The sequence below is a fragment of the Lolium perenne genome, chromosome 5 (assembly GCF_019359855.2).
Source record: "Lolium perenne isolate Kyuss_39 chromosome 5, Kyuss_2.0, whole genome shotgun sequence".
Taxonomy (NCBI): Eukaryota; Viridiplantae; Streptophyta; class Magnoliopsida; order Poales; family Poaceae; genus Lolium; species Lolium perenne.
In genome coordinates this window covers 65,529,435-65,601,523 of record NC_067248.2, presented here as the reverse complement: position 1 = coordinate 65,601,523, position 72,089 = coordinate 65,529,435, and the positions used below count along the sequence as shown (strand labels likewise).

Sequence of the window (72,089 nt, the reverse complement as noted above, 5' to 3'; positions counted from 1 at the left end):
CGGTGAGCCCTCCTTCCCCCGACGTAGTAAATCACGGCCGCGCCGCCGTTTTTCCTTACCTTCGGCGCTCGTTGCGAGCGTCCGTGGCCGTCGCATGGATGCATGCAGGCGGGCCCCGCCCAAGCCATGATGGGCCGCACGCCTACCAATCGTCGCCCGTGCGCACGTAGAGAACTGGGCCGGATCTGGCCCGAGCCAGGGTTCCGGCCTAGTCCTCTTTTTCCTTTTCTCTCTCAGCAAATATTATCCTGCGAGATACAGCTTAGGTTTTAATCGTTTTAAAATTCAGTTTAGCTTCAAATTGAGTGATTCAAATTTCTTAGTATGCCTTAACTAAATCGAAACCACCTATAGTTGCACGCATGTGATTTCATGCTATAGATTTGTACTGGAAATTGTTTTGGTAAAATGTTGCTTGTGTAGTGTTTATTAAACTGTGAGAGTTTTGTTTATGGTTTTGCAGTAGGGTTAATTTTTCTTGAAAGTAGATCTATGTAGCTTTGTTTTGGCGTAGGATTCACATGTAGGAGCCTCCTGGATGTTGCATGCTTAATACATTCAGATCTGTCCAGTATTGCATTTTGTGATTTTTATTTTGAAATATAAAAATGTTTTTGAAACAAACCCAAATCCCAGTGCTAGGTATCACCTTAGGCTACTATTGTACCAAAGGAAAAAAAAATTTAGCTTTATTAAATTTCTGGGAATTTTATAACCAAAACAGGGTACCTTTTTAGTATAAAAATTGTGTAAATTATTTTATAGCTCAGAAAAATGCCAAACCAGTTTTGGTAGTTCAAATTTGGTAGTACCTATCCAGTTTCATGATTGCCCCTGGTTAGTTCTGCTCTGTTATTTGTGGGCTTGAATATCGGAGTGATCTAGTTTCTGTTCTGTTTAAATCTTTAAAAATATTTGAAAATATATTTGTGTGTTATTCCTGTGCATGTGTGTTCTAAATGTTAATAGCTTCCAGTGGGTATGCTACATGTATTTTTGTGACTCACAGAAAGATTTAGGCCAATTATTTGGTCATTAAGCCATTTTTGGTTTTATAAAAATCTTAACTTTTGTTTTAAAAAGCCAAATTAAGTAAATCCAATTTCTGTAGCTTTATAAAGTCAAGATTTACTCTCTGTGATTTTACGAAAGTTTTGTGTGCATTTTTATAGAGTGGTTATTAATGTGGTGTTGTTGCTTATTTTACCCATAGGGAAATTGTGTTGTTTATGTTTAAAATGTTTTTTAATGAACCTTGGCACCAGACCCCTACTGGTGGTTTCCAAAGGTCATTAGCCACCTTTGATTGTGTAGATTATGATTTGTTGTGAGGCAGAGCTTTTTTAGCAAAATAACCATTTTGCCCTAGGTGTTATTATTTGATGTGTTTAGTGTCTTTGATTTAGTGGTTTGTTGTTGTGTGCTGTTGTGTGGTTTGATGCTATGCCTAGGGATTGATTGCCTTCTCTTTTATTTTGCGACGTTAGAATGCGAGTACTATCAGAGAAGAAGGAGAGGATCTTGGCGAGGATTTCGAAGAGGAAGGAAGAGCAGAAGGTTCGTGAAGATGAAGTCCAGGGACAAATAGCCAACCAAGGCAAGCCACCTCTTGATGCATACCTCATCCTAAATTATCTTGCTCTTGCATTATTAGCAGTTTTATAAATTGCATGGTTTATTTTTTTGTGTGGGTGGTTATTGCCACCCGGATTTTTATTATTCCACCCTTAGGGTGCAGCCCTCATTGGTACCTACTGATCCAAATCCTAATAGTGATATGGTGCATACCACCTTATCATCTTTGTCGCCGCATTTCAGGAAAAGATGGACTATAGGTTGGGAGCCCTTTCGGAAAAGTATTTGGAAAAATGTTTCGGATAAAGATGTTTTCCTGGAAAACCTTGGGATGGGGTAGCCCTGCCCGAGTGTGGTTTTATAAAAGACAAAAAGGTTTACGAAAGATATTGCTGGAGGCAAATGGAGATGAAAAGTTGTTTTCGAAAAACCTTGGTGACCATAGTACGAAACCGGACCTAGCCAGTACAACCACATTACCCTTTAGTGGGACGGGGCGTAGCGTAGTAGTTTGTCTCGCCTTAGTTTGAGTCCTGCAAGTGTAGTGGCAGTCCGACCATGGACGCTTCGACCGGGGTTCTTCCCATGAGAAGGGACGCAACCCATTTGCCTTTTTAGGTACGCGGGGTACAACTTATGAGCTCCCATTGAAAGATGCCGAAGTGGTTGGATGGCATTCCGGAGGGTCGGGTGTCGGGGACTTTGCAACTCCTGGGTAAACGGCATCCCGGACTCTGGTGTTGGGAGGTACAACTCATTCGGCATGTCTTAGGCTAAGGCGAGCAAGCGAAAAACTACGATCGGTTATCCGAGCCTCGCGTTGTGACGCATGGCGAACCAGGGATGATCCCGGCGGATTTATCGGATCTTGTGGGGAAAGTGTACAACCTCTGCAGAGTGTAAATCTATTCGAATAGCCGTGTCCGCGGTTATGGACATGGGAATGGCGGTACGTGGCATTAGAGGAAAGTTTTGGTTTATAAAAGTGTTTTCTCAAAAATGTTTCGGGAAAATGATGCCAGTGGGACTGGTGGAAATGTACATGGGAGGTACGGTGGAAAGTTGGAAAAGTTGTTTTGGCCATATGAGATGGCCGGAAAGGAAAATGGGTCACCCTTACCTATTAGTCTTCAAAAGAAAACTTGTTTTCAAAAAGGTTTTCAACAAAGATATAGAGATGTCATACTCTCGAGAGAAACTATCTCTCACTCCTTGTAACCCTAGAATAGTGCCTGATCCTTGCTACTGCCAAATATGCATATCCTTTACTTCTCTCTAAGGTGGTTTGCGAGTACAATTCATAATGTACTCATGGCTTTGTCCCTGGCTATTTACTTGGCCAGACTTGGTGGAATCCGACAGATGAAGAAGGAGTCGACGACGTCTATGCGAGCTAGGAACGTTCTCCCAGTCAGTTGCCTGTAGGGTTATGGCATGACTTGGGCCATGCGAACGTTTTCGTCTGAAGTATTTCCGCTGTGTGATTGTTGATCTCCTGCCATTGCGGCTCGTATGTAAGTATTGGTCATGTGACCTGCTGTAATCTTTTTATTCGCATCTTGTAATGGATGATGTATTTGATACCAGTTCGGTTATGCTTTCACGACACACTGATCATGGGATCGTGAATGTGTATGCATAACGGGTGTTTCGGACAGCTAGTCCGGGGCCCCACAGGTGCCATCCCGAGGAGGAAGTACCTTAATTTGGGGCGCGCGCGGACGCTGCTGTACCCCGAGCTCGAGACGCCGCCGTACCGGTAGCTCGACCCGCGACGAGGCATGGCGGCGGCGGCGGAAGCGGAGCGGCGGCGGCGGAAGGTAAAGCTCCTGCTGACAAACATATTAGGCACAAATGGGCAACCTTCAGTAACCCATGTTCCATTTTTTTTTGTCAGGATAACCCCATGTACCACCTTCCCAAATAGAAAAAGTACTGTTCAACCTTCCCCTGTTGGGCCCAATATTTCACTTTTGGGTTGCCAAGGAACATCTACATGGTAATTGTTATCGGTCTACTTGCTCCGGCCGTCGAAGCCCAATAACTTCAAATGGGCCTTTCTGCTCATGCAATTTCGGCCCTTTTCTAATGAAACACAGATCCTATGATTGGCAAAAAAAAATACACGGGGATTCTACATAAAAGTTGTTTTTATTTATTTTGAATTATAGGGTTCCAATTTTTGAAACTGCTCATGCCCAATATGAAAATCCTTGATCGCTCATACCCACATGGATAACGGTATTTTTAAAAATTCATAAAGTGGATTTGAAATTTAAAACATATCCTAATAATTCCATGATTTAATCTATCAACTTGCAAGATCTTGGAGAGAAAAAGCTTGTATTAGTCTGCAGAATCCGCACCGTTTCAAAGGCGGCAGTGGATCAAAAGAAAAAAGGAAGTAGCCAGAAATTAGGGGTCAAAAATAACTCCAAGAAATGAAACTTTTATTGTTCGTAGAGGATGACATGCGGGACCCATGAGCCAGCAGCTTACTCAACGTTTCAAAGGCGGCATGAGATCGGAAGAAAAAGGCAAGTGACCAAATATCAGGTGCCAAAAATAATCCAAGAAATGAAACTTATTGTACATAGAGGATGACATGCGGGTCCCATTTTGCAGCAGCGGTTTCAGCGTTTCAAATGCGGTTTGAGATCAAAAGAAAAAGAAAGTAGCCAGAAATTAGGGGGTAAAAAAACTCCAAAAAAAAAGTTGATTGTACATAGAGGATGACATGCGGGTCCCATGAGTCAGCAGCTTACTCAACGTTTCCAAGGCGGCAGGGGATCAAAAGAAAAAGGAAATAGCCAAAAATCAGAGGTGAAAAAAAAACCAAGAAAAGAAATTTTATAGTACATAGACATGCGGGTCCCATGAGCCAGCAGGTTCCTCAACGTTTTCAAAGGCCGGTGGGGATCAAAAGAAAAAGGCAAATAGCCAGAAATTAGGGGTAAACAACAAAGGAAAGGTTTATTGTTCATAGATGCTGACATGTGGGACCCATGAGCCAGCAGCGTCAAGGCAAGTGACCAAAAATCAGGGGTAAAAAAAATCCAAGAACAGAAACTTTATTGTACATATAGGATGACATGTGGGTCCCATGAGCCAGCACCTTACTCAACGTTTCAGAGGCGGCTTGAGATCGAAAGAAAAAGGAAAGTGACCGAATATCAGGAGCTAAAAATAATCCAAGAAAGGAAACTTTTATTGTACATAGAGGTTGACATATGGGTCCCACTAATACAAGCTCTTTCGCTCGAAGATCTTGCAAGTTGATTGTACATAGAGGATGACATGCGGGCCCCATGTGTCAGCAGCTTACTCAATGTTTCCAAGGCGGCAGTGGATCAAAAGAAAAGGAAATAGCCAAAATCAGAGGGTGAAGAATAAATCCAACAAAGGAGAGGTTTATTGTCCATGGAGGCTGACATCTGGGACCCACGAGCCAGCAGCGTCCTCTACGTTTAGAAGGCGACTGGGGATCGAAAGAAAAAAGGCAAATAGCCAGAAATTAGGGGTACAAAATAACTCCAAGAAAGGAAGTGTTTATTGTTCATAGAGGCTGACATGTGGGACCCATGAGCCAGCAAAGTCTTCAACGTTTCAAAGGCGGCAGGGGATCAAAAGAAAAAGGAAGTAGCCAGAAATTAGGGGTAAAAAATAACTCCAAGAAAGGAAACTTTTATTGTTCATAGAGGATGACATGCGGGACCCATGCTCCAGCTTCCTCAACGTTTCAAAGGCGGCATGAGATCGAAAGAAAAAGGCAAGTGACCAAATATCAGACCCGAAAATAATCGAAGAAAGAAATTTTATTGTACATAGAGGATGACATGCGGGACCCATTTAGCAAGAAATGGTCTCAAGTTTCAAGGCGGCACGGGATCAAAAGAAAAAGGAAGTAGCCAGAAATTAGGGTTCAAAAATAACTCCAAGAAAGGAAACTTTTATTGTTCGTAGAGGATGACATGCGGGACCCATGAGCCGCACTTACTCAACGTTTCAAAGGCGGCATGAGATCGAAAGAAAAAGGCAAGTGACAAAATATCGGAGACAAAGATAATCCAAGAAAAAGAAAACTTTATTGTACATAGAGGATGACATGCGGGTCCCAATTAGCGACGGTCTCAACGTTTCAAATGCGGCTTGAGATCAAAAGAAAAGAAAGTAGCCGTAAATCGGGGGTAAAAAACTCCAATAAAGGAAAGTTTTATCGATGAGCCAGCAGAGTCCTCAACGTTTCAAAGGCGGCAGGGATCAAAAGAAAAAGGAAATAGCCGAAAATCAGAGGGTGGAAAAAAAACCAAGAAAATGAACTTTTATAGTACATAGAGGATGACATGCGGGTCCCATGAGCCAGCAGGTTTTTCAACGTTTCAAACGTGGCATGAGATCGAAAGAAAAAGGCAAGTGACCAAATATCAGAGCCAAAAATAATTCAAGAAAAGAAACTTGATTGTACATAGAGGATGGCATGCGGGTCCCATTTAGCAACGGTGGTATCACCGTTTGAGAGGCCGCACGGGATCGAAAGAAAAAGGCAAGTGACCAAATATCGGGAGCCAAAAATAATCTAAGAAAAGAAATTTTACCGTACATAGAGGATTACATGCGGGTCCCATTTTGCAGCAGCGTTCTCAACTTTTCCTTGGCGGCTCAGGACAAAAAGAAAAATGAAGTATCCATAATTCTTGGGGTGAAAAAAATCCCAAAAAAGAACGATTTCAATTGGGCTGCATGTGGACATCTGGGCATTCGAACTATCCTGCTGGGCCTTTTGACTCGTACAATTTCAGCCCACTCCAAAGCAGGATAGTTCGGATTTTTCTAAAAAAAACAGGAAAGTCCTATGCTTCGCAAAAACAAAAAACAAGGAGATTCGCATATAAATTTGTTTATGTAAAAATAAAGATTTAATTTATCCGTTGAAATAGCTCGTGAGCGCAATGCAATCGTTTATTGTCTGCAAAATAATCAAGATATCACATGTTTCTTGTACGGGAGGCTGACATCGGGGACCCATGAGCCCGGCGTCGTTTTAAAGGCGGCAAGGGATGGAAAGAAAAATAAACCAAAAATCTGTTGGTAAAAAATCCAAGAAAAGAAACATTTTCGTTACGAGAGGATGACATGCGGGACCCATGAGGCAAGCGGCGTCCTCGGCGTTTATTGTTCATAGAGGCGACATGTGGGACCCGTGAGCCGCCAGCGTCCTCAACGTTTTAAAGGCGGCGGGATATCGAAAGAAAAAATAAGCCAAAAATCATTTGGTAAACAATATCCAAGAAAAGAAACATTTACCGTTACGAGAGGATGACATGCGGGACCCATGAGGCAAGCAAGCATCCTCAATGATTCCAAGGCGGCAGGGGATCAAAGAAAAAAAAGGAAATATCCAGAAATTAATTAGGGGTTCAAAAAAAATCCATCAAAGGAAACTTTTATTGTTCATAGAGGATGACTTGTGGGACCGACCTGCCAACAACGTCCTCATCGTTTCAAAGGGGTAGGAGATCCAAAGAAAAAGGCAAATAGCCAGAAATTAGGGGTCAAAAATAACTCCAAGAAAGGAAACTTTTATTGTTCGTAGAGGATGACATGCGGGACCCATGAGCCAGTGACTTACTCAACGTTTCAAAGGCGGCATGAGATCGAAAGAAAAAGGCAAGTGACAAAATATCAGGAGCAAAAGATAATCCAAGAAAAGAAACTTTATTGTACATAGAGGATGACATGTGGGTCCCATTTTGCAGCAGCGGTCTCAATGCTTGTAATGCGGCTTGAGATCAAAAGAAAAAGAAAGTAGCTAGTAATTAGGGGGTGAAAAAAATCCAAGAAAAGAAAGTTGATGGACATAGAGGATGACATGCGGGTCCCTTGAGCCAACAGCTTACTCAACGTTTCAAAGGGGGCAGGATCAAAAGAAAAAGGCAAGCCAAAAATCAGAGGGTGAAAAAATCCAACAAAGGAAACTTTTATAGCACATAGAGGATGACATGCGGGTCCCACGAGCCAGCGGGTTCCTCAACGTTTCAAACGTGGCATGAGATCGAAAGAAAAAGGCAAGTGCCCAAATATGAGGTGCCAAAAAAACTCCAAGAAAAGAAAGTTGATTGCTCTTAGAGGATGACATGCGGGTCCCATGAGCCAGCAGGTTCCTCAACGTTTCAAACGTGGCATGAGATCGAAAGAAAAAGGCAAGTGACCAAATATGAGGAGCCAAAAATAATTCAAGAAAAGAAAGTTTTATAGTACATAAAGGATGACATGCGGGTCCCATTTAGCAGCGGTATCACCGTTTGAGAGGCGGCAGGGGATCAAAAGAAAAAGAAATTGCCAAAAATCGAGGGTGAAAAAAAACCAAGAAAATGAACTTTTATAGTACATAGAGGATGACATGCGGGTCCCATGAGCCAGCGGGTTCCTCAACGTTTCAAACGTGGCATGAGATCGAAAGAAAAAGGCAAGTGACCAAATATGAGGAGCCAAAAATAATTCAAGAAAGGAAAGTTTTATAGTACATAGAGGATGACATGCGGGTCCCATTTATCAGCAGCTGACTCACCGTTTGAGAGGCGGCGAGGATCAAAAGAAAAAGAAATTGCCAAAAATCGGAGGGTGAAAAAACCAAGAAAATGAACTTTTATAGTACATAGAGGATGACATGCGGGTCCCATGAGCTGCGGGTTCCTCAACGTTTCAAAGGCGGCATGAGATCGAAAGAAAAAGGCAAGTGAAAAAATATGAGGAGCCAAAAATAATTCAAGAAAAGAAAGTTTTATAGTACATAGAGGATGACATGCGGGTCCCATTTAGCAAAGCGGTATCACTGTTTGAGAGGCAGCAGGATCGAAAGAAAAAGTCAAGTGACCAAATATGAGGTGCCAAAAAAATCCAAGAAAAGAAAGTTTTATAGTACATAGAGGATGACATGCGGGTCCCATTTAGCAAGAATGTATCACCGTTTGAGAGGCAGCAGGGGATCGAAAGAAAAAGTCAAGTGACCAAATATGAGGTGCCAAAAAAATCCAAGAAAAGAAAGTTTTATAGTACATAGAGGATGACATGCGGGTCCCATTTAGCGACAGCGGTATCAACGTTTGAGAGGCAGCAGGGTGATCGAAAGAAAAAGTCAAGTGACCAAATATGAGGTGCCAAAAAAATCCAAGAAAAGAAAGTTTTATAGTACATAGAGGATGACATGCGGGTCCCATTTAGCAGCAGCGGTATCACTGTTTGAGAGGCAGCAGGTGATCGAAAGAAAAAGTCAAGTGACCAAACATGAGGTGCCAAAAAAAATCCAAGAAAAGAAAGTTTTATAGTACATAGAGGATGGCATGCGGGTCCCATTTAGCAGCAGCGGTATCACCGTTTGAGAGGCGGCAGGGGATCGAAAGAAAAAGGTAAGTGACCAAATATGAGGTGCCAAAAATAATTCAAGAAAAGAAAGTTTTATAGTACATAGAGGATGACATGCGGGTCCCGATTAGCAGCAGCGGTATCACCGTTTGAGAGGCGGCGAGGATCGAAAGAAAAAGGCAAGTGACCAAATTTGAGGTGCCAAAAAAACTCCAAGAAAAGAAAGTTGATTGCACATAGAGGATGACATGCGGGTCCCATTTAGCGGCAGCGGTCTCAACGTTTCCAAGGCGGCAAGGGATCAAAAGAAAAGGAAGTAGCCAGAAATCGGGGGTCAAAAAAATCCAAGAATAGAAAGAATTTTGGTTCATAGAGGATGACATGCGGGACCCATGATCCTGCATCGTAAACGGCTCTATCGAAGAACGTTGAACGAGATGGCGCGAGCTAGAAAAGAACAATGCCAGAGAGGCTGCCATCTGGGCCCTACATCCCTCGGCGGTGCGGATTTGCGTTGACTCGGCCGGCGAACCCGAGATTTCGAGATGCACCACGTCCCGGGCCACCATACGCCACGTTTTGGCCGCTTTCGTCGGGCTAGGTGGCCTCAAAAACGAGAAAAAAAAAGTTTTGACATGCACCACGGAGGGACCAAAATCGTCGGCCATGGTACACCAGCAACCACGGCGCGACTTCAACTTCGTCAGCCATGGCAACTTTTCTTGTAGTGTGTAGAGCTCGGTGTGGTTCCTAGTGCATTGGACCCACTAGTCATATATTGTGACAACATGGGTGCCATCGCCAATGCACATGAACCAAGGTCACACAAGAGGCTGAAGCATATCAAGCTGCGTTATCATTCGATTCGCGAGTACATCAAAGATGGAGAACTAAAGATTTGCAAAGTACACACTGATATGAATGTAGCAGATCCGTTGACTAAAGCTCTCCCTAGGGCAAAGCATGACCAACACCAGAATGCCATGGGTGTTAGGTACCTTACAATGTAATCTAGATTATTGACTCTAGTGCAAGTGGGAGACTGTTGGAGATATGCCCAAGAGGCAATAATAAAAGTGGTTATTATATATCTTTATGTTTATGATAAATGTTTATATACCATGCTATAATTGTATTAACCGAAACATTGATACATGTGTGATATGTAAACAACAAAGAGTCCCTAGTAAGCCTCTTAACTAGCTTGTTGATTAATAGATGATTAGTTTCATAATCATGAACATTGGATGTTATTAATAACAAGATTATATCATTATATGAATGATGTAATGGACACACCCAATTAAGCGTAGCATAAGATCACGTCATTAAGTTATTTGCTATAAGCTTTCGATACATAGTTACCTAGTCCTTATGACCATGAGATCATGTAAATCACTTATACCGGAAAGATACTTTGATTACATCAAACGCCACTGCGTAAATGGGTGGTTATAAAGGTGGGATTAAGTATCCGGAAAGTATGAGTTGAGGCATATGGATCAACAGTGTGATTTGTCCATCCCGATGACGGATAGATATACTCTGGGCCCTCTCGGTGGAATGTCGTCTAATGTCTTGCAAGCATATGAATAAGTTCATAAGAGACCACATACCACGGTACGAGTAAAGAGTACTTGTCAGGAGACGAGGTTGAACAAGGTATAGTGTGATACCGATGATCAAACCTCGGACAAGTAAAATATCGCGTGACAAAGGGAATTGGTATCGTATGTGAATGGTTCATTCGATCACTAAAGTCATCGTTGAATATGTGGGAGCCATTATGGATCTCCAGATCCCGCTATTGGTTATTGGTCGGAGTGAGTACTCAACCATGTCCGCATAGTTCGCGAACCGTAGGGTGACACACTTAAAGTTGGATGTTGAAATGGTAGAACTTGAATATGGAATGGAGTTCGAATATTTGTTCGGAGTCCCGGATGAGATCCCGGACATCACGAGGAGTTCCGGAATGGTCCGGAGAATAAGATTCATATATAGGATGTCATTTTATGTGTTTGAAAATGATCCGGTGCATTTATGGAAGGTTCTAGAAGGTTCTAGAAAAGTCCGGAAGAAAGCACTTTGGAAGGCGGAGTCCCGGATGGACTCCACCACCCATGGCCGGCCAACCCTAGAGGGGAAAGTCCAAGGTGGACTCCCCCCAAAGGGGCCGGCCAGCCCCCACATGGAAAGGGGGAATCCCACCTCAAGTGGGATTCCCACCTTGGGTAGGTTTCCCTATCACATGGAAGGTTTTGGGTTCGGGTCTTATTCGGAGACTTGTAGTCCAACACTTAGGGCTTCCACCTATATAATGAGGGGCCAAGGGGAGGGGGCCGGCGACTCTAAGACCACAACCTGGCCGTCCCCCTTGAGTGGCCGGCCACCCCCTCCCAAACCCTAGCCGCCCCCCTCTCCTCCATAGCTCCCGCGTGCTTTAGCGAAGCTCCGCCGGAGTTCTCCACCGCCACCGACACCACGCCGTCGTGATGGGATTCGTAGCATAGAAAACAAAAAATTTCCTACCGCAAGAACGAAAACCAAGCCAAGATCTAATCTAGTAGACGGTAGCAATGAGGAGATGATGAGACTAACCCTCGAAGATTCGCAAAGCTTAACGAGATTAGATCTCGGGGTGGATGTAGACGATCACTTGCCGCTTGCAAAAGCGCGTAGAAGATCTTGATCTTGACGGTGCCACAATCGGGCAGCACCTCCGTACTCGGTCACACGTTCGGTGTTGATGAAAACGGCGTCCTTCTCCCCGTTCCAGCGGGCAGCGGAAGTAGTAGATCCTCCTCGGAATCCCGGCAGCACGACGGCGTGGTGACGGTGGTGGTGGAGATCTCCGGCAGGGCTTCGCCGCAAGCGCTCCGGGAGAAGAAGGAGGAGGGAATAGCTAGGGTTTGGGCGCAGGGTGGTGCTGCGACTTGGGGAGCTAGGGCTGCGACTTGTGGTGCCCTTGGGGTGCCCCTTGGCCTCTTTAAATAGGTGGCCAAGCCCCTTGGGTCGTCCAAAAACCTGCCCCCAAGTTTGACTGAGTTCCGATAGGTTTCCGGTTCCGAAAACCTAGTCCTACTCGGACTCTTTTGCCAATTCCAAAATTGCATTAAGGAAAGACTCCTTTTCCCTTAAGGCAACGTGGTTGCACCTATTATGGAACCCTCCGGACTTCCTTAGACATCCCGGGTCGTCCCGGACACTTCCGGAACCTTCCATAATATTCCGGACTATTCCGGTCCTTCCAGAACCTTCTAGAAGCTCCGGTCAAAACACCGGACTTTTTTCGAACCCCGGTAAATGACTTCCCATATATGAATCTTATTCTTCGGACCATTCCGAACCTCCTCGTGATGTCTCGGATCCCATCCGAGACTCTGAACAACATTCGAGCTCCATTCCATATTCCATATCTACTTAAAACGACATCAAACCTTAAGTGTGTCACCCTACGGTTCGCGAACTATGCAGACATGGTTGAGACTTCTCTCCGACCAATAACCAATAGCGGGATCTGGAGATCCATAATGGCTCCCACATATTCAACGATGACTTAGTGATCGAATGAACCATTTACATACGATACCGATTCCCTTTGTCTCACGATATATTACTTGTCCGAGGTTTGATCATTGGTATCACGATACCTTGTTCAACCTCGTCTCCTGACAAGTACTCTTTACTCGTACCGTGGTATGTGGTCTCTTATGAACCATTCATATGCTTGCAAGCTAATTAGACGACATTCCACCGAGAGGGCCCAGAGTATATCTATCCGTCATCGGGATGGACAAATCCCACTGTTGATCCATATGCCTCAAGCTTATACTTTCCGGATACCTAATCCCACCTTTATAACCACCCATTTACGCAGTGGCGTTTGATGTAATCAAAGTACCCTTCCGGCATAACTGATTTATATGATCTCATGGTCGAAAGGACTTAGTAACTATGTATCGAAAGCTTATAGCAAATGAACTTAATGACGTGATCTTATGCTACGCTTAATTGGATGTGTCCATTACATCATTCACATAATGATATAACCTTGTCATTAATAACATACAATGTTCATGATCACGAAACGATGATCATCTATTAATCAACAAGCTAGTTATACAAGAGGCTTTACTAGGGACTTCTTGTTGTTTACATAACACACATGTATCAATGTTTCGGTCAATACAATTATAGCATGGTATATAAACATTTATCATAAACACAAAGATATATAATAACCAATTTATTATTGCCTCTTGGGCATATCTCCAACAGTCTCCCACTTGCACTAGAGTCAATAATCTAGATTACATTGTAAGGTACCTAACACCCATGGCATTCTGGTGTTGGTCATGCTTTGCCCTAGGGAGAGCTTTAGTCAACGGATCTGCTACATTCAGATCAGTGTGTACTTTGCAAATCTTTACTTCTCCATCTTCGATGTACTCGCGAATCGAATGAAAACGCAGCTTGATATGCTTCAGCTTCTTGTGTGACCTTGGTTCTTGTGCATTGGCGATGGCACCCATGTTGTCACAATAAATGACTAGTGGGTCCAATGCACTAGGAACCACACCGAGCTCAACAATGAACTTCTTCATCCATACCGCTTCTGATGAAGCCTCCGAAGCCGCTATGTATTCCGATTCTGTTGAAGACTTCGCCACCGTGCACTGCTTGGAGCTGCACCAGCTTACTGCAGCACCATTCAATATAAACACGTACCCAGACTGAGACTTAGAGTCATCAGGATCAGTGTTCCAACTTGCATCGGTGTAACTTGTTACAACGAGCTCTTGGTCACCGCCATAACAAAGAAACATATCCTTAGTTCTTTTCAAGTACTTCAGGATATTCTTGACCGCTGTCCAGTGTTCCATTTCTGGATCACTTTGATATCTGGTAGTCAAACTAACAGCATGTGCTATATCCGGTCTAGTACACAGCATGGCATACATGATAGAGCCTACTGCCGAGGCATAGGGGATCTGATTCATCCTCTCTCTTTCTTCTGCTGTAGCTGGACCTTGAGTCTTGCTCAAGACCTTACCTGGCAACATCGGTAAGAATCCTTTCTTACTTTCATCCATTCTAAACTTCTTTAGAATCTTGTCTAGGTATGTACTCTGTGAAAGCCCTATTAGGCGTCTTGATCTATCTCGATAAATCTTGATGCCTAAAATGTACGCTGCTTCACCAAGGTCCTTCATTGAAAAACACTTATTCAAATAACCTTTTACACTGCTTAATAGTTCTATATCATTCCCAATCAATAATATGTCATCTACATATAATATCAGGAATGCTACAGAGCTCCCACTCACTTTCTTGTAAATACAGGCCTCTCCATGGCACTGTATAAACCCGAAGTCTTTGATCACCTTATCAAAGCGTCGGTTCCAACTCCTGGATGCTTGCTTCAGTCCATAAATGGAACGCTGAAGTTTGCATACCATGTCAGCATTTTTAGGATCGACAAAACCTTTGGGTTGTACCATATACAACTCTTCCTCAATGTCACCATTAAGGAACGCCGTTTTGACATCCATCTGCCAAATCTCATAATCGAAAAATGCAGCTATTGCTCACAAAATCCTCACAGACTTTAGCTTCGCTACAGGTGAGAAAGTCTCATCATAGTCAACACCTTGAATCTGTCGGAAACCCTTTGCGACAAGTCGAGCTTTATAGACAGTAACATTACCGTCAGCATCTGTTTTTCTCTTGAAGATCCATTTATTCTCAACAGCCTTGCGGCTATCAGGTAGATCTACCAAAGTCCATACTTTGTTATCATACATGGATCCCATTTCGGATTTCATGGCTTCTTGCCATTTGTTGGAATCTGGGCTCATCATCGCTTCTTCATACGTTGCAGGGTCTTCATCATTGTTGTCCACAATCATGAGATTTAGACAAGGATCATACCAATCAGGAGTGGTACGTTCTCTTGTCGACCTGCGAGGTTCAGTAGCTACCTCGCTCGAAGTTTCATGATCATTATCATTAGCTTCCTCTGTTACCGGTGCGGGCGGCACAGGAACATCTCCCGGTACTGCGCTACTCTGATCAACAAGAGAAGGTTCAGTAACCTCGTCGAGTTCTACTTTTCTTCCAGTCACTTCTTTAGTGAGAAATTCTTTCTCAAGAAAGGTTCCGTTCTTAGCAACAAATATTTTGCCTTCGGATCTGTGATAGAAAGTATACCCTATAGTTTCCTTAAGGTATCCTATGAAGACGCATTTCTCCGCTTTGGGTTCTAGCTTGTCCGGTTGTAACTTTTTTACATAGGCTTCGCAACCCCAAACTTTAAGGAACGACAGCTTAGGTTTCTTATTAAACCATAATTCATACGGTGTCGTTGCAACGGATTTCGATGGTGCCCTATTTAAAGTGAATGTTGCTGTCTCTAATGCATAACCCCAAAATGATAACGGCAAATCAGTAAGAGACATCATAGAACGAACCATATCTAAGAGAGTTCGATTACGACGTTCGGACACACCATTGCGCTGTGGTGTTCCCGGCGGTGTCAACTGTGAAAGTATTCCACATTTCTTTAAATGCATGCCAAACTCATAACTCAGATATTCGCCTCCGCGATCAGAACGCAGAAACTTGATCTTCTTGTTACGTTGATTTTCTACTTCACTTTGGAATTCCTTGAACTTCTGGAAAGTCTCGGATTTATGTTTCATGAAATAGATATACCCATATCTACTCAGATCATCTGTGAAGGTTAGAACATAACGATAACCACCGCGCGAGGCTACACTCATTGGTCCGCACACATCTGTATGTATGATTTCCAATAAGTCTGTAGCTCGCTCCATAATACCAGAAAATGGAGTCTTAGTCATTTTTCCCATTAGACATGCTTCGCATCTGTCAAGTGACTGAAAGTCAAGTGACTCAAGTAGTCCATCTGCATGGAGTTTCTTCATGCGTTTCACTCCAATATGACCAAGACGACAGTGCCACATATAAGTAGAATTATCATTAAATTTAATTCGTTTAGCATCAATGTTATGAACATGTGTATCGCTACTATCGAGATTCAATAGAAATAAACCATTCTTCTCAGGTGCATGACCATAAAAGATATTATTCATAAAAATAGAACAACCATTATTCTCATACTTGAATGAATAACCGTCTTGCATTAAACACGATCCAGATATAATGTTCATGCTCAACGCAGGCACCAAATAACAATTATTAAGGTCTAAAACTAATCCCGATGGTAGATGTAGAGGGAGCGTGCCGACAGCGATCACATCGACCTTGGATCCATTTCCAACGCGCATCGTCACTTCATCCCTCGCTAGGCTTCGTTTATTCCGTAGTTCCTGTTTCGAGTTACAAATGTGAGCAACCGAACCAGTATCAAATACCTGTGCACTAGTACGAGAACCAAGTGAGATAAACATCTATAACATGTATATCAGATATACCTTTCTTCTTCTTGACAAGGCCGCTCTTCAGATCAGCGGATACTTGGAGCAATTCCGCTTCGGTGCCCCTTCCCATTGCAGTAATAGCAACAAGATCGTGTTTAGGGCCACCCTTAGGCTTCTCAGGATGAGCGGCAGCTTTCTTGCCACCCTTCTTGAGGTCCTTCTTAGGTTTGCCCTGTTTCTTGAACTTGGTGGTCTTATTGACCATCAACACTTGGTGCTCTTTCTGTATCTCAACCTCAGCAGATTTCAGCATGGAGAAGAGTTCAGGTAACTCCTTGTTCATGTTCTGCATATTGTAGTTCATCACGAAGTTCTTGTAACTTGGTGGCAGTGATTGGAGAACACGATGAATACCCAGCTGGTTAGGGATCACAATCCCCAAGTCACTGAGCTTCCTCGCATGTCCGGACATAGCGAACATGTGCTCACTAACGGAGCTGCCCTCTTCCATCATGCAGCCAAAGAACTGCTTCGAGGCCTCATAGCTTTCCACAGCCGCATGAGTTTCAAAGATAACTTTGATCTCACGCATCATATCACAAGGGTCGTGGTGCTCAAAACGCTTTTGGAGCTCTGCCTCTAGGCTGCATAGGATGGCACACTGAACTTGAGAGTACACTTTAGCCCGAGCTTCGAAAACATTTTTTTCTTCCTCGGATACTACAGGAGGTGGTGTAGGACCTAGCGGTGCATCAAGCACATATTGCAGATTTCCGCCATTGAGGAAGATCCTCACATGACGGAACCAGTCGGTGAAGTTGCTACCATTGCTTTTAAGCTTTTCTTTCTCTAGGAACTGGTTAAAATTGACTGATGGGGACGCCATGATCTACAACAATTATTTGCAATAGTTTAGACTAGGTTTATGACAAATTGAGTTCAAATTTTAATTTAACAAAATTAAAAACTAGGTGAACTCCCACTCAAAACAATATCCCTCGCATTGTCTTAGTGATCACACGAACCAAATCCACCACACCAAGCCCGATCATCACGAACAAGATGTAATTTCAATGGCGAACACCCCAAGTGTTCATCATATCAATCATATGACTCATGCTCTACCTTTCGGTATCCCGTGTTCCGAGACCATGTCTGTACATGCTAGGCTCGTCAAGGCAACCTTAGTACCCGCGTGTACAAAACTGGCTTGCACCCGTTGTATGCACATGTAGAATCTATCACACCCGATCATCACGAGATGCTTCGAAACGACAAGTCTTAGCAACGGTGCATACTAAGGATGAACACTTTATTATCTTGATATTTAGTGAGAGGGATCATCTTATAATGCTACCGTCGCGATCTAAGCAATATAAGATGCATAAAAAGGATTAACATCACATGCAATTCATATGTGATATGATATGGCCCTTTTGTCTTTGCGCCTTTGATCTTCATCTCCAAAGCACGGACATGATCCTCCATCATCAAAGAGCATGATCTCCATCATCGTCGGCGTAGCACCAAGGTCAATGGCGCCGTCTTCATGATTGTCCTCCATGTAGCAACTATTACAACTACTTTGAAATACTACTTAACATGAAATTTAAAGACAGCCATAAGGCTCCTGCCGGTTGCCACAATACAATAATGGTCATCTCATACATATACATCATCACATTATGGCCATATCACATCACCAAACCCTGCAAAAACAAGTTAGACGCCTCTAATTGGTTTGCATATTTTACGTGGTTTAGGGTTTTCGCATAAGATCCAATCTACCTACGAACATGAACCACAACGGTGATACTAATGTTGTCAATAGAAAGAGTAAATTGCATCTTCACTATAGTGGGAGAGACAGACACCCGCAAAGCCACTTATGCAATACAAGTTGCATGTCGAACGTGGGGCAAGTCTCATGAACGCGGTCATGTAAAGTTAGCCCGAGCCGCTTCATCCCACTATGCCGCAAGATGCAAAGTACACGAACTAAAGACAACAAAAGCATCAACGCCCACAAAACAATTGTGTTCTACTTGTGCAACCAATCTATGCATAGACACGGCTCTGATACCACTGATGGGATTCGTAGCATAGAAAACAAAAATTTTCCTACCGCAAGAACGAAAACCAAGCCAAGATCTAATCTAGTAGACGGTAGCAACGAGGAGATGATGAGACTAACCCTCGAAGATTCGCAAAGCTTAACGAGATTAGATCTCGGGGTGGATGTAGACGATCACTTGCCGCTTGCAAAAGCGCGTAGAAGATCTTGATCTTGATGGTGCCACAATCGGGCAGCACCTCCGTACTCGGTCACACGTTCGGTGTTGATGAAGACGACGTCCTTCTCCCCGTTCCAGCGGGCAGCGGAAGTATTAGATCCTCCTCGGAATCCCGGCAGCACGACGGCGTGGTGACGGTGGTGGTGGAGATCTCCGGCAGGGCTTCGCCGCAAGCGCTGCGGGAGAAGAAGGAGGAGGGAATAGCTAGGGTTTGGGCGCAGGGTGGTGCTGCGACTTGGGGAGCTATGGCTGCGACTTGTGGTGCCCTTGGGGTGCCCCTTGGCCTCTTTAAATAGGTGGCCAAGCCCCTTGGGTCGTCCAAAAACCTGCCCCCAAGTTTGACTGAGTTCCGATAGGTTTCCGGTTCCGAAAACCTATTCCTACTCGGACTCTTTTGCCAATTCCAAAATTGCATTAAGGAAAGACTCCTTTTCCCTTAAGGCAACGTGGTTGCACCTATTATGGAACCCTCCGGACTTCCTTAGACATCCCGGGTCGTCCCGGACACTTCCGGAACCTTCCATAATATTCCGGACTATTCCGGTCCTTCCAGAACCTTCTAGAAGCTCCGGTCAAAACACCGGACTTTTTCCGAACCCCGGTAAATGACTTCCCATATATGAATCTTATTCTTCGGACCATTCCGAACCTCCTCGTGATGTCTCGGATCCCATCCGAGACTCCGAACAACATTCGAGCTCCATTCCATATTCCATATCTACTTAAAACGACATCAAACCTTAAGTGTGTCACCCTACGGTTCGCGAACTATGCAGACATGGTTGAGACTTCTCTCCGACCAATAACCAATAGCGGGATCTGGAGATCCATAATGGCTCCCACATATTCAACGATGACTTAGTGATCGAATGAACCATTTACATACGATACTGATTCCCTTTGTCTCACGATATATTACTTGTCCGAGGTTTGATCATTGGTATCACGATACTGATACGTCTCCAACGTATCGATAATTTCTTATGTTCCATGCTACTTTATTGATGATACCTACATGTTTTATGCACATTATATGTCATATTTATGCATTTTCTGGAACTAACCTATTAACAAGATGCCGAAGAGCCGATTCTTTTTCTCATTGTTTTTTGGTTTCAGAAATCCTAGTAAAGAAATATTCTCGGAATTGGACGAAACTTTCGCCCAGGGTCCTATTTTTGCACGAAGCTTCCAGAAGACCGAAGAGATAACGAAGTGGGGCCACGAGGCAGCCAGAGGGGTGGCCGGCGCGGCCCAAGCCCTGGCCGCGCCGACCTACCCCCTGGGCCCCTCGTGTGGCCCCCCGCGTTGACCCTCCGCCTACTTAAAGCCTCCGTCGCGAAACCCCCAGTACCGAGAGCCACGATACGGAAAACCTTACTGAGACGCCGCCGCCGCGAATCCCATCTCGGGGGATTCTGGAGATCGCCTCCGGCACCCTGCCGGAGAGGGGATTCATCTCCCGGAGGACTCTACACCGCCATGGTCGCCTCCGGAGTGATGAGTGAGTAGTCCACCCCTGGACCATGGGTCCATAGCAGTAGCTAGATGGTCGTCTTCTCCTTGTTGTGCTTCATTGTTGGATCTTGTGAGCTGCCTAACATGATCAAGATCATCTATATGTAATTCTATATGTTGTGTTTGTCGGGATCCGATGGATAGAGAGTACTATGATTATGGTGATTATCAATCTATTGTTTATGTGTTGTTTATGATCTTGCATGCTCTCCGTTATTAGTAGAGGCTCTGGCCAAGTTTTTACTCTTAACTCCAAGAGGGAGTATTTATGCTCGATAGTGGGTTCATGCCTCCATTGAATGGGGATGTGATGAAAAGTTCTAAGGTTGTGGATGTGCTGTTGCCACTAGGGATAAAACATTGATGCTATGTCTAAGGATGTAGTTGTTGATTACATTACGCACCATACTTAATGCAATTGTCTGTTGCTTTGCAACTTAATACTGGAGGGGGTTCGGATGATAACCTGAAGGTGGACTTTTTAGGCATAGATGCAGTTGGATGGCGGTCTATGTACTTTGTCGTAATGCCCAATTAAATCTCACTATATTTATCATATCATGTATATGCATTGTTATGCCTTTCTCTATTTGTCAATTGCCCGACTGTAATTTGTTCACCCAACATGCTTTTATCTTATGGGAGAGACACCTCTAGTGAACTGTGGACCCCGGTCCTATTCTTTACGTAGCATACAATCTACTGCAATTGTGTTTTACTGTTTTCTTTGCAAACATCTTCCACTCGATACGCTTAATCCTTTGTTACAGCAAGCCGGTGAGATTGACAACCTCACTGTTTCGTTGGGGCAAAGTACTTGGGTTGTGTTTTGCAGGTTCCGCGTTGGCGCAGGAATCCCTGGTGTTGCGCCACATCACATTTCGCGACCATCAACCTTCAACGTGCTTCTTGGCTCCTACTGGTTCGATTAAACCTTGGTTTCTTTCTGAGGGAAAACTTGCCACTGTGCGCATCATACCTTCCTCTTGGGGTTCCCAACGGACGTGTACATCTACGCGCATCAGATACCTTGTTCAACCTCGTCTCCTGACAAGTACTCTTTACTCGTACCGTGGTATGTGGTCTCTTATGAACCATTCATATGCTTGCAAGCTAATTAGATGACATTCCACCGAGAGGGCCCAGAGTATATCTATCCGTCATCGGGATGGACAAATCCCACTGTTGATCCATATGCCTCAAGCTTATACTTTCCCGATACCTAATCCCACCTTTATAACCACCCATTTACGCAGTGGCGTTTGATGTAATCAAAGTACCCTTCCGGCATAACTGATTTATATGATCTCATGGTCGAAAGGACTTAGTAACTATGTATCGAAAGCTTATAGCAAATGAACTTAATGACGTGATCTTATGCTACGCTTAATTGGGTGTGTCCATTACATCATTCACATAATGATATAACCTTGTCATTAATAACATCCAATGTTCATGATCACGAAACGATGATCATCTATTAATCAACAAGCTAGTTATACAAGAGGCTTTACTAGGGACTTCTTGTTGTTTACATAACACACATGTATCAATGTTTCGGTCAATACAATTATAGCATGGTATATAAACATTTATCATAAACACAAAGATATATAATAACCAATTTATTATTGCCTCTTGGGCATATCTCCAACACGTCGTGCTGTCGGATTCAAGAGGAGCTACTACTTCCGCTGCCCGCTGGAACGGGAGGTGGACGTCGTCTTCATCAACAACCGAACGTGTGACCGAGTACGGAGGTGCTGCCCGTTCGTGGCGCCGTGATCAAGATCTTCTACGCGCTTTTGCAAGCGGCAAGTGATCGTCTACCGCAGCAACAAGAGCCTCATCTTGTAGGCTTTGGAATCTCTTCAAGGGTGAGACTCGATAACCCCCTCGTTGCTACCGTCTTCTAGATTGCATCTTGGCTTGGATTGCGTGTTCGCGGTAGGAAATTTTTTGTTTTGTATGCTACGTTATCCTACAGTAATAGTCCAAACTTTAGCTACATTATTCTCTTTAGCAAGTTTTTCTTTTTCTTCTCTATCCCACCTAGCATGCAATTCAGCCAACATTCTTATATTATCATTAATGCGAACTTGGATGGCGTTTGTTTTAGCAAACTTAGCATCTTTAACTTCCTCAGGCATAACTTTCAATTTTAAAAGATCAACATCAAGAGCAAGACTATCAACCTTAGAAGCAAAAACATCAATTTTACCAAGCTTTTCCTCAACAGTTTTATTAAAAGTAGTTTGTGTACTAATAAATTCTTTAAGCATGACTTCAAGACCAGAGGGTACACTCTTATTATTGTTATAATAATTACCATAAGAATTATTATAACCACTACCATTATTAGAAGGATATGGCATATAGTTGTTGTTACCATAATTATTCCTATAAGCATTGTTGTTGAAATTATTATTCTTAATGAAATTCACATAAACATGCTCTTCTTGAGCAACCAATGAAGCTAAAGGAACATTATTAGGATCAATATGAGATCTACCATTTGCAAGCATAGACATAATAGCATCAATCTTATCACCCAAAGAAGAGGTTTCTTCAACAGAATTTACCTTCTTACCTTGAGGAGTTCTTTCAGTATGCCACTCAGAGTAATTGATCATCATATCATCAAGAAGCTTTGTTGCGGCGCCTAAGGTGATGGACATAAAAGTACCTCCAGCTGCTGAATCCAATAGGTTCCTCGAGGAAAAATTCAATCCTGCATAAAAGGTTTGGATCATCATCCAAGTTGTTAGTCCATGGGTAGGGCAATTCTTTACCAAAGATTTCATTCTCTCCCATGCTTGAGCAACATGTTCATTATCAAATTGCTTAAAATTCATAATGCTACTTCTCAAAGATATAATCTTAGCAGGGGGATAATATTTACCAATGAAAGCATCATTACATTTAGTCCATGAATCAATACTATTCTTAGGCAAAGAAAGCAACCAATCTTTAGCTCTTCCTCTTAATGAGAAAGGAAACAATTTCAGTTTTATAATATCACCATCTATATCCTTATACTTTTGCATTTCACAAAGTTCAACAAAATTATTAAGATGGGCAGCAACATCATCATTACTAACACCAGAAAATTGCTCTCTCATAACAAGATTCAGTAAACCAGGTTTAATTTCATAGAATTCTGATGTAGTAGCAGGTGGAGCAATAGGAGTACTTATAAAATCATTATTATTTGTGCTAGTAAAATCACACAACTTAGTATTTTCAGGAGTACCCATTGTAGCAATAATAAAAGTAAACTAAGCAAACAGAATAAAATAAAGTAAAGACAAGTAACTAATTTTTTTGTGTTTTGATATAAAGCAAGTAAACAAGACAGAAAGTAAAGCAACTAATTTTTTTTGTGTTTTTTATATAAAGCAAACAAGACAGTAAATAAAATAAAGTAAAGCAAGACAATAAACAAAGTAAAGAGATTGGATGTGGAAGACTCCCCTTGCAGCATGTCTTGATCTCCCCGGCAACGGCGCCAGAAAAAGTAGCTGCTAGCGTGTAGAAGCTTCCTTGTGACGGTACAGCACACGTCCGTTGGGAACCCCAAGAGGAAGGTATGATGAGCACATCAGTAAGTTTTCCCTCAGTAAGAAACCAAGGTTTATCGAACCAGTAGGAGATGAAGGCCACGTGAAGGTTGTTGGTGGAGGAGTGTAGTGCGGCGCAACACCAGTGATTCCGGCGCCAACGTGAAACCTGCACAACAAAATCAAAATACTTTGCCCCAACTTAACAGTGAGGTTGTCAATCTCACCGGCTTGCTGAAAACAAAGGATTAAACGTATGGTGTGGAGAATAATGTTTGCTTGCGAAGAACAACAGAGAACAATGATTGCAGTAGATTGTATTTCAGATGTAAAAGAATGGACCGGGGTCCACAGTTCACTAGTGGTGTCTCTCCAATAAGATAAATAGCATGTTGGGTGAACAAATTACAGGTGGGCAATTGACAAATAAAGATTCAATACATATCATGATGATCACTATGAGATTTAATCAGGGCATTACGACAAAGAACATAGACCGCCATCCAGCATGCATCTATGCCTAAATAGTCCACCTTCAGGTTAGCATCCGCACCCCTTCCAGTATTAAGTTGCAAACAACAGACAATTGCATTGTAATGTAATCAACACAAATATCCTTAGACAAAGCATTGATGTTTTATCCCTAGTAGCAACAGCACATCCACAACCTTAGAACTTTCTGTCACTCTCCCAGATTCAATGGAGGCATGAACCCACTATCGAGCATGAATACTCCCTCTTGGAGTTACAAGTATCAACTTGGCCAGAGCCTCTACTAGCAACGGAGAGCATGCAAGAACATAAACAACACATATATGATAGATTGATAATCAACTTGACATAATATTCTATATTCATCGGATCCCGCCAAACACAACATGCATATAGCATTACAAATAGATGATCTTGATCATGTTAGGCAGCTCACAAGATCTAAACATGATAGCACAAGAGGAGAAGACAACCATCTAGCTACTGCTATGGACCCATAGTCCAAGGATGAACTACTCACGCATCAATCCGGAGGCGGGCATGGTTATGTAGAGCCCTCCGGTGATGATTCCCCTCTCCGACAGGGTGCCGGAGGCGATCTCCTGAATCCCCCGAGATGGGATTGGTGGCGGCGGCGTCTCTGGAAGTATTTCCGTATCGTGGCTCTCGGTACAGGGATTTTCGCGACGAAGGCCATAAGTAGGCGGAAGGGTACGGTTGGAGGGGGCAGAGGGGCCCCACATCATAGGCCGGCGCGGCCAAGGGCCAGGCCACGCCGCCCTATGGTCTCGGCCCCTCGTGGCCCCACTTCGTATCCCCTCCGGTCTTCTGGAAGCTTCGTGGAAAAATAAGACCCTGGGCGTTGATTTCGTCCAATTCCGAGAATATTTCCTTTGTAGGATTTCTGAAACCAAAAACAGCAGAAAACAGCAACTGGCGCTTCGGCATCTTGTTAATATGTTAGTGCCGAAAAATGCATAATAATGATGTAAAGTATGTATAAAACATGTGAGTATTGTCATAAAAGTAGCATGGAACATAAGAAATTATAGATACGTTGGAGACGTATCATCGTCCTATGGAGGCGCCGGCAGCTACCGTGTTCGATGACGAGGCGGCGGTGGATGGTCAAAAGGGAAGTCCCTGTCTCCGAGGAAGCTCGCCTGCCTCCTCGGATCCTTCTTAGTCTTGCGCTAGGTGCACCAGTTGTTGGAGTCGACGGCGAAGGTAGGATCGGCACAGAGGTCCGGCGACAGGTACCGCCGCCTGCGCCGGATCTCGGCGCTCTTGTCTGGCTTGCGCGGAGGCACGAGCAGGACAGGCACCCGGAGGTGGCTGAGCCGCCAGCCGCCGCGAGGAAGGTGCACGTCCCGCCAGCCGTCGCACGGCGTCCAGTTCCTGTGCATGAGCCGCACCACCTCGACGGGCAGCGGCACCCTGTGCGCCCGCTCCACCTTGGTGCCGCTGTCGGATGCCTCAGAGTCGTGTTTCTTCTTTCCCATGGTTATGCGGTGGCCCGCGGCGATGAGGGGTGCGAGTTGAGGTGTCGCTGGTGTGGGAAATGGCAGGGACGATGCCGATCAACTTTTATGGTCGGGCGCGCGCGACACGATGCTATTGATGGCGGCGCAGAAGCCCAGCCGCTGCCGCCAGTGCGCATGCAGAAGAGGCAGCTGCGATATTGATGACGAAGGCTGCGCCGCAGACGCGGAAGCGATGACCACCGAAGCGATGCGGTCGATACATCCCTATGGCTCGCTGCCAGGCGGGCCCGATGGAAAAACGAGCGGTCACTTGAGGCGTCTGTAACAACCCAAAAATTTCAAAACAAACAAAATGAATTTCCCTAGTTCCAAATTTTGGAACCAACAAAAACTTTTATTAAAATAAGATTGATACACATAGACCTTGTTTTAAATCCTGTGTTTTGCCATGATGAGTGGTATTATGCTAAACCCTAAAAACCTAAGGTGATCAAGGAAGGTCACCAACCCAATAAAATAAAGAAGAAAGAAATCCAATAAACCTTAAACCCTAATCTTCTCCAGAATTCATTTTAGACCTATTTTGAGAAACACAAAATAACATAAAAGACATATGTGGGCATATAGTCCTAATAGGTAAATCTTAAACCCTACCTTTATTATTTATGCTAAATAGTGGTGAACCATTTATGAACCCTACTAAACCCTAAACTTCACCCCTCTTTTCACCACCCTAGCTAAATTAAAATAAAAGGAAATTAAATAAGAAAGAGGCATATGTGCCTAGGGCTATATTTATAAAACCTCACCCTAAGCCTTTCTACTTTACTTAGAGGTTTGGAAAAACCTTCATTTACCTTACCTAGTACTTATCAAACCAAATCCAATTGGTTTTCAAAGAAAATAAAAAGAAACTAAAAATGCCATAGAGGCATATGAGAGTAACATGCAAATTTGTGAATTGTGGGAGTTTGACCTTGGGACTTGTTGTGGATGATTAGATCACTTCCATATGCCATTTCAAGACTCAACAACCTCAATTGGGTCAAACCAAATCAAATTAAAAATCAAAAGCAACCTATGCATAGAGGAAATATGTGGCACTTAGCCAAAATCTCAATCTTGACCTAGGAACCCACATTGCCCCAAAATGGTGTTAAACCTTTACCCAACTTATTCTAATCCCAAATGAACCACACCAATGTCAAAGTAAAGAAAAGAAAAATAAAAGAATAAAAGGTTAGAAAATCACAAACCCTCACATATGGCTCTAAGCCATTTTTATAAATTTTGACCCTAGACCAATTTGATCTTCACCATTAGTTGGAATATGTTATTAAACTCATATTACAACTTTGTGAATCATAGAAACACCAATTAAATCGAATTCAAATAAAAATTGAGGTCACATAGAATAATGGTCAAATCTGCCCATTATAATCTGGTCCCCACTTTGAGCCCCTACATTTCAAAATTTTCAAACTAAACTCTTACCACTCTTTGCATGTCATCCAAGAGGACATCAAGGTGAACACTTTATGTGAAGAAATATATGCAAAATTCTTCTTGGATCAAAATCTACACACATGCAAAGTTGGAACTTTTTATTAATGTGAACAATCTCACACTTAGCCTTTTTGCAATTCTTGGATTTTCTAAATTCCACCACCACCTCTCTTTGCCTCTGGTCACTTAGAACCAAACCAAACACACCCTTTTCAAAGTGGTCAACTATTTGAATTAAACCAAATTTGGACAAATTATGGATTTTCAATTATGGAACAATGCCACACTATTTGAAATAGTGTTTTCCCCCAACCCTACTCACACCACCTTGCTTCTACATGCTCCCCTTGTCCCCTCTCTGCCTCACCACCCACAGAAACCCTAAGGGAGCAAGCCTAGCTTGCATGTGCATGGCCATGCCAATGGCATGCCGGCCATGCCGTGCTCCCCCTCTCCTCCTTCACTCTCTGCCCTGGCCACCGTGCCAACACTCGACACCTCCCCTCTCTACCTCGCCTAGCATGGCCTTGTCGATGTAGATGCCCTGGCCACGCCGGAGACCGCGCGCCCAGAACGCGCCAGCATGCCGCTCGCGTCGCTCGTGGCGCGCCACAGATGCACACTGGACATGCACCGCGCGGCCACCTCGAGCACGCCCTGGACCACCTGGCTGCGAGTTGAGCACCTGCGTGACACCGCGACGCCACCAGACACGCGCGCAGCCCCGACCCGTGCCCGCCGCCGCCGGAGACGGCGACACGGTCCCGTGAACGACGCGGCAGACATGGACGCAGCGCGACCAAACTAGCCACCGCCCGACCGTGCCGTTGCCACCTACCGACTCGCCTGGACGAGGAGAACGTCGTAGCACCCTTGCCTAGCCCAACCGCTCGCCGGAATCGCCGCGCCATGGTCGACTTCCCCACGGCCCCGCAGCACCCTTGCCATCTATAAATACGGCGTTCCCTAGACGAAGTTGAGCACACCATCTCGTTCCCCATCCTCCACCGCTTCTCCTCCACCCAACCACTCGCTCGATCGACGCCGGAGCAGCCCCAATCGCTCGATCGGAGCCGCGGAGGCCCTGGAGCAATTGCCGTCGAGTGGAGTCGTCCCAGGAGGAGCCACCGGTACCAGGTGACTCCCCTTCGTCGACAACGTCGCCTCGCATCGTCGCCGACTCTCGCCGGAGTCCCAGCTCGCCGTCGACCCCCTACCTCCGCCGCGCCAGAGCTCCCCTCTCATCGTCGACGACGACGACGCCCAGCCGTCCGATCAGCTTCTGATCCAACGCCCCTCCGCCCCCGTACCGATTCGGTGAGTTTCACCCACTGACGGGTGGGTCCCTCTGTCAGCTGGCCCGCTGCGCGCTGGACGCACTGCTGGGCCGGCCCAACCCAGCTCCCTGGCATTTTAAATCCTTGGGCCCGTTTAATTTCCCGCCGGCCCTGTTATTCAAATCCAGTTTAATAAATGGTAAATGAATTTCAATACTGAACCCCTCTTTGAAATTCCATAGTTTCAAATCTACTGAACCAAATTTGATGAACTTTATGTTGTTGGAAAGCTTAGGAAAAGATCTATCCAATGCCACTGGTCCCATGGCCAGATTCTTTGTAGAATTAATGTGATGAAAATAACAAGACAGGGACTTTTCTGCCTTAGAATAATTATTAAAAATCAACCACAAATGATTTTAAGTTAATTCCAACTCCTATAAATCACATTACACTTGTACTAATTGTCTATGCAATAAAATGGTGTGGTCACTTTGTATGATCATGGCCTAGCTTAATTAAAGGACTTTATGGCTATTTCTAGTCAAAGATATTGTCCAAAACTATTAATAAATCGTATGGGAATATTTCTCTCATTTAAATCTTGTCATGAACAATTCAAAATAAGCTAGAGACTCTGGTCATTTAGGTCTCATATGAATTATTGATAATATTAGATCTTTACCATGTTAGGATTAAATGGTATGAGGTGCTACACCTCATTTAAATCATTAGTATGTGGTACTAAACTATATGAGGTGTAGCCTCTCATTTAAATACTTACTCCAAGGGATTCAATGAGAATTAATGACACATGTAGTAATAACCCATAGGTTCTTATTTAAAAATATTCAATCATTTTCATACTAGTATTTCAATTATTCAAGGCTACTTATTAAATCTTATGAGATGTAGTGGTCTCATTTAAATCTTGTCTCAACTAAGATAATATGGGGTATAGACTATGGTCAATTTTAAACTCATATTAAATTAGTTAATGATATTAGATCATTAATCATGAGTAATAAAAAGGCATGAGGTGGTGTACCTCATTTAAATCACTTCCCAACTTAATACTTATGAAGAGGTTGATTTGGGTCAACTTAGGTCATATGACATTAATGGAGGAAATTAAATCTTAATAATATTCAATGAGAGGAAATTATTTTCCTCAAGAAATAAATAGAAACTCTAATTAATATTTATAATGAGAGGAAATTAGTTTTCTTAAGAATAGAATTAAATCAACTCACCTAATAAGCATGTTGAGTGACAGCTTAGTAGGAGTAATTTATGTGTGTGCTTAGTCTAGTATTTAGGCTTTGTGTGGTAATTGTGTGTATTGTACCCGTATCTAGACGCTAGTACCGAGGAGTACACCGAGGAGGAGGAGGACTACTTTGAAGAGGAAGAGAACTTTGATCACTACTCCAACCAAGGCAAGCTATTATTAATGCAAGCTAACACCTATGCAAGCTAATATTCTTGCAAAGTGCAAAGCTCTAATAGAGCAAGGCACCACTACCTCATACTTTATGTTTAATGATCCTATCCTAAGTTTTTACTTTACAAGTTTTTAAGTTTTGTTTATCAAACTACCTTTTTTTGATTCATGATTCACTTGGTTAGTATTGGGTTAGTACAAGAGTATCAATTTTAGCCTAGAGCAATCAGAGCTAGTTAGGACCCCTCATGACTAGTTGCTAGTGCTAATAAATAAAATTGACTACTCTAGATGGGAACAGGTGAAACGAAATGACTTTGAAAACCTTGGAATGATAAGTCATTCTATTGAAAGATTTTAAAGGTGAATATGACTGATGAATGACATGATGAACTTTACAAAAACTGATGGTTGGGTTCGGATGCGATACCATTCCAATTTTGCAAGTACCCCCACAATACCTGATTATGGGTAAGGGCTTAACTGGAAGTTTATGTATCTTAGTATGGGTTCCCTCTAAACAAGCGTCATAGGGGTTATGCTGAGGCTGCCTCCGTTAAAAGTGAATTGATGTGAAATGACGTGAATGAGGTGACTTGTCCGGCCCAAGCCCTGTGCAGTTCCCAGGCTGACTGTCTGTCTTCACTGGGAGGCCAAGCTCATGGGGAGAGATGCCTATACTAGGGTATGTAAGTGAAAGGTTATGGTTGGTAGTCCGCACACGGAGTGTGATAAATCAGGGCCAGTTAACCCTGACGGATTATTGCAAATGTTGTGGCACAAGTGTACGACCTCTGCAGAGTGTAGAACTATTCGAATAGCCGTGTCCACGGTTACGGACGATTGGAAAGGCCATACTGTTCCGTCATCAGACCATTTTCAAAAATGTGACATGTGAAGGGTGACTTGTGATTTGAACTTGAAATGGCGACTTTGACTTGAAACACAATTGAGTTGTGGGAATGACACTAATGTTCCCACTTGAGTTAGTTAGCACATGAAGAGTTGTTTACTAAAATGTTTGTGAACTAAAATTGGCTTTATGCAAAAGAAACTAGAGATTAGCATCCCCCTTACTAGAAATGTTAGTACTTACATTAGTATTAGTTTGCGAGTACTTTGAAGTACTCACGGCTTTGTCCCTGGCTATTCAAATGGCCAGACTATGAAGAGGAACAGCAATATGAAGAGGATGGACAGCAGGACGTCTACGACAACTAGGACTACTCCTGACGTCAAGCGTTGGCCTGTGGACTAGAGAGTCCCTTATCTTTACGCTTCCGCTATGTATTTGTGATGTGTGTTGAAACAATAGTTCAACTATTATTGTAATATTGAATCATGTGATCTATTTGTAAGACGACTATGATATGTAATGAATGATGACTTATGATATTCAACTGTTATGTCTCGCAACAACAATATTCCTGGGATTGCGAGGTATGGCATAACAGGCATCTGGACTTAAAAATCCGGGTGTTGACAAGTTGGTATCAGAGCCATTGTTGACCTTAGGAGACCCTAGTTAGAATGGACGTCCTGAAAAATTTAGTTTCAAAACCAAATGAAGTGAATATTTATGAAAAATTATTCTCACTCTTATCCTTGAGATCTTTTTCGAAGAAAGAAATCCATCCTCTACTTTTCCTGGAAAAATTACATAAAATTTTGCACACTTGATCACTTCTCTAACTTACTTATCCTAATTGCTCCCAGATGGAATACCAATGGGAATGCTATCAGCTTGGTCATGGAGGAGAACTGAAGTTCGAAAAGGATTTGAAGCAACTAGTGGAATATCTAGGACACCCGTACCCTGAGTTCTTCGGAACATCCTTCAATAATCAGTTGGGAGGATCACCCCGGTGGGAAGTTTCCGCTGACCTAGGAAGAAAGCTTGAAGCCCCGATATGGGAAACCATATGGTTTTCTGTAACGGGAAACACCTGGAAGGAAGGACTAGACAAAGCTATGCAAGAAGCAATTTCCCGTCTGTGTGGACAAAATGAGGACAAGATCCAGAACACTCGCTTCATCTACTACCCAAGACATGACTCCATGGGAAGACCGATGAACATGCCCCCACCACAACCAGAGATGAACCCCTATAAAGCCCCTCAAGACTTCAGGCAGTACAAAACCCGCAGGGATTTGGACAACGCCCTCGCTCTTCGCCAAGCACCTCAACAGTGAAGACGAAGAATTCCCCCTGAAGAGTAGTATTATTAAGGCACTATCGTAGGTGTGAGTTTGTATCAGGACCCCCCTTGTATCGTAGAACGGATGAATGGTTCTTCAAACCAACGGTGTGTTAGATTTGTAATGTGTGATGTTTGGTATGAATGAAAAAGTGTTGTTGGTTTTTACCCCCGCAACACTACTCAAAATTTTTATGAACCTTTTAAAAAAAGTTAACCAAAACAAACCCCTAGCAATTTCCCTCTTATCTTATCATCTATCTCAATCTTCAGATGGCCCCACCAAACCGCAACCAAGACGCAATGATGCAGATGCTCCAGATGATGATGGAAGATCGCGAAGCCACGAGAGCTGAACGACAAGCCAACTTAGCTGCCCTGCAACAGATAGCTCAGAACAATCAAGGCCATGGAAACCATGATCACCCAGGATCAAAGCTCAAGAACTTTCAGAACACCAACCCTCCGATGTTTAGCAAGACTGAAGAGCCACTTGACGCAGATGACTGGCTCCAGACGATGGAGAACAACCTAGAAGTTGCGGGAGTAGAAGCCGCGGAGAAAGTACTGTTCGCCACACACTATCTGTCAGGACCTGCACGAGCCTGGTGGACGAGTGCCCGCGCAATGAATGCAGGACAAATGATGACCTGGGAAGACTTCAAGCTGAAGTTTAGCAAGTATCACGTGCCCCAAGGACTGATCAAGAAGATGAGAGACGAGTTCCGCGAACTCAAGCAAGGCAGAATGTCTGTGGTAGAATACCGCGACAGGTTTCTTACTCTGTCAAGGTACGCCCCGGATGAGACAGACACCAATGAGAAGAGGAAGGAAAGATTTCTGAACGGACTGCATGACGAGATGCAAACTGTGTTAGTGAACATTCCGTTCGCTGACTTAGAAGCCCTTGTGGACTCAGCCATACAGATGGAAGGAAAGCTGCATCAAGCCAACGAGAACCGCAAGAGAAGAATGATGAACCAGAGTGGACCCCACCATACCCAGAAACACCGCAACAACTCAACTGGAGGATTCACCCCAAGATACAATAAACCCCCTGCTCAGAATTATCGCCCCAACTACACCAACAACAACGGAGGACCCCCGAAGCCCGGAGGCAACAACCACAACAACAACCACCACAACAACAACAGTAACCACAAGGGAAATAACAACAACCCCAATACGGCCCCCGTGACTGGGAGTAACGCTGTTCCCGTCAACCCCAAAGACAAGTCCACCGTCAACTGCTATGAATGTGGAGTTGTGGGTCACTTCTCCAATGAGTGCCCCAAGAAGCTTGCCCGGATTGCCGCCAACACTGCAGCACCTGCTCAGCAACAGCGCCGCTTTGCCGGAAGAAGGAATCAGAACAACAACAACGGCCGTCTCTACCACATGACTGCCACTGAAGCTCAGGAAGCACCCCAGACCATGCCAAGTATGTCCTCCTGTTAATAAAATGCTCAATCTCTCTTAGGAACCTAACTTTTCTTAAAATCTCGGGACGAGATTTGTTTAAGGGGGAAGGGTTTGTAACAACCCAAAAATTTCAAAACAAACAAAATGAATTTCCCTAGTTCCAAATTTTGGAACCAACAAAAACTTTTATTAAAATAAGATTGATACACATAGACCTTGTTTTAAATCCTGTGTTTTGCCATGATGAGTGGTATTATGCTAAACCCTAAAAACCTAAGGTGATCAAGGAAGGTCACCAACCCAATAAAATAAAGAAGAAAGAAATCCAATAAACCTTAAACCCTAATCTTCTCCAGAATTCATTTTAGACCTATTTTGAGAAACACAAAATAACATAAAAGACATATGTGGGCATATAGTCCTAATAGGTAAATCTTAAACCCTACCTTTATTATTTATGCTAAATAGTGGTGAACCATTTATGAACCCTACTAAACCCTAAACTTCACCCCTCTTTTCACCACCCTAGCTAAATTAAAATAAAAGGAAATTAAATAAGAAAGAGGCATATGTGCCTAGGGCTATATTTATAAAACCTCACCCTAAGCCTTTCTACTTTACTTAGAGGTTTGGAAAAACCTTCATTTACCTTACCTAGTACTTATCAAACCAAATCCAATTGGTTTTCAAAGAAAATAAAAAGAAACTAAAAATGCCATAGAGGCATATGAGAGTAACATGCAAATTTGTGAATTGTGGGAGTTTGACCTTGGGACTTGTTGTGGATGATTAGATCACTTCCATATGCCATTTCAAGACTCAACAACCTCAATTGGGTCAAACCAAATCAAATTAAAAATCAAAAGCAACCTATGCATAGAGGAAATATGTGGCACTTAGCCAAAATCTCAATCTTGACCTAGGAACCCACATTGCCCCAAAATGGTGTTAAACCTTTACCCAACTTATTCTAATCCCAAATGAACCACACCAATGTCAAAGTAAAGAAAAGAAAAATAAAAGAATAAAAGGTTAGAAAATCACAAACCCTCACATATGGCTCTAAGCCATTTTTATAAATTTTGACCCTAGACCAATTTGATCTTCACCATTAGTTGGAATATGTTATTAAACTCATATTACAACTTTGTGAATCATAGAAACACCAATTAAATCGAATTCAAATAAAAATTGAGGTCACATAGAATAATGGTCAAATCTGCCCATTATAATCTGGTCCCCACTTTGAGCCCCTACATTTCAAAATTTTCAAACTAAACTCTTACCACTCTTTGCATGTCATCCAAGAGGACATCAAGGTGAACACTTTATGTGAAGAAATATATGCAAAATTCTTCTTGGATCAAAATCTACACACATGCAAAGTTGGAACTTTTTATTAATGTGAACAATCTCACACTTAGCCTTTTTGCAATTCTTGGATTTTCTAAATTCCACCACCACCTCTCTTTGCCTCTGGTCACTTAGAACCAAACCAAACACACCCTTTTCAAAGTGGTCAACTATTTGAATTAAACCAAATTTGGACAAATTATGGATTTTCAATTATGGAACAATGCCACACTATTTGAAATAGTGTTTTCCCCCAACCCTACTCACACCACCTTGCTTCTACATGCTCCCCTTGTCCCCTCTCTGCCTCACCACCCACAGAAACCCTAAGGGAGCAAGCCTAGCTTGCATGTGCATGGCCATGCCAATGGCATGCCGGCCATGCCGTGCTCCCCCTCTCCTCCTTCACTCTCTGCCCTGGCCACCGTGCCAACACTCGACACCTCCCCTCTCTACCTCGCCTAGCATGGCCTTGTCGATGTAGATGCCCTGGCCACGCCGGAGACCGCGCGCCCAGAACGCGCCAAAGATGCCGCTCGCGTCGCTCGTGGCGCGCCACAGATGCACACTGGACATGCACCGCGCGGCCACCTCGAGCACGCCCTGGACCACCTGGCTGCGAGTTGAGCACCTGCGTGACACCGCGACGCCACCAGACACGCGCGCAGCCCCGACCCGTGCCCGCCGCCGCCGGAGACGGCGACACGGTCCCGTGAACGACGCGGCAGACATGGACGCAGCGCGACCAAACTAGCCACCGCCCGACCGTGCCGTTGCCACCTACCGACTCGCCTGGACGAGGAGAACGTCGTAGCACCCTTGCCTAGCCCAACCGCTCGCCGGAATCGCCGCGCCATGGTCGACTTCCCCACGGCCCCGCAGCACCCTTGCCATCTATAAATACGGCGTTCCCTAGACGAAGTTGAGCACACCATCTCGTTCCCCATCCTCCACCGCTTCTCCTCCACCCAACCACTCGCTCGATCGACGCCGGAGCAGCCCCAATCGCTCGATCGGAGCCGCGGAGGCCCTGGAGCAATTGCCGTCGAGTGGAGTCGTCCCAGGAGGAGCCACCGGTACCAGGTGACTCCCCTTCGTCGACAACGTCGCCTCGCATCGTCGCCGACTCTCGCCGGAGTCCCAGCTCGCCGTCGACCCCCTACCTCCGCCGCGCCAGAGCTCCCCTCTCATCGTCGACGACGACGACGCCTACCGTCCGATCGCCTTCGATCCAACGCCCTCCGCCCCGTTCCGATTCGGTGAGTTTCACCCACTGACGGGTGGGTCCCTCTGTCAGCTGGCCCGCTGCGCGCTGGACGCACTGCTGGGCCGGCCCAACCCAGCTCCCTGGCATTTTAAATCCTTGGGCCCGTTTAATTTCCCGCCGGCCCTGTTATTCAAATCCAGTTTAATAAATGGTAAATGAATTTCAATACTGAACCCCTCTTTGAAATTCCATAGTTTCAAATCTACTGAACCAAATTTGATGAACTTTATGTTGTTGGAAAGCTTAGGAAAAGATCTATCCAATGCCACTGGTCCCATGGCCAGATTCTTTGTAGAATTAATGTGATGAAAATAACAAGACAGGGACTTTTCTGCCTTAGAATAATTATTAAAAATCAACCACAAATGATTTTAAGTTAATTCCAACTCCTATAAATCACATTACACTTGTACTAATTGTCTATGCAATAAAATGGTGTGGTCACTTTGTATGATCATGGCCTAGCTTAATTAAAGGACTTTATGGCTATTTCTAGTCAAAGATATTGTCCAAAACTATTAATAAATCGTATGGGAATATTTCTCTCATTTAAATCTTGTCATGAACAATTCAAAATAAGCTAGAGACTCTGGTCATTTAGGTCTCATATGAATTATTGATAATATTAGATCTTTACCATGTTAGGATTAAATGGTATGAGGTGCTACACCTCATTTAAATCATTAGTATGTGGTACTAAACTATATGAGGTGTAGCCTCTCATTTAAATACTTACTCCAAGGGATTCAATGAGAATTAATGACACATGTAGTAATAACCCATAGGTTCTTATTTAAAAATATTCAATCATTTTCATACTAGTATTTCAATTATTCAAGGCTACTTATTAAATCTTATGAGATGTAGTGGTCTCATTTAAATCTTGTCTCAACTAAGATAATATGGGGTATAGACTATGGTCAATTTTAAACTCATATTAAATTAGTTAATGATATTAGATCATTAATCATGAGTAATAAAAAGGCATGAGGTGGTGTACCTCATTTAAATCACTTCCCAACTTAATACTTATGAAGAGGTTGATTTGGGTCAACTTAGGTCATATGACATTAATGGAGGAAATTAAATCTTAATAATATTCAATGAGAGGAAATTATTTTCCTCAAGAAATAAATAGAAACTCTAATTAATATTTATAATGAGAGGAAATTAGTTTTCTTAAGAATAGAATTAAATCAACTCACCTAATAAGCATGTTGAGTGACAGCTTAGTAGGAGTAATTTATGTGTGTGCTTAGTCTAGTATTTAGGCTTTGTGTGGTAATTGTGTGTATTGTACCCGTATCTAGACGCTAGTACCGAGGAGTACACCGAGGAGGAGGAGGACTACTTTGAAGAGGAAGAGAACTTTGATCACTACTCCAACCAAGGCAAGCTATTATTAATGCAAGCTAACACCTATGCAAGCTAATATTCTTGCAAAGTGCAAAGCTCTAATAGAGCAAGGCACCACTACCTCATACTTTATGTTTAATGATCCTATCCTAAGTTTTTACTTTACAAGTTTTTAAGTTTTGTTTATCAAACTACCTTTTTTTGATTCATGATTCACTTGGTTAGTATTGGGTTAGTACAAGAGTATCAATTTTAGCCTAGAGCAATCAGAGCTAGTTAGGACCCCTCATGACTAGTTGCTAGTGCTAATAAATAAAATTGACTACTCTAGATGGGAACAGGTGAAACGAAATGACTTTGAAAACCTTGGAATGATAAGTCATTCTATTGAAAGATTTTAAAGGTGAATATGACTGATGAATGACATGATGAACTTTACAAAAACTGATGGTTGGGTTCGGATGCGATACCATTCCAATTTTGCAAGTACCCCCACAATACCTGATTATGGGTAAGGGCTTAACTGGAAGTTTATGTATCTTAGTATGGGTTCCCTCTAAACAAGCGTCATAGGGGTTATGCTGAGGCTGCCTCCGTTAAAAGTGAATTGATGTGAAATGACGTGAATGAGGTGACTTGTCCGGCCCAAGCCCTGTGCAGTTCCCAGGCTGACTGTCTGTCTTCACTGGGAGGCCAAGCTCATGGGGAGAGATGCCTATACTAGGGTATGTAAGTGAAAGGTTATGGTTGGTAGTCCGCACACGGAGTGTGATAAATCAGGGCCAGTTAACCCTGACGGATTATTGCAAATGTTGTGGCACAAGTGTACGACCTCTGCAGAGTGTAGAACTATTCGAATAGCCGTGTCCACGGTTACGGACGATTGGAAAGGCCATACTGTTCCGTCATCAGACCATTTTCAAAAATGTGACATGTGAAGGGTGACTTGTGATTTGAACTTGAAATGGCGACTTTGACTTGAAACACAATTGAGTTGTGGGAATGACACTAATGTTCCCACTTGAGTTAGTTAGCACATGAAGAGTTGTTTACTAAAATGTTTGTGAACTAAAATTGGCTTTATGCAAAAGAAACTAGAGATTAGCATCCCCCTTACTAGAAATGTTAGTACTTACATTAGTATTAGTTTGCGAGTACTTTGAAGTACTCACGGCTTTGTCCCTGGCTATTCAAATGGCCAGACTATGAAGAGGAATTAAAGAATATGAAGAGGATGGACAGCAGGACGTCTACGACAACTAGGACTACTCCTGACGTCAAGCGTTGGCCTGTGGACTAGAGAGTCCCTTATCTTTACGCTTCCGCTATGTATTTGTGATGTGTGTTGAAACAATAGTTCAACTATTATTGTAATATTGAATCATGTGATCTATTTGTAAGACGACTATGATATGTAATGAATGATGACTTATGATATTCAACTGTTATGTCTCGCAACAACAATATTCCTGGGATTGCGAGGTATGGCATAACAGGCATCTGGACTTAAAAATCCGGGTGTTGACAGCGTCTGCCATGACGTATCCCAGACGTAAATATGTTTCACGTTTGCATCTCCACGAATGGTCCGGTTAATATGCATCGGTCGCTGGACCTAGTTCCTGACGCATTTTTGGTCCATGCAGACGCAAACGTTCGCTCAGCATCTGTTTCCGTCGCCCGTTGGGATGCCATAATGGCACACGGTTCCAGATCCTAGTGGTGACCCTCGCAAGCTAAGAGCATCTCCACTCGTCCCCCCGAACAGGCCCCCGGCGAGCATTTTTTACATCCGGACGGCGTAAATCGGCCCAGTCGCGCCCCCGGTTCCTCGTTTTCGTCCGGATTTGGCCCTTCATCCATCCGGCGAGCCCACGCCACCCCCGGCACCCCGGGGAGCGCTCGGGGACTCCGGACGAGTGAAAAGCGGGGAAGGGCCCGATCTGTCGGTGACTCGACGCACGAACCCCACCGCCACGTCGCTCAAAATCTCCCCCACCCCTCGTATCTCTCTCGCCGCCGACACCACCCCGCCGGCTTGTTGCCCAGATTCCGCCGCCCCTCCTTCCCCACCTGCCTATATTCTGCCGTCTTTGGAAGACGGCCTATCTGGCTGCTCTTCCGCCGGCCTGCTTGCTCCTCGTCGCTCGCGGCTCGGGTTGCCTCGACCACGCCCGTCAGGTGTTCGTCCATTTGCCTCGCCGGCCATGGACTCGGACGAAGAGGAGGAGCAGATGTTCATCGAGCTTATGCAAGAAGATATGGCAGCAGCCGCCCAAGACGACGAGCACATGATGATCCTTGGTTGCTTGGCTAGCATGTACGTCGGACTGGCAACTGGTCGACGTGGTGGGTCGGCACGAGGTCGCCGGAAGTGCAAGCCGAGACAGCGAATGGAGGGCTACTGCATGTTGTACGCCGACTACTTCGCCGACAATCCATTGCACGGTGAGAGTGTTTTCCGGCGTCGTTTCAGGATGAGCAGAAAGCTATTTTTGCAAATTGTGTATGCCATCCGCCACTTTGATCCCTACTTCAGATGCAAGGCGGATTGCACTGGTTTGGTTGGATTTTCGTCACTGCAGAAGTGCACAGTGGCTATGAGGATGCTGGCGTATGGAGCTCCCGGTGATACTGCAGATGACTATCTTCGGATGGCGGAGTCCACCGCCCTTGATTCTTTCTACCGGTTCTGCAGGGCCGTCATAGCAGTGTTCGGGGACTATTACTTGAGATCACCCACTGTCGAAGACACTAAGAGGATCCTTGCAACAAATGAAGCTAGAGGTTTTCCAGGGATGCTTGGAAGCATTGACTGCATGCATTGGCAATGGAAGAACTGTCCGTTTGCGTGGCAGGGAATGTACAAGGGTCACAAAAAAGGCTGCACTGTGATACTTGAAGCAGTGGCTACCCATGATCTCTGGATTTGGCACTCTTTCTTTGGTATGCCTGGATCCAACAATGACATCAACGTCCTAAACTGCTCCCCGGTCTTTTCCAAGCTTGTTGAGGGTCATGCTCCCCCGGTGGACTATGTGATCAATGGTCGGCACTACAACAAAGGATACTACCTTCCAGACGGTATCTATCCAAAGTGGGCAACATTTGTGAAGACTATCTCGAATCCTAGCACCCCCAAACTTTGCGAGTTTGTCAAGAAACAAGAAGCTTGCCGAAAAGACGTCGAGCGTGCATTTGGTGTCCTCCAGCAGAGATTTGCTGTCGTCCGGTTCCCCGCTATGACTTGGTCCAAAGATCAGATGTGGGAGGTGATGAACTGCTGTGTGTGTGCCTACACAATATGATTATTGAAAATGAGCGAAAGCATCCGGTTCCTCTGGCTGAGAAAGAAGCACCATATGAGAGAGAGGGTCCTCTTGCACAGCCTAATCACCAGGTGCCTCCATCATGGGCCGCCTTCATTGCTATGCGTCAGGAGATTCGAGACTCTACAATGCATCAGCTGCTGCAAGATGATCTAGTGGAGCACATATGGAGGCTCCGAGGCAACGCCAACACCGACGCCAACTAGTCTGTCTAATTTGTTTGAAAAATTGTGAAATTGTGTGCTTCATTTGTTTCAGCACTTGTTAAACATTGTACTGATTATCGCCGAATTTGTTTCAGCAATTTTCGTACTCTTGGTCGCCGAACTTGTTAAATTTGTTTGAAATATGTCAAATAGTCGAGGTTGGGGGTTTCCTGCCCGGGGGACGGCTGGAACTTCGGCGCTCCCCACGCCAAATCTTCCTCCAATCCGGACGAAAATTTCGCCGGATTTGGGCGTGGGGAGCGCCAACGAGTGGGGATGCTCTAATGTATCAGGCCAAAGATTGCATTAGGTGAAATACATTAAGTGTATTCCATGAAAAAATATTGATGTAAAGTCCGACGTGTCAAATCAACGTGATGTAAAATATATAAATTATTTTCAGTCACAATGCGGCTGCGTATAAAATGGTCCAAAGGTGCCAAAAAAAAACATGTAAGTTAGTAGATATAGTATCATTTTGTTCCATGGAACATGCAAACCAAACAATCAGCAACTTCTAAACTCGGTGGACCTCGCAAATTAAAGAACAGTCATACCTAACTTGGAGACCATGTGAGTTGGAATTTTGGAAGTACTTGGGATACTTTAAACGAGATATTTATTTCTGCCCAACACGCCTCTCAGATGATTTTTTTTTTTTTGGATAAAGGACTTTTTATTGTTTTTAATTATTGCATTTTGCCTCTGCACTAACATATATAAAACCGCAAAAGTTCAACTCAACATAAAAATGAAAAAAGACGCATACAAATAGATCATCGTAAAAATTATAAAGGCGATCATCGTAAAAATTGTAAAGGCGCCTAAGATGGTGGAGGTCCACTCCGTAGATCACGCTACCATCCATGTTTGATAAAATATCCATCATCATGTCCTTTAACGTAGACACATTCATAAATAGGTCACGATTCTTCACGCGCTGTAGAGACGACTATAAATGGAGCAAAGATGTGCACCGATAGATAACCTGTATAAGAGAATAATTTTTATCATTAAAACATTGACATTTCTTTGTAGACACAACCATCAAATAACGGCAAGCTCCCCCATTCTAATAAGTAATTTAAACCTATGATTCACTTCGCTAAATCAATTGTCAAAAAAATATTAGCAACGCTCCATGATGGATATAGGGTTGAACCTACTTAGATGACTGACAAAATAGATCTAACAAATTTGCACTACGAGAGTAAGTGATTGATTGACTCGTCATGTTGATAGAGTACACACTTTAGACTTCCTTACCAACTACGTTTAACAATCTTATATATTTACTGAGGATTACACCTCTACGAAGATACCACTCAGTTTTTTTTATCTTGAGCGGAATCTTTATTTTTCAAATTTTCTTATTGTTGTCAACTAGCTCTTTTGGATGGATCAACGCTCTATTCATAGAATCTATAAAGAAATTTACCACTCTCATGCCATCGAAATTCGCGAGGCCCTTGCGACCAACTGGACCAAAGTCAACAGTTGTAACAATACATTCCATGATGCAAGTCTAGGACCTATTAAATCTCTTCCGAACGTCACATTTGGTGGGAAGGACTCCAACACCGTATCGATAATATCACTCATCTGATGAACAATATTTTATAGATCTAGGTATTATTCTCTGAGTGTGGCATTACCTTTTTTTTCGATGAGTGTGGCATTACCTAGCCACATATCCTCCTAGAACCTAATTTCCAAGCCATCTTTAATTTTATCGATAAGGGGCGCTTTATTACTCAAAAAGTTTTTAAGCATTACACCCAACCTCTGCATAACTAGGATGCACACAGCCGTTTAGTAGTCCAGTATAAAACAAAATGATATAAAAGAAAAAATGTAAAAAAGCCAACTACTATAAAGCTCCATTGGCTTCAATCCTCCGACTATGCAGCCACCCATGTTGGGAAATAAACTCACTGGCCGTGTTCTCCAACCGCGTAGACACCTCCGTAAAGAGGTCTCGATCTTCCAAACACTGAAGTGGCGACCATGAACAGAGCAAAATTGTACATCAGTAAATAACCTGCATGATAGAGGAATTTTTATCATTAAAAACCTTGTCATTTCTACATAGCCAAAGCGACCATGCTACCGCAATCGCTCTCACGATGATAATAGTTTTGTACCTAGAATCCACCCCATTTATCCAATTGACATAGATGTTTGCAATGCTACGAGGTGGATATAAGGTAGACCTTATCTGAATGATTTACCATATAGATCTAGCAACTCAACAACTGAAGAAAAGGTGTTTTATTGTCTCATCTTCGTGAAAAAACACACTTTTTGTACAACCATGCCAGTTGCATTTTACAAGATTATCTTTAGTAAGAATCACACCTCGGCGAGGATACCATGCAAAGACCTTTGTTTTAAGAGGTATCTTCATCTTCCAGATGGATTTATTATTTAAAAACGATTGTATTGGGATACACAGAGCTTTGTACATGGAGCTAACCGAAAATACACCATTCTTGGTGAGATTCCAACGGAATTCATCCGTCCCGTGAACCAATTGAATTTAATCCAACCACCGAAGCAGTTCGTTCCAAGCAACTAGTCGGGGACCAATGATATCACGTCTGAACGTCATAGAGAGAGGGGAAGATTCCATCACCTTCTGCAAGGTATCCACTTTGTGACGAACAATACTGTACAAAGCATAATACAGTTCGCGAAGAGTGGTTGTTCCCAACCACTGATCCTCCCAGAACTGTATCTCCGTCCCATTCTTAATGGAGAAAGAACCGAAAGGGGAAAGGTATTTTTTAGTTGCCCTGACGCCAGCCCAAAAATGTGAATCACCTGGTTTCCAAAGAACCTGAGAGAACGCTTTTGAGCCAATATACTTTTTCCGCAACAGTTGTTGCCACACACCATCCTCCGTTAACAACCTGGCCAGCCATTTACCAAGCAAGGCCCTGTTCTTAACTTCAAGATCATGGACGCCAAGTCAACCTTGGTCTTTTGGATGGCATACAACACTCCATTTAGTTAACCGGTACTTTTTATTCGCACTATCCACTTTCCAAAAGATCTTGATCGGAAATAGTCCAATCTATGTAAGACTCATTTCAGTAACTGGAAGAAAGAAATCATATACAGTACCATATTTGTAAGTATTGAATTTATGAGAACTAATCTTCCACCCAGAGATAGCAATTTGCCTTTCCAGCTAGTAAGGCGTTTTTTAAGTCTTTCTTCAATAATTTTCCATTCAGCCAGCGTAAGCCTCCGATATTGAATCGGAATGCCTAGATAGCTGATTGGAAAACAATCAATCCCACAACCGAATATTTCGGCATATAGATTGGCATCATCTTTGGCAGCACCGAAACAAAACAATTCACTTTTATGGAAATTAATCTTTAGACCTAACAACTGCTAACAACTGCTCGAATGCTGAAAGGATTAATTTCAGATTACGTGCATTTTCCAAGCCATCTTTAATTGTGAAGGAAACATATGGAAAGAAGTATTTCTTCATTTTTATAAGGCTAAACCTAGAAATACGAGTCGCCAGGTTTCCGATACACCTGTGACAAAGCACGAGAGCCGATGTACTTCTTTTTATAAGAGTTTGCCATACTCAATCTTCGGTAAGTAACTTGAAAATCCATTTACCTATAAGAGCACTATTTTATACCTCAAGATCATGAATGTCAAGACCTCTTTGATCTTTAGGGAAGCAAACTACACTCCGCCAGTCCATATTTTCTAACTATCTCTTGCCAAAAAAATCTTGACCGGAAATAATCCAGTCTTTTTAAGACTCCCTTACGAAGCCGGGAGAAAGAAATCATATACAATACCATATTAGAACTAGCCTTCCGCCGAGCGATGGAATTTTCAAACTAATTAATCTCGTTTGTATCCTTTCCTCGACGTGTTTCCACTTAACGTTTGTAAGTCTCCGATAGTAAATTGGAATACCTAAATAGCTAATAGGAAATTGTCCTCGACCACAGCCAAAAGGTTTGGCACAAAACATGTAATTGTCATGTGCCTCGCTAAAGCAAAACAATTCATTTTTGTGGAAGCTAATTTTGATACCCAAAAGTTGCTCGAAAGTTGACAATATTAATTTTATGTTTTCTTGTTTTTTTGAAAATCATGCTTCATAAAAAGGGTTATGTCATTATCTTATTGAAGAGTGGATAGTCCAACGTCTTCTTGACCATTATTTTTTGCACGCTCTCCTATAATTCTTCAAATATGAACCACGATCTATCAACCTACCGGAGGGCTCATCTGCGCCATCCAATATTTGTTGGACGCTGCGATGTAGATGGGCCCTACCCAGCACCATTGACACGAGACTAGAGTTCTGTGGCTACAGTTCAAGCTACATTCAAGTTTGGCGGTTCTGGGCCATGCACACAATCTTTCCGTGAACCAAGGAGCATGCTCCAGCTTTTCTTCTTCTTTGTAGGAAGAATGGGGTCGTAAACTCAAAAGAGATCAGAAGCAACTGGAAGATGCATTCAACTACATTCTCCAAATAAGTAACACTCATAAGAGCAAGTACAATAGAGTCCAGTCAGCTGGCTATAAGACATTAAATAATATATCTTAGATGAGTTGGAGGAGAGAGAAGAGGAGAGAGAAGAGAGGTGAAATTTCTGTCACGATAGCGAAAATTTCTTACGCGTCTTTCACAAGCTGACTTTGTGAGAGTGAAAGGTGGGCCATGTGTTAGTAAAGTAGTCCATTTTTATAGCCAACTATTATACATGTTAGCTATATGGTGACTTCAAATGACATGGCATTTTTTTATAGCCAACAGTTGGCTATACTATTGGAATTGCTCTAACCAGTGGCTGCTCCGAGCAGGCCATGTGCTAATCTGAATCATGAGCAATTGAATAGCGGATTAATACAAATCAGCTACCAAGCACATAAGCAATTATGTGAGGTCTTTGGTCCACACGTGCTAACTCATCTAGCATTCATGTTAGTGATCCGACTGAAGGCACTTTCTCCTTTGTACCAGGACCAGGATTAATCAACTTACAAGCACACATGTTGCTGCTTTACTGAAGTGATGTGATAGATTTTACCCGATAATGTACTTGTGACTAACATCTAAGTTCACCCTTCGACTAGGTAAGTATTTTCTTATATTCCCTCCATTTAAAAAAAAATAAGTGTCTCATTTTTATCTAGATACGAATATATGTAGATATATTTTAGTTAGAGATACATCTATATCCAGATAAAATTAAGACGCCTATGGAGGAAGTACAATTCTTGCGATCTTACTTTATCAAAATCTATAATAGGCTTATTTATGTCAAATGTGTACATTTGATTATACGTAGTACTATACACATGATAAAAATATCATTCAGTTTTTAATTTACAAATAGTAGAGAGAAAGCAAAACATGGTGATCATAAATAGTGTTGCCACAATTGGCTATTTTAGATTACCTCGGTTATCTTGTTGTCTAAACTAAACTTATAGCGCATCTAACATGTGCATGCCCGAGTGTTTTCAGATTTTTGTGAACTAAATAATACTTTTCAGGTGTTTAAACTAGGAGCTCACTGGAACTCGGACGCCAAAAGAACTCTCAATCCATTTCCGTACTCTTTTAAAACTATTGAAATAATTGAAGTTCAAGGTTTGTTCTGTCTAACTTCTTTAAGTTTGATCGGATTTTAAAAAATATGTCACATATCTACAATGCTGAATTTATTGTGTGAAAATATACTGTATGTTAAATCTAATGAAACTAGAAAAAGGTGCAGTAGACTAAAGAGCCCCTATGTTATTTTTATTTTAAAAAAACTCCCTACATCCCAAAATGTAAGACAATTTATTTGACAGCTATTTGGTGCATAACTTTAATCATTGATATATATCAAAAGTAAATATACCATACTTGTATATACAATTATAGAAACGTTATTTGCGTTCCACGGTGTAGAAAAATTATTTTGCACCAATATATTTTTACATTCTTACGTCCATAAATTTATGTTTGTATACAAATAACTACGTTCATATTGACTCAGAACAAAAAAAAAGTTGGCATAAAATGCAGGTTATGAGTCATTACAATGTAAAATACATAAAAATTATATGTCATATTTTTATATGTTAAAATAGATAAAGTCTGCCAATTCATATTTTTTTCCGTATCTATCGAAAAGTAAGATAAAACATATGTGACACAAAAATCATGCACTATTTTTTTTCGAAATGGGGGAAATATCACCCCAGTCTGCATCCAAGAGATGCACACGGCTTTTCTATTAGATTATTCACAACACCTTACAAGAAGCAATACAAAAGATCAAACTCGAAGCCACCTCACTAAACCTATAGTGGGATGAAGGGGGTGACAATACACCAACTCACATCATCCAAAAAACCAAGTGCCTTTCCAGGCCGCCCAATAGCAGATGAGAAGCACATCCAGTCAAGCAAACTCTCAGCGCACGCCAACGCACACGCCATAGAAGCTGCTACCGTCGTCTTCCTCGACTCCATCTTCAAGAGGGATCGTCACATTGACCTTGCCAGGCCTGCCATCGATGCCGCCACGGCGCCAGACGACACCACCATCATGCGCGCGTCCATCACACTGCGTCCGTCTCCGAGACACCACTGCACCATGCCGCGGAGACTCGACGACATCGGCACAGGAAAGAACACCGCTCCACCTCAACACTACCACCATCCGTTGTCTGCTCCAAAAACGGTGCCCCCAATAGGTAGAACGGCGTTGCACGCCGCCATCGTCCGATCCGGGAGACCCGGGTCTACGGTTTTCCCTGGAGAAGCGCAGGCGAAGAACGCAGACTGCAGAGACAATGCCTTCAACAAGGTAACGACGAACATGTGCCGCCATGACCGAAGTCAGGGCCGGCTTTCACCGGCAGCTACGCCTCACCATCAGGAGCTAGACGACGGATCGCGAGATCCGCCAAAGCTAGCCACACAACTAGTCGATCTCCTCCGGCGAAAGAGAAGACCACCACCGCCATGCCTAGAGTAGAAACTCCAGGCGCCCTCGTGAAGCGGAAGGGACACAAACGAGGACCGCATGCCGCTGCCCGCAGGAGCCCGCTCATCCCCTCCGCCCGAGCCCCATGGGGACCGGATCAGATTGAATGGAGCCGCCGTTGCATCTTGCGGCCACCGGATCCGCTGTGGCCGCCGTCCCTTCACTGCACTGACGCCATGAGAAGAGAAGACGAGCGCCGTCATCGCCGTCAACTCGGTGCCAGGAGGGACGTCCGCCGCCGCCACCACACCGCCCAGGCTTTGCCTGACGATGCTCCCAGCAGCAGCGGCGGAGAGGAGATCGCTTGAGGGGCTGGAGGGGGCGGAGGGAGGTGGGCGCCCCGGCGGCGGTGGCGGCGCCGCCGCGCGAGGGCGGGTTAGCAAAGATACAAGGTGGAAGTAGATTAACTGTTCTGCACCCTCAAGTCAAATAACGCTACCCTATATATTATACTACCTCTACCATAAGGCTTAAGGCTTATATTTTGAAAAAAAGTCAAACCAAGTTAATATTTTTGATAAAAACTTGGTTAAATTTAACATAATTTGACTTTCTAAAAATAATATAAATCTTAAGCTTTGGGATTGAGCTATAGTGTGAAATACTTTTATTTTACATGTATTATTATTTTTGCAGTAAAAATAGGGCATGTACAGGGCAAGGTGCTTATGTTGACACTTAAGAAAATTTAAAAAATGATTAAATGCTTAGCATCCACCCAAGAGCCTATGTCTCCAGCGCTGAAACGTTACCGAGTGACGTTTGCACGATTAAAGGAAAAAAGATAGCGCCCCAGTTCTCCAACGCCTGGACTCCAAGCGCTGGTAGAACTCAAGGATTCTCGGCGCCAGCAGCCTTGGGTTCGACGGAGGAGGTGACCTCTTCTTCGCCGGAGAGGGTCAGCCTGTGGTTGGGGGTGGTGGATCTTTGATCTATCACCGCCATCCGGCGGTGCGCTGGAGGAGCTTGGAAGCCGGCGATGGTGTCGCTGGTGGAGGGTTGGGTTGGCCAGCCCGGGATGGTCGCCGACGTGGGGGTCCGACCTGAATAAAGGAGGCGGTCCTAGGGCCTCTCTTGCGTGAAGAGGAGGATCTACCGGAGGCCTAGACTCGTGATCTGGTCGGAGGGTTGAGTTCCGGAAGGCTCTACCGGCGAATGTAACAGTGCTTTGGCTGGAGTTTGCTGGATCGGAGGTATTCGGTCGTGCGCACCCATGCGTTTATTCCGACCGTTTGGTTCTGGAGGGAGCGGCGTGAAGCTCTTTTTCTGTGTTGACATCAAGTGACTATGGATCCATGATGAAAGTCGGAAGAAGAGAATTTCATGAAGGCCGAAGGGGAGGACTAGCTAAGGGAGGTTCAAGTCTCCGCGCTGTTGAGGGACTTGCTTGGTGTCTCGGCTTCACAGCAGCGGTATGAAAGTGGGGACGACAACACAAGTGAAAGCACAGAGTCCTACCTTTCAGGGTGAAAACCTAAGGTCTGACCTTAACTGGTTGTGCCTGGCAGTGACCTTGGTGGAGGCATTGTTTTGAGAGCGGGGACTATCTTCAGGGTGAAAACCTAAGAGCATCTCCAGTCGCGTCCCCCAAACCGTCCCCCAAACCGCGCCGGATCGAGCGTTTGGGGAACGTGTTTTGTTCGTGCCGTGTTTGGGGGACGTCGCTCCCCAGCCGCGTCCCCCAAACGCCGCCCCCAAACATTTAAAATATTTTTTTTGACATTTTTATTTCAATTTCCACAAACTAATACATAATTGGGAACGTGGTTTCCACAAACTAATACATAGTTGGAACCGTGGTGGACACAAATATAAAATATTGCAAATAAACTAAACCTAACTAGGCCGTGCATCGGAGGTTTCCTGTGTTCGCTGCTAAGAAACAACACTCGAGGGCACACCCAGTCACCTAAACTGGAAAATCCAGCGGGAGGATGGTGCCCTTGTTGGTTCTACCGATGAGGCGAACAGGCAGAAACCTCCGTGCATGTATTCGCTGCGAAGAAACAACACTCATTCGTCCTCCTCGTCGGTGTTGTCGCCGTGGTAGTCCCTGTCGCCGTGGTAGTCCCGGCGGCAGCGCCTCTCATCGAAGACCTTGACGCTCATGTCCCTGTTGCCGAAGTAGGAGAACAGGAGGATGAAGCCGGCTTCGAGGCTGTGGTGGCGCGCGAACTTCTCCCAGCCGATGTTGAGGTACATCTTGCCGCGCGCGTCGTAGATCGCGTCGACGATCCACCGGTAGTAGCCGCACGAAGCCTCCCGCAGATGCATCTTGCGCGGGCGTACGCCGCCGACGTACTCGGCGAAGGAGTCCGACAGCCTCTGGATGCCGCGCGAGTTGCCCTTGAGGACGAGGACGAACTCGAACAGCGCGTCCGGCTCCACGTCCATCTCCGACGATGAAGACGACGGCGCGGGAGGCGACGGCGATCGTTCAGCTATGCCGCGGCCACGACCACGACCACGACCACGGCCGCGGCCGCGAGGTCGTCCTCCGCCTCTACCAGACATAGCGTCGAGTCTTGTTGAGAGATGGTGGCGGCTAGGGTTTGGGAGAGAGGCGCTAGGGTTTGTGTGTGAGAGGGATGACGAGAGGCGCCCTTTTTTATAGGCCGGAGGGAGGCGGATGAGCGGTGGCGCTCATTAACGCCGGCACGCAGAGCTAGGCGCGACGGGACGCGTCGCTGCGCCCTCTGCGGGAACTGCACCGTCGCTGCGCGCCAATAACTTCCGTCGCGAGGTAGGCGACGGTTAGGTTTAAATTAATTGTGCCGCTGACGGGTCGGCCCCTCCACTCCCCGCCTCGCTTTTCGGTGTGTCCGGCGTCCCCGGAGCGTCCCCTGTGGGACGGGGACGGGCTCGAGGCGCCGGACACCGTATCGGGGCGCGCCGGACAAAAATGGGCTTTGGGGGACGCGGCTGGAACGCATTTTTTGTTCGGCGCGCCCAAATCCCTTTGGAGGACGGTTTGGGGAGCGCGACTGGAGATGCTCTAAGATCTTTAATCGGGTGACGACGGTGTTTGAGCAAAGCCTCCATTGTACATGCCCTAAGTGAAATGGTAGACTTGTTCAAAAAAAAAAAAAGTGAAATGGTAGATAAAATTATGCGTTGGTGACCAGAAAAATTAAGCTTGCAGGAGACAAACGGAGGACTCTGGTAGCGTCGATCAGAATTCTGAATGGAGCAAAGGACGTCGACGAGAAGCACGGAAGTTTCTCTGCTAACATGTGCGCAGAAGATCCCTCCGTGCTTACTGTTTGTACAGCTCTACGTGACCGGCTGCGTGGTCAGCCAGGATTGAATGCGGCTGTCGGCTACGTGCGTGGTCTCGCGCTAGGTTCCAAAAGATGCTCACGGAAAATGCCGTTCGTGGAAATCTGGCACAGATTTGGCTTTACAGTCTCTACAGCCTTGGCCAAATTTTGGTTTTGCGAACCTGCTCACGGAGACTACATTTTCAGTAACACACACGGATAATACTTAGCAACTACAATTTCATTTAGATTTCCATAGATAACATTCATTTCAGATACTTAGCAAATACAATTTCATTAGATTTTCATAGATAACATTTCATTTCATGTAGTATGCACTAACTTCTTCTATATTAGTGAATACAATGGTCAAAATTGCACCTGAAGATTGTGTCCATATACGTAGTATATGCGTATATCTGGAGCAGTATAACTGTATAAAGGAGTAGTAATTACAACATTTAGTGCAATTGAAGATAGCATGTACAACTAGTAGTACTACTCCTAGTATTTTGGTACGTTGCAAATCTATAATGGAAAAAATGAGTACATGGGTACAGAAATGTTCTTACAAGAATCTACGGAGATCCCGACTCTGACTCTACTACAGGCGGTCCAAAAGGAAAGGTGAAATCATTGAGCTGAAAAAGTTCACTGTTCTTCGTTACTCCTGCAGAGAGAAAAGGCCTGCCACACCCGGCTACGGATCAACCTTTTCAGTTCTCTGTCACAGTCTTCAGGACCAGCTTCGGCTGCTTCCCCGGAGCCATTTCCCCTCCCGTCCCACTACGCCAGCGGCGGGCGCAGTGGCAGTGGATCCTTCCTGTTCCTCGTGCCTCAGCCCAACCCAAGAAGGTAGCTCCTGCAGCAGTTCATGGCTTCTTCTCCTTGGTGTTTGGTGAAGGTTTCGTGCATTTGGTTGAGCAGATTTGTTCTTCTTCTCTGAATCTCAACGCATTTATGTTAGATGTATGTGCAACAGCAATGCGTTTTCTTCTTCGAAGGTATCTGTTCTTGCCCATTCCCCCAAAAACAAGAGCTGGTGTCCCTTGATTCTTCTTCTCTTCTTGCCCAATTACTGTTTTATTTTCACCATTTCGTGGATTGGTTTTACCCCATCTATGGGGCGAATTATTCTTCTTGCTCCAAATCCTAGAGCGATGCAAATTTTACCCGCAAAGAAAAGAATTGTCTGATTAATCATTTATTTCCCTGCGAGGCAGCTCCTCTTCTTGGTCTTCTCTCGCTCCCCTGATTTCCGCCATGATTTGGTGTGAGCAAGCCCTGCCCACCTACTCCACCAATCCCCCAGTTTACCATAATTTTTTTAACAGATTTTCCCCGCATTGACTTGCTTGCAGGTGACTGACAGGGGGATGATGTGCGGCCCAGCGGTGTGCTAAGGACTGGCAGGAAATAGCAATGCCAAACATGTTTGGTTTCTCGCGCCGCCGAATGAAGATCGGAAGGTACAGCTTTAATTGTGGCAAATAATTTAGACCCTTGGTCTGGTTCCATTGGGTGTACGAATTGCCCGTTTTGGATGATTTGATGGATTTGCACGTCCTGCTGGATTGATGATTCCTCGTGAGAAGTTTCTTCTTTTAATGGGACTGTACTATGTTCAGACAAGTAATCACAGACAAATAATCCTGGTAATTTTTTGTTTAATGTAATTCAGTAGTAAAATTTCGTGAAATGTACTCTTATAATGATAAAATCTGGTGAAATGCAATCCTAATTTGTGGAGCTCTACAGATTTTCAATCTATGCATTGTCTAGTGGTTCCTTTTTTCCGAAAAGGGGGAATACCCTGGCCTCTGTATCTACTTGACTGAAATCAATTTCACATTTGGGTGCTGAATATGCTATTTAGCTTCATTTTTCGCTTGCTCTTTTATCTTTCGTGACTGTACCACCTTCTTCAACAATAAGTAGACATGAATTCTCTCTCGAAAGAGAAGGGGGGAGTGATGAATTCAAGACTTATGCAGGTCGAAGGGCCACAAGAGTGATCCTCTGCACGGCTCTCCGAGCCCTGCGCGGCACCTTGGTCTGGCAAATGTGAGGCTCTTTGTGCCTGAAGTACTTGTATCTATTGTTAGTTCTGTTGTATTCGCGGCGCATTTGGATGCTAAGCACTTTGGTTTGTTTCAGGCAGGTGACCCAATAACAGCATCGGTGAGTGGCCGCGCGGACGACCTTGCTTACCGCTGCTCGTCTGATTCATTTGACCTCGATGCCCGTGCATTGGATGGATCAGAGAATTGGGCGGTGTTGTCCACCGAGGGCGACAAACCTGTTCCTCGCTTCGCTGTAAGCAACCACCTAATTATGAAAGTCTAACTAGGATAAGTTCACAGCCCTCACCAGAATGTCGCAATGTGTGTGTGATAGCATGCAGCAGCCATTGTAGGGAGCAAGATGGTAGTGTTTGGTGGCGATACTGGTCAATGCTTGTTGGATGATACAAAGGTAATTGTAGTATTGGGTGTTGTTACAAACTCCTTCCTAGGAAGTATCAGGTTGCTGAGCAACTAACGTTACCGTTTCCGTTTTATCTCTATATTCATCAGATACTGAATTTAGAGAAGCTTACATGGGATTCTGCTGCTCCAAAAGTTCGTCCATCTCCAAATGGGCGTTCTTTGAAGCTTCCAGCCTGCAGAGGTCATTGTCTGGTATACTTCTTGTAGCTCACTGTTATTTCCAGCATTTCTCACTACTCCAGCTAGTTGTAGTAATGAAACTGGCAATGGAAGAAATATTTACTAATGTGACTTCATAGAGCAAGAGCCTTAGTTTGTTTTTTATTATTATTACTTACAGGTTTCGTGGGGGAACAGTGTTATTCTTGTTGGAGGTAAAAGTGAGCCAGCTTCTGATCATTTATCAGGTTCTCACACTACTTGGTGTTCCAAAGCTCTTGGATTTATATCATGATGACCTCCTCTGCCCAATAACTTAAGACAAACTGTGTTTGCTGCAGTGTGGACTTTCAATACCGAAACGGAGATTTGGTCACTCATGGAAGCTAAGGGTGATATCCCTGTAAGTTATTAAGTACTGAGAGCTATGATACGGTTAAAAACTTGTTTTACCTGACAAAGTTGTCTGGCGCTGCTGATTTTAGGTGGCTCGAAGCGGGCACACTATGATCAGAGCAGGCGCTACATTGATACTTTTTGGTGGTGAGGACACAAAAGGGAAGAAACGACATGATCTTCACATGTTCGATCTGAAGTCAATGACATGGCTTCCTTTGAACTATAAGTTAGTCGTCCTTCCGAATTATAAAGAATAGTATGATTAAGTGTACATGTGGAGCAGCACTTATTCAATTTATTTACTTCATAGTTACACTTTAGGCTTCACTGCCCAATATTCCTCAATTCCTCATCTAGAAGCATTCAAATTTTATAAAGAAAATTAATAAGCATGCATTTTTTATGCTGAATGTTGCAGAGGCTCTGGACCTTCCCCAAGATCCAACCATGTTGCTGCATTGTATGATGATAGGATCCTTTTTGTATTTGGAGGCCACTCAAAATCAAAGACCTTGAATGATCTATTTTCTTTAGATTTTGAGACAGTAAGTTCCATGAGGTTAATTTACTACCTGATTACTTATATCTCTCAGCATTCTGCATGCTAATGGTTCCTTAAGTATCTATCTTCTTGCCAGATGGTATGGTCAAGAGTGAAGACAAATGGTCCTCATCCATCGCCTCGAGCAGGCTGTAGTGGAGCTCTATGTGGAACTAAGTGGTACATTACTGGTGGTGGAAGCAAGAAAAAGCGTAGGTTCTGAGCACTCAATTTATGGCTAGCATTTGGAAGATGAGCTGATCGATTTGATTTATATGCGCGACTTGAATGCTTTTAAGAAGAGTACCTTTTCCTCAGTTGTGTGATAACTTCTAACAAGAAATAAATTCTCAGGACTTGCGGAAACCTGGGTTTTTGATGTTCTAGAATCAAGATGGTCTGTTCGTGCAGTCCCCCCTAGCTCGTCGATTACTTCAAAGAAAGTAAGCCACTTGGTACCTGCCTCTCTTAGGAAATCAGAAATGATATTCATATTCCGCAGTCCGACTAATTATCGTATTATATGATTTTATCTTGTTGAATAAGTAAAACAACTCATGCAGGGTTTCAGCATGGTTCCTTTGTACCATAGGGACAAGATTGTTCTTGTTGCTTTTGGAGGAAACAAAAAAGATCCATCCAACAAGGTGAAACTTCTACTAAAGAACATTTTCGTGTGTCTCTTTAAGGAGCTGCATTCTTATTTTGAACAAATATTAGGGAAGTATGTACTTGTTGTGGTTTAAAGTCGTTCAACAAGAATCATTTGTAGTTCTGATATTTTCTCTCTAGTTCCTTAACTACATTTGTGTTTACTTTCCAAGTCTCTAAATGTGTATAATTACCTCATCAACGTGTCAGTTGCCTGCACCTGAATATTGTGAAACTGTTCAGATGTTAAGTTTTGTGATCTCAACTTGAGATGCATCACTGAACATGTTTGATTATTTGTAGGTTGAAGTATTAGTCGTGCTGCAAAACGAGCATTCTTATAGCTGGCGGTCTGCCCCAGACGTAGACTCATTGCTGTATGAATATTCTCCAAGCAACAAAGAACTTGCCGACCATCTCAACAAATGTGCTCCTTTGTATTCTAATAGTTCTGTTGCAAGGCATAGTCTTGCGTCTACTGTAAAGAACACACCCAGAGGGGAGTCATTGTCACAGCATGGTGCTCTGATCACTTCACTCCACAAGCAGTACGGTCGAGTAGAAGAGTCCAGCTTAGCTCAAAAGCTTCAGAAACCGATCGACGATGACAAGTATGATGATGTTGATGATTGTTCTTCATGTCCAGCGAGCACCGTAAGTAACGCACATTAAATTCAACAAATAAGCATTACTTTGTTGCCACGTATAGCTGATTGTTTCTTGCAGCCGAAAGAGCAACGAGGAAAGAAGACAGGAGCTGATATTCAGGTTGACATGGCCAGAACTGTAGCACTCAAGGCAGAAAATTCGGAGATGGAAGGACTAAATGCAAGAAGGATAGCCAGAAGCTCTTCGGACATCAGCCATCCGTACAACACAAAAATAACAGACTTGATCAGAAGGAACGCCGCGCTGGAAGACCAGCTTGCAGCTGCATTGGCGAGCAAAGACCAGGCGGAGAAGAACTTGTCTTTGGTCATCAGCAGTAGGGAACAGTTGGAGAAGAGGCTTGCCAACAAGGGACAAGAAGCTGAGATGCTAAAGGAGAAGATAGCAGGCTTAGAGTTGGCACAAGAGGAGTCCAACAACCTCTCTAACACTGTGCACGCTGACAATGTCCGCCTCGAGCGGGAAGTAGCATTCCTGAAGGCCATCGCGGATGAGAGCCAAAAGGCAAGAAGAAACTTGATACGATCTCTTGACGCGCGATGATTTTGGTTGGCTTTGCTTCTGTTCTGATTTTGTTTTTGCCTGTATAGGAGATGCATTCCACCCGCAGAGTTTTAGCTGGAGAGCAGTCGCGGGCATTCCAGCTCCAGGTATTTGAGACCTCCTTTGTTCATATATTTGCTATTTTCAGATTCAACACTTTTGCGGTACAGAATACACATTGCCGTCATGCTCAAGGCATGTTCAGAAAGTTCGGACAGCGAGTCATAGTTGTTGCAACTATTGTTGTTATTTTTGGATCTGAATTGTGTAACTTGACATGCTGAGCCTGTTTTTTTTTTGTCAGGTTGAGGTGTTCCATCTGAAGCAACGGCTGCAGATGGTGGAAGGAAGATCAGGGACGCCAAGGAAGCCTCATAATCCTTAGTAGGCAAAAGAAAAAAGTGTGGCTTGTTCATGATCATGTACTTACTACATCTATAGGGTATGGTGGTTGTGGTTTGTAAATTGGCTTGTACATCGATTTATAGCGACTGTGTATATGTAACAATAGGTTTCGTGTGAACCATTTGTGTTGCATGGATTGATATTTGCAGAGATATTATAGATGGTCTGTTGAGAGCAGCTGTTCATGATTTTGTGTATTGGACTAATCTTCAAAATGTATCTTATCGTGTTACATACTGATGTAATACAACTTACTGCCTTAACAGACTGTTAATTCTTTTTAGGTAAGGCTATCATATGACTACCATTATTACTCATCAAACAATACATACATCTTCCAGAAATAACGCAGCATCCCTAAATTCCCTACTATTGAGGAAGACAACTTTTTGATTGCCCTGGCTAGACTTCCATTTATGTCCTAGACGGAACTTTTATCCATCATCTATTGCCTAAGTGAACGTTTCCTAGGCGTCGGCTTGTCTAATAGTGACTTATTCTGCTCGTTGCTTAGCTTGCTTTGTTACTATTGTTGATTCCCCTTTACCCCCTCCCCTAACCCACCGCTGAATGATAGAGGTAATTGACCTCGAGTGTGATCAGTTATCTCAAGAAGCTATCTCATGGACGAACGAGTAACATAGACACCGTGATTCGACCTTTGGCGGCGCCGACCTCGAATCTACCAAGGTGGACCGTACGACTGAGGAGAGAGTACGTCGGAGATAAGAATGGAAATTGAAACACAAGATTAAAAGAGAGAAAATAAGTACAAAGATGTCTGGAAAGATATTGTCGCTGGTCTTGAGTCTTTTCGCTCCATCTCCAAAGTCATAGTCGGGAACGGCTCCTCAACTTCTTTTTGGTTCGATCAATGGCTTGGCAGCACCCCTCTCTTAGAGAGCTTCCCTGCTCTCTTCTCCCACTATGTCAGAACAAATGTATGTGTCTCTTTCGTCCTTAACTCTGGCATTCAGGGTAACTTAGGTCCGCGCTTGTCCAACGCTACCATAGCGGACATCGTTACGCTTTCCCACGATCTTAGCTCCGTGGTTCTGCATTCTGATGAACTGGATCAACGCGTGGGCCACCTCTCTAACTACGCGTTCTCGAACAAATGTTTCTATGCCAATTCTTTCAAGCATATGGAGGTGGACGTCTTGGCGGAAAAGGTCTGGAGAAACGTGGCCCACTTGAAGTGCAAGGTTTTCTGCTGGCTGGCTAAGCGTCGGCACCTCCTCACCAACGAGAGGCGTTTCCGGCACTCGCTTGCAACCTCCGCCACCTACCCCTCCTGCGACCAAGATGAGGATACCAACCATCTTCTCCTCGAATGCTCCAGGGCCCACGAAGTTTGGATGATGTTCTTCCCGCACCTCTGCCCCTTCCCCGCGAGCCTTGAAGAACTTTGGTCTCTTCGCTGCCGCTCCTATGAAGACTTTACCATCATCACCGTTGTTGCTTGGAACGTTTGGAAGCGCGGAAATGCTCTGGTCTTCGACCCCCTTGATGTGGGTACCCTTGTAGTGATTCGTAAATGTATTGGGGATGTTCGTCTTTGGGCGTTTCGCTGCCCTAAGCCCTCCTCCACCTCTCTCCTAAACTCTTGGTGTAATGGTTATGACTCCCCTGATTCCCCCCCCCCCCCCCCCCCCCCCCTCTCTCTTCTACCCTCGACCTTCTAAAAAATTGTAACGGATCATGTTACTCGCGGTGTGCGATGATTTATATAAATGTTCAGGCTGGCGTAAGCCCGCCGTAGTTCCGGTCAAAAAAAGTACAAAGATGTCTCGTACTCCATCCATCCCAAAATATAGGACGACTAAGATTAGTCAAAAGCTAAACCTTACTAACTTAACCAAATATTTAGAAAAAAATCAACATCTATTGATACTGATTTAGTATCATGAATGTTCATATTTACGTGTATAAACTTGGTCAAACTCAGAAAACGTTGATTTTTAACTAATCTTACACGTCTTATATTTTAGGACGGAGGAAATAATAATTTAATACTCTCTCCGTCCATAAATAGATGCCAAAGATTTATTCAAATTTGGATGTATCTATACACTAAATCGTGACTAGATACATTTAAATTTAGACAAATTTTTGGCATTTATGGACAGAGGTAGTACAAGAGTCTAGAAATTCAAGAAAGCGATAGAAGAGGTAAAATTCAAATCTCTCCGAGGACTTTGACCCCGAGGAAAGAAAAATCGACTAGTATTTGCTTCACCACGTCTCAAACACGTTGGCTGCCGCCGTGCGTCGCATCCCTCCCCGGAGCGCCGCCACCGGCGACCGGCCACCAGCTCCACGGGTTCCTCTTCTTGCCCCGTCCAGAACTCCTCGCTCTTCACTTCAACCACCTCTCCAAACCCCCAAACCAAGCCAATCGCCCACCCGATCCATGGCGAGCAGACCCGCCGGCGCCGCCGCCGTCCCTCGCGTGACCCTCAGCACGGGCCACGCGATGCCGGTGCTGGCCTTGGGCACGGGCTCGTCCCGCACGCCGCCGGACCTGGCCGACACCATCCTGCACGCCGTGCGCCTCGGCTACCGCCACATCGACACGGCCTCCTTCTACCGCACGGAGCCGGCCGTGGGCGCCGCCGTGGCCGCCGCCGTGCGCGCGGGCGCCGTCGCCGCCCGCGCCGACCTCTTCGTCACCTCCAAGCTCTGGATCTCCGACGCGCGCCCGGGCCGCGTCGTGCCGGCGCTGCGGGAGTCCCTCGCCCGCCTCGGCCTCGACTACCTCGACCTCTTCCTCGTCCACTGGCCCGTCGCCACCGACGGCGGCACGCAGGTCGGGTTCGACATGGAGGGCGTGTGGCGGGGCATGGAGGAGTGCCACCGCCTCGGCCTCGCGCGCTCCGTCGGCGTCAGCAACTTCTCCGCGGCCAAGATGGACAGACTCATGTCCCTCGCCGCCGTCCCGCCCGCCGTCAACCAGGTGGAGCTCAACGTAGGCTGGAGGCAGGAGAAGGTGCGGGAGGCCTGCGCGCGGCACGGCGTCGTCGTCTCAGCCTACTCGCCGCTCGGCGCGCTCGGCACCGCATGGGGCTCAGACGCAGTCATGGAGAGCGGCGTCCTGCACCAAGTCGCCGCTGCCAAAGGGAAGACCGTCGCGCAGGTAAAACCACACAGATCTTTGTTTTACTCAACTTCATTCACTGGTAGTAGTACTAAATTGCGCCTAAGCTTTCTCTAGAACAGATCGAAATTCTGAACAAAATCCTGCTTTCCTCAAGCTCCTGTAGCTTGCAAGACACTAGGTGCCTGCATTAGTTCTCTTTGCAAAAGTACTTTATTCAAATTTTGAATAACTCTACTGTACTCGTAGAATTAGAGTTGCCAAGTTCCTTCAAGTGCATTCCTGGGTTTCAAGACTCAAGATTACAGTCGATGATCTGCGCACAACTTATAGTTTATAATATGATGTATTACCTCTGTTCCCTAGTAGTGTTAAATTGTAATTTAACTTATATACAGCAGATCAAATTTCTGATCAAAATTCTGTTTTGCTCAAGTTCCTGTACTTCCAAGATACCAGATGATGTGTGCCTGCATTAGAGTTCCTGTAGCTTACTTCTTTTTCCAAATGCACTTTATTCAAATTTTTAATAGCTACTGTAGAATTAGAGTTCCCAAGTGCCTTATAATTAAGTGCATTCCTGAAACTCAAGGATCAAGATTACATTTGGTGAACTGCGCACAACTTATTTTATACTTATTTATTGATGTAGGTATATCTAAATATCTAATTGCTATAGCATGAGGTTGTGTGTAAGCAGAGATAGAATTCTTATGATAGGAACCTAGCCCTCCGAAATTCCAGGTTGAGTCCAACTACTGGCCCCTGCTGCTGGAACATCCAGCATCAGGCCTGTTTGTAAAAGCACTTCTCCAAATTCTGAAAATATCTTCTGTATAATTTGAGTTGTCAAGTTCCTTTAAGTGCATCCGTAAGACTCAAGGCTCATATTACGGTTGATGAACTGTGCAGAACTTATTTATAATATTCTGTAGAAAATAGCCGTGATAGCAGCGATATTATTAAATGGCTTGTGCTTCCATAGACCCCCAAGATTGAAACGTTTTCCTGAGTGGAACACAAGGATGGCTGAGATTAAGCGATACCTGTTCGGGATTAGAGGTATGATGGCTGAGATTAAATGATACATGTTCGGGATTAGAGGTATGATGGCTGAGATTAAACAATACCACGATACCCCTTCGAGGGTTTACACTATTATAAGATTTGGGGGGTCTATAGAAGCACGAGCCTATTAAATTTCTATACTTTGCTCATACTATCAGATTGTTTCTGTTCCTATAACTTGCGATATTATTGGTTTTGTTTGAAATGCACCCTTTTCAAGTTTTCGAAACCTCTAAATTCATATTGTTGCATTAGTAAGACTTAGGTTCAGACTTTGGTTGGTGAACTGTGCACAACTTATCTTACGATATCCTGTGATTTTCATTTGTTTTAAGAAGTAGCCGTGAAAGCAACGGGAAATTGGTAAGTCAAACAATTAAATAGCCAAAAAAATGGCTTGGGAAACAGGGTTTTCACAATCTGTCGCAAACTTCATAAGAGAATCAACATAATATCCATCTAAAGACAACATTTATGAAATTGCTCATTCATGTTATTTCTTTGTCTTTCTATTATTTTGCATCACCATGATGAATCCTACTGTAAATCAATATGAAGAAATCTGCATTGGTTCGTCCAATACAAAAGACAAACAAACTTTTCCATGAGGCTAAGCTCATCTTAGAGTTCTTTTTACCCCTTTTAACGCTTTGTTCTTGTTAAAATTACCTTAATAAGAAGGCGGTGAAAAGTGTAATTTACTCAGATTATTTGTCCTGAGCCGATCCATATTCCGTATGAGTTTCATAGGATTTATACTATCTCAATCGTGTGATCCAGAGAGCCGTGTATGTAAAATGAAATCCTGTGATCCCTATTGGAAATCTATTCTTGCATTGGTTTGTTCAAACAGGTCAAGTGCATGGTCGAGTTCTTGTACTCATGGTAGAGTTCCAAATCTTTCAGTCAACATGAAATTTATATTAATGAAAGAAGTTTTTTTTATCTTGGATGCAGGTGGCTCTGCGGTGGGTGTACGAGCAGGGCGTCTGCTTTGTGGCAAGGAGTTATAACAGGGAGAGGCTGGAGCAGAACATGGCTATCTTCTCCGGCTGGGAGCTGAGCGAGGAGGAGAAGGAGCTGATCGCGACAATACCACAGAAGAGGGCGTCCCAGGGGGAGTATTTCGTGTCACCCGACGGGCCTTACAAGTCGGTCAGCGAACTCTGGGACGACGAGATATGAATCTACATGCCATGTACCCTCCCTGAAGTCGAGAATTTAGGTTATTCGTGGCCTTGTGGTTTGTAAATTGGCTTGTACGTCGATTTGTAGTGAGTGCATATGTAACAATAGGGTCAGCGAACTCTACCATATGTAACAATTGGCTTGTCGGCCTTACAAGTCGGTCGGTGAACACTCTGGGACGACGAGATATGAATCTAGACATGCCATGTACCCTCCCTGAAGTCAAGAATTTAGGTTATTCGTGGCCTTGTGGTTTGTAAATTTGCTTGTACATCGATTTGTAGTGAGTGCGTATGTAACAATAGGGTTTCATGTGAACCATTTGTGTCGCATGATTGATATTTGTGGAGATATTAGAGGAACTGTTCATGATTTTGTGTAGGTCAACTGGACTAATCTACTAGATTTCAAAATGCATCTTAGATCGAGTGTTACATACTGGTGTACTACTCACTATCAAAACAAACTGATACTTCCTCTGTCCTAAATCAAGTGACACGGATTGGTCCCATATTAAGTGACGCAGATTTGGCATGGAGTGAGTACATCATTTCATCATGAGTAGCTTTATTAATTATCAAACAATATTTGCATCGTCCACGATTGTGCAAAAAAAGCTAGGGGGTTTGATTACTGAATTAACTCTTGTTCCTTCATCTCGTTGAGGATTTGTGGTTTAATCCAAATCAAGTTACTCCGTATCATCTGCTCTTCTCTGTCTAGAGTCTAGACCTTGGAAATACAACATTGCCCAAGTTACTCACGACATAATTTATATGAAGTAGCAAGATTAAACTAGAAGGTGGGTCAACAGTTTAGTCATCATCCACAAATAAATTAGAAATGAAATGGCCACCATTGTCTACACATCATCCACATTTCACTGTACAATTGTTATCACTGGTCCACAACATCATGATTGAATAAATGATGCGAGGTTACACCATGAGACGAAGGTGATACAGAAACACATCACTTCTCATCGTCGTCATCTTCCTCCTCATCATCGTCGTCATCATCTGGCAAGGCAGCATCGTCACCAATACCTTGTAGCAGGGTGTCCACGTCTTCGCCGAGCTCTGCAAGCCTTCCACTCAGCTTCTCAACCTTAGTTTGCTCCTGGCCCAGGCAGACGAGCAGATCATTCAGTTCCACCTCACTTTCCTTCTCTGCCTCTTCCTTCGCTTGCGCTTTTATTGCTTCCACGTCTGGATAGGGTGTACTGCCTCCCTGCCTCAAGGTTTTCAACTCAGCATCGAGGCGGTAGTTGGCCTGCTCCAGACTGTTGTAAGCAACTGCCAAGCTCTTGAGATCAGACTCCAGTTTTACTGCAATATTTCGTTGGTTGTTAGCTTCGGCTTCAATCTGGGCCTTTTCAGTTTTGAGCACCTCATTTCGTCGTGCTGCACCCTCCAGTTCTTGTCTCAGGGCTTCAATTTGAACCCTTTCTCGGCCACTGCTTGATCTCTCGGAAGAATCTGAAGTGCTACCACCACCAGTTCTCACTAGATCTTCTGCTAAGATTGCATTTCGTCCTAGCAAGTCCTGGAAAATGGAATCAAATAATATCATCTTAACTATTTCTATACCAGGTAGAGTATAGCGTTCTTGAAAACCAAAAACAACCGCAACCTGCCAGTAACCAATTTCCCCAATACGATTATCACTGGGTGAGCTCTACGTTCTTGAACAAAGCATGTTCCGTGATATATTTTATGCTTGCGAAGAGGGAGAAGCATGCATGCTTCTTAAGTCTACCGGGTTTTGCAAGAAACCAGCTTGTTTGCAGTCAGATCTCATCAGTGCTGAGACAAGCAGCCGATTGATTACCTTAAGAGGCTTAGACTACACTGTTACTAAGAACTGAACAAGCTATTACCAGGGCTAACTGAACATTCGTTAATGCTACACTAGTATTGAAGGCGTAAATACTAAGAAAGAGGATGCCAAAAATTTCCTAAGAAAGCTTGAATAGTGTTCTATTCATCGCCACAAGTATGGCTTGCCATAATTTCTTAGCCTCATGACCCATGTGTGATAGACTCACTTAGTCACAGCTAAGCTTGAGTGTGTGGCTCTATTTTTCTTGCACAAGTTAGCCAAAAAAGTTTGACATGCTTAGTTCTTCTCAGGCTTCAACCAAACAGGCCTCTATTGATTAAAATTCTTTTGATCACATCATGACATATAAACTTAGTACAGGACTAATTCAAGAACAATTGCTGGCTGATAAGTCATGCTAACAGAACATAACAGTTTACAAGTGACATGATATTTCTTTTGTATAAACAACTTTGCTCTCATGAAAAATAATGTCGAGAATTGTGCCAAAAAAACCTGTTAATGGACAGGAGTAGTTGAGCAGGTGACCTCTTAGCTTGGAATTAATGTAGTGAATAGGAAACAAACCTGCATCTCGTTGCACTGTCTCTCTACAAATGACTTCAAGCGCTTGATATACTCTCCATCAACCTCCCCATTCTTCTGCTCCAACTCAGCAGGTAGAACTGCAGTTGCGGTTTTTGTTCGACTGAAGAGATCCATTACGTTCTCTCTAATATCAGTCTCAAGCTTACTGATGAAACTAACGAATTGTGAATCAAAAATTTCTGAGAGGACTGGATGCGGCTCGCCTTTATTTGTTTCCTCCTCTTCAATCTCTTGGAAATCAGACATACTGTTTGCACTTGATCGTGAAAGCTGCTTGTGGTGCTGCTGCCCTGATGGCAGGTGCAGAAAGCTTTTCCTCAACTCATCGAACCTCATAAAGTATGTAGTGAGGCCAATCTTTTGACTTATAGCATCTGCAACAGCAAAGGCATCTCGGCCCTTCTCACGGCTTGCATTGTTAAGGACACAAACACCTAAAACAACAGCAGCTAATCCACGAACGCAACCAGTGTAACGTTTATTTGAAGCAAGCTCGATTATGTAGTTTAGATGTACCGCTGATTCCAAAAGGCAGTCTACAGCATTTGCACAGTCTGCAAGCCATATGATGAGTAGCCGGAGAATAACAGGCTGAATATACGATTCTTCTGATTGACGGCTTTGTTCATTCTCTCCTTCTGTCAAAGCTGCAACGGATAAACATGTAACAATTCGATGCAAGAGAGGCTCAGTGCGGCCCAAGGATGGCGTAGGTGTTTCAAGCTGAATTTGCAATACCTGGAAAAGTAAGTTGTTAGAAAGCCACCTGATAAAACAGCATTAGTTTATGTACATTGTAATTGACAAAAACAGGCAGTTGAGCCTTCTGAATAAACAAATGTGATGCGCGTAAGTACCATGAACGATTAATCAATAACCATATTAATCAGAGGGTCAACCATTTATTAAAAATCTAAACAAAAACAAAAGCAGGAAAGCCAACATGTTCACAATGGTTTTATACATGTGCGCAATGGTCCAAGTACATCAACATGTTCAATTTAGAGAAGTGGAGTTACACAATAATCAATTGTAGGCAATTGGATAGTTGCTTATCCAGCCAACTTTGTATAGGTAAAATTCAGAGAAATGAGAAGATGCAAGGGCACATACACGATCTTTGCATTGCAAGTTGTCCTTGATTACGTGAGTAAGAACACTAGCCGCTCTGCAACATGCCTGCATATTTTAGGATCAATTGTGAGATTTTTACAACAGAAAAGGAAGAAAACTGCAGGTATTGATTGCATGAAAGCTCGAACAATCGAATTCTTGATTCTAAACTAGACAAGAAGACTTGCATAGAACAGTATGAGGACTTCTAATTACATCGTATATAAATATACAGTAGAAAAACAACTCAACAATGACAGGTCACAGCATGCAGGTTCTTGGTAATAAACAGACTATAAGAGGCGTATATCAAATTTGAAGAGTAGAATAGGGACAGAGTGACAGCAAGCTCAAACAGCCAAAAGATAATTATGGCACAGTTTATATTTCCAAAAGAATTAGCATCGGAGGGCATTGGTTCGAGAATCATATGGACCAAATTTAAAGAGATCTATTTCCCCTTGTGTTAAATGGTGCATTAGTATTAAAAGAAGACATTACCTCCATATCCCCATTAACATCACTTGACACCAGAGCTTGCAGAAGTATACTGTCATTGCAATAGCAACATAAGCGAAGGTGTGGTTTTATGAATGATGAAATTCAGAACTATGGAAAGCATCATGAAGTGTGGTAGGAGAAGCAACAGCCAAAGTGGAAATGCTATGGATTGACAGAAATGTCCATCCCTAATATAGTACGTATCGGTGATCTAAGCAGTAAACAATGACATAGTTATACCCAAAAGATAATGCTACATGTGTACTAAATGCAACAGAAGAAAGATCCACTGACTAACCTTCCAAATGGCATGTCACTAGAAGCACCATGAGTAGCAGGACCTTGATTTGGATGAGGAGCGATAGTTGATGCTAGTAATGCCTGCCCATTAGGATTTTTCTGTTCCAAAAATAACAAGCTACTAAATATTATGTGCTTACACATACAGTATGTCCGTACCAAAAGAAGACCAAAAATGTAGCAGAAAAAATAGCCAATAGTTCTGCTTCAGATTTTTAGAATTAAAAAGCTGATCCAAATGATGAAAGTGATTGATACTAAATATGTCATCTTATGTATGCTTCTGCTAATCTCCTTGCTACATGTTCATGATTATTGAAGCCAGCGTTAATATCAAGAAAGAAGATCACCTCACAGAAACACTTGAAGACATAATCAGCAGCCACAAATTCTTGTGCTACAGAGGTTCGCAGGATTATAACTAAGATCGCATTCAGTGCAGGCTGAAGATGAGATTCCTCACCAACTTGCTTGCTTGCAAGAGACTCAAGATTTTGAGGATTTCTTAATACCAAACTGCCAATACACCGCAACGCCTAGAAAAAATAGCCGTCAGTGATGAACACGATACAGACACCCAAACCCAAGAACTTAGTAAAATTATCAATGGTACATATAATTGCATGGTAGCTCAGCTGTTACAAGGGACTCACCGTACAGCGAAGAGCTACGGGGGCCCACTGACTCTCAACGCCCAACAGCAGAAGATAGTCCAGAATATTTTTCTGTCATTTTGGCGAAGTTCATATGATGAAGCGTGCTTCCATGTTATAAGTTAGTCGATTAAGAAAATATATGAAGGGAGAAAAGGATACCTTAGCTAATGCAGTTTGATTGGTGATCTTGCTAGTATCTTTACTTGGTTCACCAGGTGGGGCCCCCATCAAAAGCAGTTCAACAGTATGTAAAGCGCCAAGAAGATTTACTGTCTGAAGAGAGAGAAAATTGACTTCAATAATGTATCGCTACAGACTCTTTGGGTCACACAGAACTAGACATCAATCAGAGCAAGCTATCTGTAAGGCTGGTATACCTTTTGCTGGGTAAAATTGAATGCACTGCCTCTCCTAATCTTTAGTATCGATATTAATGGGTCAAAGCCCATTGTCTCTTTCAAAAGCATCTGATATAAGCACAAAGTAATGTCAATGAATAATATGACAATCTAACACTTCAGAATGATTGTCTGACAGAAACGAACCTGATTGGATGCATTGTTCCGAATTAAATTATTTAGAAGTTCAAGGCAATCCTGCTAGGAGAAGAACAGATTAGCACCTACAAAGTTTTATACATCTTGAAGAACAACTTTCAAATGCAAACTGAACAATCAGAGCTTTTAGATGACCCGCGCATACAACAGACCAGACCAGATCAGATCACATGATTCCTAGATAATCACCTGAACAACAACGCCTCCATCAGAATATCCCTCCTCTGCAATAATGCTAAATATCTTGTCAAATGCACCCTCAAATACAACAATTTTTTGAATTTCCTGAAAGGGCAAATAGACAGGGTCATTTTTTATACAAAGGTAGGTTTGAGTTCTATTTTTGTCAGAAACACAATAATCATCCAAGAATATCCGAGAGTAACCTCTGCATCCCGGGTCAGGTAAGTAAGAAGTAACAGCGCCTCATTCCTTATGACCTTCAACATAAATCAAAGATACCCACATGAGCCATATAACACGAATTAGTTTTAGCACAACAGATATGTCAGCGTTTTGGGGGGAACGGGAGAAACGAGGGTAGTGTTAAAACCTCGCGATCCATAAGCATGTCCATTAAAACTGTTATACCACGAGGAATTAAAAGAATTGCCTCCTGTAATCTGAAACACCGAAAGCAATACAGAAAAGAGTTAAATAAGTTTCAAATGTAGCGGATGCATCTCAACAGAGAAGGACTTACTGGGCACCTTTTCAACGAGTTTGTAAGCAACGCCGTTAAGAGTTGGATTGTATAATATCGCACATAGAAATCCTCCTCTGTCTTCAAACCAAACAGGAGGGGCAAAACAAATCATGACAAACGAAGAAGGTGAAGCAAGTTGCATGCACTAAAAGCAAAGAACGTAAAGCTCACCAGCAGGCTCAGAAGGAGAGAAATATTCTCCGTTTCCCGAGAAAGCAGATCAGAGTTCATCGACGCCGGCTGAACCTCGGTTTTCGGCCCCTGCGACGCCTCAATAGGAGTGAGCGCGCCCACGAGGGTTTCCAGGGCACCTCTCACGAGCTCAACATCCTCGCGGTCTTCTTTTAAGACGTTGAGAAGGACAGGAAAGCCTGTTTCACAAATTAGCAAGAGCATATCGCAGATCAGTCACTCACAGCTAGCAAAACAGTCAGATAAATGAAGATATCAAGGCCCAAAGAGAAATGAGATACCCATAGCCCCGAACGACATCTGCGCCGAACGGCTCTCCCCCACGACCGACAGCAGCTCGGTCATGGCAGACCTCCTGTCGTCGGGTATCGTGCCGTTGCTTATGCGGTCGAGGGATCTCTCGACGTAGCTGTTACAGCATAATGCAGTTAGAAGATCACCCGTTAAAGCAGCATATGTCAACTCAGGTGCTATCCTTTTCAGGCATGATTATAGAAGTGAACTGAAATTTGATGCAGAAACTGCCTACCTGTCTTCCCTGGACTCGGACGTCTCGTTGCCGAAAACGAATCCCCCAATTCCCTGCGAGACAGCGAAAATAAACAGGGAGCAAATAAACATCAAACTGGCTCCACGGACTTCTCACATCACAGCATCACAGTGGCCTAACTGCTACTGGAGTCTAGAGAACGAGCTCTGACGGAATGGAACGTGCTAGAAATCCTAGGAGCCTAGACCTCGTCCACAGAACCGCTGCAGCGCCTCTCGGGGCTCGGACCTAGGGTGGCGTCGGCGGCACGGCGGTTGGGAACGAACGGGTTCGATTCAGGGTTGGGGGGGAGGGGGCGAGCACCTGCATGATGTTTTTCCCTGCGCTTCCGGCGAAGCCCCGCAGGTTGATCGACCGGGAGTCCATGGATCGCGAGCGCCTCCGGGGAGTGGCGACGAACAGTTGGCTGGATCGTGTGCGGCGAAGAAGGCTTCAGCAGCTACCAGGAGGCTCTGACCTGGGAACCGGGGAGGACCGCCGGTGCGGCAACGGCGGCGGCGGTGGCGGCAAGGTGGGGATCGGGGTTGGACGGGGAAGCAAACCGTGGTGGAGGGGGAAGAGGGTGGGGAGGCAGCGAGGCTGGATGGAGTCGGGGTCACGGGTTTCCTTTTTTTTTTTTTGGTTTGAGAGGAAAGTCATGGGGGAATTTTTTTGAAATAACCATATATATTTCATTGGACAATCTTTTCACAGATATTACACGTACCGTCACGACAGAGACAAATATGCATGTCAAGTGTGGTGACCCAGCGTACCACTGCATGGTGTAGTACACAAGTCGTTGACATAACACAAGTGAAACACCGTTCCACTCATATTACATCCCTCAGAGTGGTACAACAGAAACATATGCGAGTCCAAGGTATGTCTATAGAAGGATACATAAACTGTTTACAGAAGATCAACACAGCCTCCTACTTTACAATGAGGTAAAACTTCAAATAAAGCTCCAGAAGAATGACTTGTAATCTAACTTATTGCTAACTTAAGCTTCAGAGCTACTAGGCTTGCTATAGAAATCTAGCTACTTAGGTGCTAGGATTAGGGAAAGGCTCCCTTCTATTACTAGTCTAAGTTTCCACTATAGTTGCTGCAGCAGTTGACTTCATTGACTTCTTTGCTGGGATTCTCCATCTTGTTGCAGTTGACTCCTTTGTTTTCGAGTTCCACGGTAGTTCATCCTCCGGTGCCTCCATAGCTAAGCAGGGGATTTAAGAGTGGGATGAGTACGAGCGTACTCAGCAAGTTCATATTAGGGAAATAGGTGTATCATGCACTAGCTACAGCCACAGACCAGAAAGTCATAGGCGAATGCAAGTTTTCATAAACATTTCTTCAAAAGGTTTATTTTATTCTGAAAACTATGCCCGTCAGTCTTCACAGGTTGACTAGAACTTCATGGAGTTCCTTTCCTGCCGCGTTCGCAGTTCCCTTCCCGGAACAGGGAGTGACAGTCACAATTCAGTATCCTCTGCAGAGGTGCGTTACTTTTCCCATAAGAGAACTTAACCTTGTTGCCAACCAAGTCGCGAGCATTGTCCACACTTCCTTGGTATGGGGCCAGGTATAAGAACCAAGCCAATCACTGCCTTCTCCGCGACCTCGCAGACCCACCCTTTTGTAAGTCTGTCCTCTCCTATATCTATGGGTAGACTAACACAGGCACTTGTTCTCTCCTATACCGTTAAGGTAGACTGATCCGAACAACTTATGTGCCCTGTCCTATACACCATAGATAGACTGATCCGGACAACCCTTACAATCCTTCATAGACCAATAATAAGTCTACCCTCTCATGTATCTAATGGTAGACTGTGCAGGACCACATGTCCCCACCTTTACCAAAGATAGACTGATACGGGCAACCCTTATTACCAGTCCGTTGGCATGCGAGAGGGAAAAGATACAGCTGACTTCCCCAGAGCCATTATAGATCTTATGGTTAATGCGATATGTACGGCGCTAGAATCACTGGACGGCATTGGTACTTAGTCCTAGATGAGTAGTACCCATGCAATGGAACCTCCACCAATCAACACATACCATGGTTCCATTGCCCACCACATAGTCATATTCATAATTGTAAAATAATATTTGCTTTTCAATGCAAGAGTGATAAGTATAGTACTTTGCATATAATTTGATAAACATAATCAAATGACATGAGCAAGCGATGAACTTGCCTTTCTTGACTGCAAGATTATGCAGGCAAAAGCTTCGATACGTGAGAACTCCAAATTCTGAAAATACCATCATTGTCCGGTAAGGACAATGTTTAAAGAACTGGCAAAGATGCTATAATGCATAGTATGAGGTGCAATCGTCCCGAGCGTAACCTAACCTTGATGATTTAGTTTTGATTGAATTGTAAACATTTCTTTAGGATGTGTTGCACTTTTAGGATGGTTCTCAAACAAGGTTCTTATTAGGGTTGGTGATATTAATAACATAAACAAGTGATATAATGCATCATAACAATCATACATATAAAGAATAGTGATTGCATAACAAGCAAGAGTAGTTGTCAGTTTTA

At 43.9% G+C, this 72,089-nt stretch overlaps 3 protein-coding genes across 3 annotated transcripts; 2 read left to right on the top strand and 1 right to left on the bottom strand.

Annotated features, from left to right (window-relative positions):
* Positions 1–52,027: 52,027 nt before the first annotated feature.
* LOC127299379 (uncharacterized) lies at positions 52,028–57,486 on the top strand. Its single transcript, XM_051329335.2, has 17 exons — positions 52,028–52,197; positions 52,704–52,811; positions 53,337–53,406; positions 53,500–53,658; positions 53,740–53,817; positions 53,919–54,023; positions 54,172–54,238; positions 54,332–54,393; positions 54,476–54,615; positions 54,808–54,934; positions 55,028–55,142; positions 55,285–55,373; positions 55,494–55,577; positions 55,885–56,235; positions 56,308–56,754; positions 56,841–56,900; positions 57,098–57,486. The coding sequence occupies exons 2-17, from the start codon at positions 52,765–52,767 to the stop codon at positions 57,176–57,178; spliced, it is 2,082 nt and encodes a 693-aa protein (XP_051185295.1). The 5' UTR covers positions 52,028–52,197; positions 52,704–52,764; the 3' UTR covers positions 57,179–57,486.
* Positions 57,487–59,568: 2,082 nt separating this feature from the next.
* On the top strand, positions 59,569–62,932 carry LOC127299378 (probable NAD(P)H-dependent oxidoreductase 1). The gene is made up of 2 exons (XM_051329333.2): positions 59,569–60,334; positions 62,321–62,932. Exons 1-2 carry the CDS (start codon positions 59,612–59,614, stop codon positions 62,546–62,548), a joined length of 951 nt encoding a protein of 316 aa, XP_051185293.1. The 5' UTR covers positions 59,569–59,611; the 3' UTR covers positions 62,549–62,932.
* Positions 62,933–63,365: 433 nt separating this feature from the next.
* Positions 63,366–70,021, bottom strand: LOC127299377 (golgin candidate 6). Its single transcript, XM_051329332.2, has 18 exons — positions 69,860–70,021; positions 69,536–69,588; positions 69,288–69,415; positions 68,986–69,185; positions 68,819–68,892; positions 68,662–68,731; positions 68,495–68,548; positions 68,298–68,393; positions 68,097–68,147; positions 67,929–68,018; positions 67,711–67,824; positions 67,549–67,620; positions 67,246–67,431; positions 66,894–66,994; positions 66,596–66,644; positions 66,095–66,160; positions 64,961–65,719; positions 63,366–64,096 (listed from the first exon to the last, which is right to left on the bottom strand). Exons 1-18 carry the CDS (start codon positions 69,920–69,922, stop codon positions 63,524–63,526), a joined length of 2,799 nt encoding a protein of 932 aa, XP_051185292.1. The 5' UTR covers positions 69,923–70,021; the 3' UTR covers positions 63,366–63,523.
* Positions 70,022–72,089: the final 2,068 nt, after the last annotated feature.

What these genes read in the sequence shown, in the direction of transcription:
- LOC127299379 (XM_051329335.2), top strand. Translation starts at nt 52,765, where the DNA reads ATGCCAAACATGTTTGGTTTCTCGCGCCGCCGAATGAAGATCGGAAG. An exon ending in AAGCTAAGGGTGATATCCCT is followed by an intron (nt 54,394 to 54,475) that starts GTAAGTTATTAA and finishes TGCTGATTTTAG; the next exon opens with GTGGCTCGAAGCGGGCACAC. An exon ending in CGTCGATTACTTCAAAGAAA is followed by an intron (nt 55,374 to 55,493) that starts GTAAGCCACTTG and finishes CAACTCATGCAG; the next exon opens with GGTTTCAGCATGGTTCCTTT.
- LOC127299378 (XM_051329333.2), top strand. Translation starts at nt 59,612, where the DNA reads ATGGCGAGCAGACCCGCCGGCGCCGCCGCCGTCCCTCGCGTGACCCTC. An exon ending in AAGGGAAGACCGTCGCGCAG is followed by an intron (nt 60,335 to 62,320) that starts GTAAAACCACAC and finishes TCTTGGATGCAG; the next exon opens with GTGGCTCTGCGGTGGGTGTA.
- LOC127299377 (XM_051329332.2), bottom strand. Translation starts at nt 69,922, where the DNA reads ATGGACTCCCGGTCGATCAACCTGCGGGGCTTCGCCGGAAGCGCAGGG. An exon ending in CTTACAAACTCGTTGAAAAG is followed by an intron (nt 68,732 to 68,818) that starts GTGCCCAGTAAG and finishes TCGGTGTTTCAG; the next exon opens with ATTACAGGAGGCAATTCTTT. An exon ending in CCGTAGCTCTTCGCTGTACG is followed by an intron (nt 67,432 to 67,548) that starts GTGAGTCCCTTG and finishes TATTTTTTCTAG; the next exon opens with GCGTTGCGGTGTATTGGCAG.